Here is a 60,011-nt window from a genome sequence, read left to right as displayed (position 1 = left end):
AATATGAGCCATTGGATTTGTCTTGAGCCCCAAGCAACAATCTCCACCTTTGAATTTGGTTTTTGTTCTTCTCTAGCCCAATCTTCATTTGATTTTCCAAGAAGAAAATAAACATTGCAAGTCCGGCCCATAGCTTTAATTTCACAATTAAATCAAGTCCAATTCATGAGATCCAATTGATTTTCAAACAAACAAGTCCGGCCCATGAAACCGGCCCATATGTTTGCATTTCTTGTGATTCAAACTTGCAGCTACCAAATCCTTATGCAGCAGCTACATCCGGTCTTGATCAAAGTCCAATGTATGTGGAAAAAAAAAATCCAAAAGCCTAAGTCTTCAACACCTAGTTCGGCCCATAGCTTGATTTTCGGACCATTTATTTATTTGTGATTCAAAGTTGCATCAATGCCCGGCCTAATGCAGCAAAGAAAGAGTCTGGCCCATATTTTCATTTGGTTTTTTCAACTCTGCAGCAAGTAAAATGAGGTCCGGTCCATGTCTTCAAAAAAAATGCAGTTGGTCCCTATTTCCCTTGTGTAATCTTTTTGCTTTGGGCCTTCACAAATTCAAAAATTTCACTTTGGCTTCTTGAATCATTTCTTCATTTAATCAATGAGTTTTTGTTGAGAGATGAGAAGTTAAGATTTATTCTTCATTAACCTGTAATTAAAGATAAAAAACAATTATTAGTGGTATATTTATTCATATAAAATAGATAATGAGGGTATAAAATTATAATAAAATGTGATTATCATTTAGCCGACCTAATAGATGGCTCCCCATGGGGATCGACTGGTCTAGTTGCGAGCACCATAATCACCTCCCTTGATCCGGTGATGAGGACCGTGGCCCTATCTATATCTTGAGGAGCCGTTGGCACTACTGACACCCCGGTCATACGTAAGAATGCTCTATCGAGTAAATCTTCAAAACGGCGAGAGCCTGCGAATCCCTTGATTAAATCAAGTTGATTTTTCTCTTCCGAGGACAACGTGCTTCTGGCAAGAGTATCTCTGCTTATCTCGGGCCATTCGGAGCAACACATCTCTAAATCATCCTCGATCACCCACACAAACTTCTCCTTCCAATCCTTGTGCGAATCTAGAAGATCTATGATCAATTTGAACTTTCCTATCATTTGAAAGTGATAATAGGGCTCCTTTTGATTTACCTTCACGGCCACCAAATGAGCTAAGATCTTTAGAGAAGGTCTTATCGCCAACCATTGGCATATAACCACGAATGCCATAGCAACGACTATGGCGTTCGGTTTCATCTGCGCAGGTGAGACTCCTAGCGTCTCAAATAGACGCTTCAGAAAGGGAGGCAGAGGTAACCTTAAACCACAATCCAGATGTCTCAAATAAAGAGGATGTCGTTCAGGTCCATGGTTGAAAACAGCCTCCGAACTCGTCGGAAGGAGTAGTTCATATCCTGTAGAGATATCGAACTTCTTAGACATCATCCTCAATTGGGACAAGGTCACTGTGGAACGAATGTTTTCTAGAAAATCCCGACGATCAACCATGTCTAAAGCCATAGATGGACGGAAGGATAGTTGGCAAGAAGAATGAGCAAGAGGGCAAGAAAAATTGAAAAAATAAGAGGAACAATTAATCAAAAGAGAATTTGAAAGGATGATAGCGGTGTATGGTGATTTTATATATGAATAAAAAGAAATTCAATCTTTACAACTATCAAGATTCAAGCCGTTAGATTCAATTACCTCATATGGTTAGGATCTATCATTGGAATTCAAAATTCTCATGAAAGACGAAGCATGCTCACTCTCTTTTACCTCGAAGAGCTCGTAATCTGCCAGGAGAGCAGCACTGCTATAGTTATGGTGATGCCTGTTGACGCCATATAGTACGGTTCTTTAAATGAAACCGTCTCTTCTCCTATTTTGTCCTTTGATTATCTTTGTTTTACTCCGATTTGGCTCAAGCCGAATCCAAGCAAAAGGGGCTAACTGTTATGGGACATATATGTTCCACGAATATATAACTTGATGAGTCAGCATCTCGACCAGCTCAACAAGCCGACACCCCAGTGTCAGTGCGAGAAGCAATGACAGTCGACACGAGAGATCCTGACCTCCCAGATGAGTCGACTTCTTTATGTCGACTCGAAAGACGGTTATTAGCTGAGACGAGACAACATTCCTACCAGTCGAACATGCCGACACTCCTGAGTCGATGCGAAAGGCGGTGTTGGTCGACACGAAAGTTAGCAACTCGAAGATATGACCCTATGAGCCTTGTTTCTCGACGAAGCTAAAGGATTGCCCTTATCTCATATCTGTCAGCATAGATGTCACTTCTCAACATTGTTTAATCTTTGATGATCATCATTAAGTGTCATTCCCCAACTGTCTTGAAGACTTGTCAGCTGCTGACTCCTAATGCTGCCAAAGTGATTTCCCCCAACTGTCTTGAAGACTTGTCAGCTGCTGACTCCTAATGCTGCCAAAGTGATTTCCCGCCACTCACAAACCAACACGTGTGGAGTGAATGATAACTTATTTTCCAACTCACTCCTCATCACCGCCTCACTACCATCTTACTGTATACCCATGGAGTGACCAACTTGTCCTCGGCATCTCCCATAAATAGAGAGGCTATTCGCGATAGCAAAATGTTCGCAATCTAAAACTTTTAAGAGCACACACTACACAAAAAGAAGAACACCCAGTTCTGTTACTCCACTCAAGCTCAAGTTCATCAACTGACTTGATCGTCGGATGTACCACGAGGTTTATCCCCGCCCTCTTACGACTCTTTGTGTGCAAATTGCTCAATCATCTTAACTATAGAACCAAACATAAAGTCAAAGAAGAAAGCGGCCCCTTACAAACTCCGTGATTTTATTTAGCTGTGTGATATTTAACATCAACAAATATATAGCTATATAATAATATGTAAGTATATACTAATGCATACTTATATAAATATAATAAGATTAATCTAAATTTTTAACAATTTTTAGCCAAAAAAATAAAAAAAGTAAAAATAAAAAATCCGGACCAGCCCGGAACCTGGCCTGCTTTTGGTTCGGACCCGGGCTCGGGCCCGACCTGGGCACCCCGGGGCTGGGTCTGGGTCACTTGTTTTGCCCAGCCCAGATCTAGATTTCCGTGTCGGGGGGCCTGCCGGCCCTAATGGACAGGCCTAGGCCCGGGCCCTTGAGGTGTTTGAGCTTTATTTTTTTTCCTCAGAACTTCTGTCTCTAAAAATAATTGTCACCGCGCTTGCGTCAACATGGTATGGATTAAGACAATCAAAGGTGAGACGAATGTTTGAACAAGCATCTTGGGAATATTGTTTGTATACCTAGCATTTTTTAATATAAGAGTAATAAAATGTCTATACCTACTAATTGTTTATGATTTTTTCTTGAAGCAAGTTGCTAAAGAGAGCTTGTCTCATAGAATAGAAGCTCTCGTGACAAGTCGGCTAGATACCCGATCTATTTAACAACCTTATACTTACGGAAATAATTAATCCACAGAACAGTTTGCAAAACATTAAAAATTCAAATTTAATAAAATTTGGATTATTTCGTGTGTGACCCTCTAATCTTTCACGTTTTGGTTTGGACCTTCAAATCATTGAAATTGCTATAAGATCCAAATTTGTGCTAATTTAACTAGGAGTTTCAAACAACTTACGTGATTCGAAGATCTAGTATAAATTTTAATGATTTAGGGGACTAATGTCAAAATATGTAAGATTGAGGGACCAATACCAAATGAGCCATAAAATTTTAGCGTCCCAAGCCGCCGTCGAATAGGTACCCGCATCGCGCGCAAACATACAAATGATGATTATTAAGGCGTAGTTTCTCCCATCATAGAAAAGAAAAATTTCCTAATGACTCAAAATATAGGACCAACAGAGGGGACATGTGAGGTGTCCCTCTCCTATTGCATAATGAGTTGGTCACCATTAATGATGTCCAGCTCATTACGCAATAGGAGGAGGACACCTCACATGTCCTCCCTGTTGGTCTCATATTTTGGATTCCTGTAACAAAGCTCCATAAAAAAAGACGTCATCACGCGCATAAATACAAATGACGATTATTAAACGCAAAGGGTTAATCGTTTATCTTTTTTGAGAAAAAGATGCCCTTTTTTACAGAATATCTTTTTTGAGAAAAAGATGCCCTTTTTTACAGAAAAAAGATGGCATCACGCGCATAAATACAAATGATTAAGACACAAATGGTTGTGTTTTTTTTAAATAAAAAACGCCATCATGCGCATAAAAAATGACGATTATTAAAACGAAGATGATTGTTCTGTTTATATAGAAAAATGACGCAAATGGTTGTTATCTAACCATTTTTTAGACCAAAAATAAATATTATTTACAATAATTGATGTAAATACGAGAAAAAGGAGAGAGAACCTAGAGGTTATTGCAGACCAACAACATAATAATGACGAAGGAGAGAGTGTCAGGATGAAGTCTGTATAATAGCTCTTGCTTGACTAATAACAAACTCTAATTTAGTACTAATAATTGTTTGAGATGATAGAGTACATGTGAATGCATGTAAAAAACGTGTATGAGGTGAAACAATGTAAAAATCAACTCCAAAGCTGATTTCAACCACCTCGCCATCGATGGTCAATCGTGGCTCATTGATGGTAGGTGAGCTCAATGATGGCTACAGGAATCAATTGATGATTTGTAGAGAGAGTATTTTAGATCATCAATGGTATGCAGGAACCCATCGATAGTGTGGTCAAGAGCAATCATCGATGATAAAATCGGCTGATTGTAGATCTTAGGTTTTAATCTTAGTCGTTCGTCATTCATTTGATCTCTAAACTATACCATATTTAGGATATCTCTTTTTTAATCTAGTGGAGACTATGTATATCATTGAAAGAGATAGAGGGAAGAGGAGAGTTGTTTGGTTTTGAATTGTGAATAGATTTCTTTAAAGGTTTTGACCCATGAGTCTCGACTAACTCTCTCTCGTCATGCACAATATCTTCGGATTGTTTTAATGAGGAGAGTTGTCCTTGGATTCATTATCTACATTGTTCTTCAACATGTTATGCACAGATTCATCGAAGGATGGTTTGTTTATCAAACGGGCTGTAAGATATTTCATATTTCCTGAGTTTAATTGCGATGGTTAAGTTTTGTTTGAAACTTATTTTTACAATATACTCAAGCTAGTTAGAATTGAGAGCTGGGACTAGCTAGAGCTAAATATTATTCATTATGGAGAGTTAAATTAGACAACTAGATTCTGGGGTGTGGTCTTTAAACCTACTGAATCGGGTTTGTGATTCAGGAGAATTCTCCGTATGGTGAGAAAACCCCTTCGTAAGAAGGAAGGGTGGATGTAGAATTGTTATCGAAAACACTATAAAATCTTGTGTGTTCTTAGTTGGTTGTTATTTGTGGTTATTTATCAGTGATCGCTTTTATTTTATTTTTTTTACTTGCATATTTTGTGTTTTTTAGCAAAAAATAGTAGCAACCTTTTCAAAAAAAAACAAAAAAAACCCCACTTGCTATCAAATCCAACAGATAGAACCTAAACATTATTTTAGATCAAAAAGATAACGTGGACAAAAAGGAGGGAGAACGTATTGCAGACCAAAAATATATATAATTTTATTTACAAAAATGGATGTACATATATGGACGAAGGAGCGAGCTCTCTATATCAATGCATGCGAGTAGCTTCAATATATACCAAACACATTCCTTCTCGCCTAGATCAAGCATGGCCTTCACCATCATCCTCTCAACCTTCTTCTTCCTCCTCCCTCTCATCTTCCTCCTCCGCTTTCGAAAAACCAAAAAACTCAATCTCCCACCAGGTCCATTCAATCTTCCTCTCATCGGAAACATCCATAAATTAGACGATCTCACTCACATTTCCCTACACAAACTCTCCCAAAAACACGCCCTTAATGTACCTCAATCGGCACCGTCCCAACCATCGTCGCCGCGTCATCCCAAATCGCCAAAGAAATCCTGAAAACACACGACTTGTACACCTGCAGCAGACCTAAGCTCACTGCCACCAACAAACTCTCCTACGGATCCTCCAACATTGGATTCTCACCTTACAATGATCAATGGAAGGGTCTCCGCAAAATTTTCACTAATCATATTTTCAGTTCGAAAAGGGTCGCGTCTCTTAAATCAATAAGGGAGGAGGAAGTAGGGAGAATGATTAGTTCGATACGTAGTAAGAATTCTGAGTTTAATCTGCACACGGAGTGTCTTCGTCTTACGAATGATGTCACGTGCAGAACTGCGCTTGGGAGGAGATATTATGGAGGGGAGAAAGATGATCGTGAGAGGATCCTGCACGAACAGCAAGCGTTGATTATGGGATTTTTCTTTGCTGATTACGTGCCGTTTTTGGGGTGGTTGGATAAGTTTACGGGGATGAGAGGGAGATTGGAGAGGAATTTTGAGGAGCTTGATAGGTTTTATCAGAAGGTGGTTGATGAACATAAAGAGAGGGAGAGGAGGGAGGATGAGAGGGATGAAGATATTGTGGATTTTATGCTTGATTTGCAGAAGGAAGGAATGGGTCTCAGTGATGACAACATTAAGGGAGTCCTAATGGTATCATTCTTCTTCACCTTATTTCTTTTCTCAGTTAATATTGCTCAAAAACCAGTAATGCATAATATGGAGTTTTTCCCCCCTGGAAACCACCACCCATCTTTCATTTATAATTTATACCTAAACCATCTTTAAAGTGAGTTTTTGTTCCAACCAATCACCTCGTAGCTAAATCTTCACTGAAAAATAAAAAATAACCTTAAAAAATACATGTTTAAAGTGGTAACTTGTATCATAACTAGACTTAAAACATTAGCAAAGTGGATCACTTTTCTTGAATATGAGTTTTTACGAAGATTTTTGGCTTTTTTTTTTTGTGAAGATTTTGATCGGGAGGAGGTTGATTGGAACAAAAACCCACTTTGAATGTGGTTTAGGTATAAATTAAAATTAAAACATGGTTCCTATAAAATGATCATATTTTAAACTATATTATATATTGTGATTAACGAATAACTTCTTATCATTTATATAACTTTTTTAATTGTGCTGGACCCTCTAGTTTTATTTTGCAGATGGACTTGGTGAGTGGTTTTTTTTCTTTTGACTCTTTTAGGTTTAAGAGAGAGACAAAAATGTTTTAATTATAAATACACACCATAGTGGTAAAAGAGTTAAAAAAATTCACACAGGGGTCTATTTATAAAAATAAATTTAGAGTGGCAGTAAGTTCTAATTAATACTAAAAACTATTTGTAATTAACCCTCTTTTCGTTTATTGAGCGATGTCCTCTCATGTTTTCAATCATGTGTTGGGAGCCGTTCTTGATTGGGTTTAGGTTCTCAAGCTCCCATTTGGAAAGAAAATGATAATCATACCATAAGCACTGACAAATTAAAAAATTTTAAGGTAAAGTAGAATCGAAAATAGTTCAGGGAATAAGCAGGAGACAGACTCTACCAGTACAACAATTAGAATTTCAAATAATAACTGACATATTGATTTTCAAACTTTGGTTATATATATATATTGATTATTTAAACAAAATCACACTCTGGCCCAACGGTAATTGGCTTTAGAATTTGAGCATTCTAGGATGCACTTTATTAGTAATTTTTTGATTTCTAGATTTGTCAAGTCTGAATACTAATTGGGTGTTTCATTAGTAGTATTCAAAACCTCATATCGTTTCAACTATTCTTTTTTTTTTCCTTTCAAAATCATCCAAAAACAATATGCTGCTGTGATGCTTAAATTCAAGAGTGTTCCAACAAAAAAAGTTAGAATAACATGACAGCGTCTGGTGTTTCAACAACTCCTAAAGTAAAATACCGTTGAGCTTCGCTTCTTAATTACCGCTTTAAGACATGCTCTACAATAAAAAGACTCATCCGAAGAAATAATAATGTATAAGAGTAAGTAAGGATTCCAAATGAAATTGCATCATAGATTTTCGAGTTGAAGTGAATATATATCAAAATTTTGTTTGACCTTGCTCAAGTCACATTTTCTTCAATTTTTTGCAGGATATATTCTTCGCTGGAACAGATGCAGCCACGGTAACATTAGAGTGGGCAATGACAGAGCTCATGAGACACCCAGAAGTCTTGAAAAGAGCGCAGGCTGAAGTAAGAGATCTCGTCGGAGACAAAGGGAAGGTGGAGGAGACGGACCTCCACCAATTTCACTACCTGAAACTAGTAGTGAAGGAGACGCTGAGAATACACCCTCCGGGTACATTGCTCCTCCCGAGGGAAATAACTCAACAATGCAAGATCAACGGCTACGACATCCCGGCCAACTCAAGATTGTTCGTCAACGCGTGGACGATCGGGAGAGATGCGGGTGTCTGGGAAAATCCTGAGGTGTTCCGCCCAGAGAGGTTCGTCGACAGCCCCATCGATTTCAAGGGCCATCATTTCGAACTGATACCGTTTGGTGCAGGCCGCCGTATTTGTCCAGGAATGGAAATTGGGCTGTTGGTTGTGGAGCTCGCGCTTGCTAATCTTCTTTATGTTTTTGATTGGGAGCTGCCCGATGGGATGGTGAAAGAGGACTTGAATATGGATGAAGCTCCTGGGGTTGACGTCGCCAAAAAAGCTCCTCTCTTCCTTGTGGCCAGAAAAGTTTATTAAGATGGAAGAGAAGTATATGAACATTTCAATTGTACGTACGTGTGCTTTTCATAATGATGATTGGGATTTGATGTTAGGATTTGTTGTGATAATCTTTGGGATTTTAGTAGTTTGTTGTTTTATTTAAATAAGATTGTAGTCCTCTACAGATGATTAAATACTTCACAAATTAAGTATCTTTGTTAAAATTTTATCATACTCATGATTGGTGTAAGGCTCACCGAGGGTTTGTTTGGTTTGGGATGGCAACGTGCGCAATGAGGGTTCCTCAACCCCACTTGGTTGGGAGCTCGTTGCTTTGAGCAATTGAATTCCAAAAATGATGTTTTATTGGAAACTAGTTTTTTTTTAGTTTTAAACTTGGGATGGAATTTGTATTTTTCTAGGATTATAAAATTTGGAAGAGGGTTTTAAATAATGCAAATTTTCAATTAATCAATTTTTTTTTCTCTCTCTACTTCCTTAGGGGTTGAACCAAGCTATATAACGTATAACGTAGACTATATTCTTTAATGTAATACTTTGTTGGAGGGGGGTTGCATCAAAAATGAACCAGTTTTCTCAAAACTGGGCTCAGTTCAGTTCTAGCTCAATTTTGAGAAGATTGCTAAACACACATCTATGGTTGGGACTAAACGCTGACGTGTTTGAGCTCGTTTCTAATTAAGTATTTTGAGAACTTCTTTGGTTTAAGATGATATGACATGTGCTTTCATCCACGTAAGTTTCATCCACATAAGACAAATGTTTGAATGAGCATCTTTGCCTTCCTCATTGATTGGACGTTTTTTGTGTAAATAGATATAAAATGTCTATAATTTAATACTGGTTTGTGAAGTTTTTCCCTCGAAGCAAGTTGCTTAAGAGAGAGAGAAACTGGTATTATTTAATGTTTTGTTAAAAAAAACTGATCAGCAAAATTAGAATATAGGTTTCTCCAGACAAGGGCGATGGATTCCCTATCCGGCCATTTCCCAACTTTAATAAGCATGGAAATAATTAAGAAAAGGAAACCACTTGCTTTTAATTTAAGAACAGCATGCAAAACATTAAAAAATCCAAATTAAATAAAATTATGTCGTTATTAGTCCCTTAATCTTTAATCTTTTGAGATTAGTCCCTCAAATAATTGAAATTTCAACTAGGTCCCTAGTTCAAACGGGCGCTGACTGGGAGGACTAGTTTCATATAAAAGTGTACAACTGTCATTCTGTTAAAAATTTCCCCAGTTTCAACAAGTCCTAACTAGAGGACTAATTTCAATTAACTTATATGATTTGGGCAAACTAATAACAACTTCAGTGATTAGTTTAAGGGACAAATCTCAAAATATGAAATCTTCGAGGGACCGACATCGAAATATCCCATAAAATTCTCACGGGTACGAGCCATCCCTGTCACGCACATAAATACAACTGATCACGATTAAAGAAGCAAACGGTTGGTACCTAAACATTATTGCAGAGTAATTTATTTACCATAATGGAGAACTAAATCTCGATCTTTATATCAATGCATGCATGTATTACAATAAAAGTTATATTTGTCCGTATTTATTTTATATATGACACGTATAAAATTTTTATTTTATTTGCAAAGAAATAAACAATAGTACGTAACACAAATAAAAAATATATTAAATCACGACACATATTTGTGTCGTCAGATATACAATTAAATATAATTGAAAAAGGCTAATAATCCGACGTGGATTGTGAGAGGATCTATAGTGGGCTTATATAATAGATATTAGATTTTAATTATGATGATGATTAAACATTTATGATAGTGTATAAGCTAAAAAAAACTTCATAGTTAAGTGTGCTTTGGTGAGAGTAATCCTAAGATGGGTGACCTTCTATGAAGTTATACTGTTGAATGATGATGCTCTTTATATTTTATGCTCTAGACACAACTATATGTCATCATTATTGACACATATATGTATCATGAGTTTTGTGATACATGTATGTGTCAGCACTTTTGACATATATATATTTCGTGAGTTTTGTGACACTTATTCACATGGGTAAAAAGACCCTCTTCATATATGCTCTAACCACACTTTTTATATGTGTCATCATTATTGGCACATATATGTATCATGAGTTTTGTAACACATGTTATTTATCAGCACTTTTCTCTCTCTCTCTCTCTCTCTCTCTCTCTCTCTCTCTCTCTCTCTCTCTCTCTCTCTCTCTCTCTCTCTCTCTCTCTCTCTCTCTCTCTCTCTCTCTCTCTCTCTCTCTCTCTCTCTCTCTCTCTCTCTCTCTCTCTCTCTCTCTCTCTCTCTCTCTCTCTCTCTCTCTCTCTCTCTCTCTCTCTCTCTCTCTTCAACAACTCCCTATCCAAAAAGTCACGATAGCTCTCTCTCTCTCTCCAAAACTCGTGCCAACTTATTTAATGCTACGTTTGCCTTCAACTGCATCTCTATCAACGGTCTTCTTCAACCTTCGTCTTCAACCTTCATCTTCAACCACCGTCTTCAACCTTTGTCATCGTTAAATTATTTTGACGTTTTAATGGTAAGTTTATGAAATTTGTTTGATTTTTCGTCTAAAAGTTTTAGTTTTAACCTTAAAGATCGTAGCTTTTTGTTGTAAAAGGTGAAAAATTTTCACATTTTAGTCTGAAAAGTTTCCTGTTTATTGAAGAAACCAGTTGAAAAACGAATCTCGATTCACTGCAGTGCACTGCAGTGAATCTCGATTCACACATGCGTGTCTCCGTTTTTCAACTGGCTTAAAGATCGTAGCTTTTTGTTGTAAAAGGTGAAAAATTTTCACATTTTAGTCTGAAAAGTTTCCTGTTTATTGAAGAAACCAGTTGAAAAACGAATCTCGATTCACTGCAGTGCACTGCAGTGAATCTCGATTCACACATGCGTGTCTCCGTTTTTCAACTGGCTTAAAGATCGTAGTTTTTTGTTGTAAAAGGTGAAAATTTTCACCTTTTAGTCTGAAAAGTTTACTGTTTTTTGAAGAAACAAGTTGAAAAACGAAGACAAGCATGTGTGAATCTCGATTCACTGCAGTGAATACATATTCAGTTATGTGAGGTGTTTGTTTTTTACCATAAAAATCGTAACTTTTTGCTGTAAAATGTGAAATCTTTTCATGGTTTAAAATTTTATAGCTTGATGATAGGAAGTTTGTCGAATCAAAAACTTTTGCTGAGCTTGATGATAGGAAGTTTGTTGAATCAAAAACTTTTGCTGTAAAGGGCATCCAATTTAAAATTTTGTTGTAAAGGGTAAAATTGAAGTGAAGTGAATCGATGTTCACTGAACTAAATACTCTTGAACTAAATACAAATTTGTATTTAGTTATCGATGTTCACTGAACTAAATACAAATTTAGTTTAAGTAAAAGTCATGTTTTACGTACTCTTGAATTAAATTGGAAATCACAGATTTAGTTTTTTTTTTGCAGGGAGTTGATAAACCTATGTGACTAGACACTGGAACAATGAATACGACGGGATGAATCTGATTTCACTTCAGTGAATCTCGATTCACTGAAATGAATCTACTTCAGTGAATCTCGATTCACATCATTGAATCGAGATTCACTGTAGTGAATCTCCGTTCATCCATGCCATCCACGTACAAACGCAAGTCTTCTGAAGTCTAATGAAGAGAACCTATCCCATTGGATCCATTGTTTCACTTAAGATTCATTATACATTAATTTTATTGAATATTGATTTATATTGTTTACATGTAACTCTAAAATAGTTGATTTATGTTTGCCCACTATCTGGATTTACCTGTACAGATGTAACATTATAATATTCAATCTAGATTAAATCTCAATTCAGTTTTTGATTCATCAATGGTGAATTTATGTTCATTGATATAATCATTCTTGTTTATTTTTAGATTTAGGCAGCTAAGATGTAAACTCAAGTCATTTCAGTATCGGATTTGGTAAAAATTTTAAAAATTGTATTGGATAGTTGTGAAACCTTAAAAGGCTATAACTTTGTGTACCAGCGTCGTATTGAGACGATAATTCAAAAAATACCTCTATCATGCAAAATGGAGGATAATTTGGTTTATTTGGTTTTAGTCAAACCGAATCACAAATTTGACTTCACCGTAAAGATACAAACAAGATAACGTCATGTTGAGGTTACAGTTATTCAAAATAACTCATAAATTGTCGACAGAATCGAGATCCATCGTTATGAATTTAGATTCAACTAGTTATATTAGAATAAGAGTTGAACATGATAATCCATAAATATACAAACTAAAATAACTTTTGCATTAATCAACAGTTAACGACAAACTTAGATTTGGTAACACAGTTTAAAGATATAGTAACTAATCATCAATTTTTTCTCAGTTTTGAACCCTTTCTTGATCCTTGTTTGACACTAACAAATTCATCGAATCTCGATTCACTGAAGTAGTGAATCGAGATTCACCTCAGTGAATCGAGATTCACTGAAGTGAATCTCGATTCACTTCACTTCAAATAGTCACTGATGTGAAAGAAACTTCATCCCTTCGTATTCATTGTTTCACAGGCATGTCTCTTCATAAAATAAGAGCAACAAACAACCAATGAATCCAGATTCACTGGAGTGAATCCAGATTCACTGGAGCGAATCCAGTTTCACTCCAGCGAATCCAGTTTCACTCCAATAGCAGCACAACAGCACAGCAGCAGCAACACAGCACAACAAGACCACCAACTTGTGAACAACAATTAAATAAATATTAACTCTAACTTGTGAACAATAATTAAATAAATATTAACTATATATGACTCTCGATTCACTCCAATGAATTCAGATTCACTGTAGTGAATCAAGATTCACTGTAGTGAATCAAGATTCACTGAATTGAATCTAGATTCACTGGACTGAAACTCGTTATCAAACAATAGCAAATCTGCAAAAATAAAAAACAAAAAGAATAAGAATCGTCGTGAACAAAAATAAACAAACAAGACAGGAATTTTTCTTTTTTTTAAGAGAAGATTTTGGCGGTCAAGGGGCTTCGTCGACGGCGTCGAGGGGCTTCGACCAGCTCGAAGCTGGTCGAGAACGACGTCGAGGGGCTTCGGCGTCGGCGTGGGCTCGTCGATGGTCTTCGACGGCGAGCTCGTCGAGGGTCGTCGGGGCGTCTGCGTGAGCTGGAGCGTCGGCGTGAGCTTGAGCGCAGGGGAAGAGAGAGAAATGGGGAAGTGAAAGGACGCTTTAGAGAAATGTGTTCTTCATCATCTCCAGTTTCCAATGTTGCCAGCAACCATTGTAGTGAATCATTCCCATTTTACCCTTTTCACAATAAATTTTACAGCTGATGTGTATTAGATTTGTCTATATTTTCAATTTTGCCATCGAAATGTAGACCATTGGATTAGATAGATTGGATGGTTAGGATAGGTTTTTAGTTTTTAAGGTTTTCATTAGAACCTCTCCCTATATATATATATATATATAGAGAGAAGTTTTCGGATGCGAAAGAGTTTTCGCATCCCAGCTGTGCGAAAAAGAGATCCAGCCTTTCATTTTTGGTGAACTCCCCTGGCCGTTGGATTTGGGCCGCAATTCCCAAGAGAAGAAAATTCTCCTTCTCTCCCCAGAACCCAAGCTAGTCTCTCTTCCCAACTCCCTCTCTTCTACCCTTCTCGTCTCTTCACGCCGTCGAGCTCGACCGACAACCCATCCTCCGCCTTTAGCCACCGACCGACAACTTGTTCGGTGACTTCGTCCTCCCCAGATCTCGACCCGCTCCGAGCTCACCTTCGGTTACTCCCGTTCTCTCCTTCTCCGGCGAACGGATCTCCACCGCCGATCTCTCCCTCAAGTCCGCCCCCTCCCCCCACCGCCCGCTCCGTCATCCACCGCGGCATCATCGCCGACCCTCGGCCTCATCTGCGACCTAAGGTATTTTTGGAGGATTTAAGTAGTGCCCTAAGGTATTTTTGGAGGATTCAACTTTTGCTTTCCCCCAACTCTGGCAGAGAACTGTCATAACACACAATATGGAATTCCCTAAGTGAATATTTTCTGATAATTATCTGGCATATTAGCCATTAGACATCCACAGTTATATGAATTTTTGTCCAGTTGAATTTTACATATGAATTTTTGTCCAGTTGAATTTTACAGTTATATGAATTTTTGTTACTTCTTTGCAGTTGGGGTGAAAGCACTGTTTGTTATTATTGTTGTTGCTAATGGAACCGTGGAGCACCATGAGAGAAGGAGCTGATATGCAAATGAGAGTGCCACAGTTGCCTATGTAACTCAGCTTATCAACAATTTTCATCCAAAAATCTATTTTCAATATTGACATCTTTTTTCTTTTTTTCTCTTTTTTTTCCTGGTGCGTGGAAAATCATGCAAGGAAATTGGAGATATGGTCTCTTCCGTAATGTAGCCAGGTCTTTTTGTAGTGGGATTTGTGTGATGCAATTCTGTAATGTAACCACACCAGACGCACATTGATGAAATTTAAGATATCTACAGTCATCAGTATAATTGTAAGAGGTGTTAAACACTGATATGTGTTATACTTATCTCGCAGTTTGAGGATGTACAATACACTGGTGGAAAGATGCTTCACCGACTGCGTAGACTACTTCAAGCGCAAGTCGCTGGACAAGCAGGAAGAAACATGCGTCCGCCGATGTGCAGAGAAATTCTTGAAGCATTCGATGAGGGTCGGCATGCGATTTGCAGAACTCAACCAGGGTGCTGCTACTCAGGACTAATTTTTGCTTAATGTTTCGATAGAATGCTATTATTGGCTACCTGATGGACCGTGAATGTGCAGAATTATTATATATGAATGTGTAGAAATGGGAAGCTACCTGGTTTCAACGAAGACTGGAAGCTACCTGGTTGCTGTGCACAAATGCCATATGGCTTTGAGTTTATTCTGTAATGGAAGCTACTTGGAAATTTGTGTGAAATGTACTATTGTTGTTGGTATTCTCATTAATGTAGACTGGAACATGTGTTGGTATTGTTGTTGTTGTTGGTATTGTCATGAATGCTTATGCACTATTGTGACTTATGATCAAGTGGAAGGGCCAGGTTGGAACATGAGTAGTTTATATTTATCGAATATTAGGAGATACAGTTTTTTTGTAAATGTTCTTGAGACTTGTGATTACTTTTACATGTGTTAATGCTATGGTTCTGTAGCATGCTGGGTAAAAATTAATGTTAAAAGAACTGTAAGTTCCTATCATGTCATCTTATTTGGCTTGTTTGAATTCTCATATTTTGGTGACAGAAAAATGAAGTTGCATGGTTTTCACTATCATGATTGCACTAGCTAATATGGCACTCAGATAATTCATCAGATAATTCATCTTTGGGCAAGCTTTGATTAGTGGATATGTGCCTTTGTGCAGAAAGATTGCTTTGAAGTTTATGCTTTAGTTCCTGGGCTTCTGCGTGAAAAGGTAATTATAACAATGCAAACTCTTTTCAGCAAACTCAAAGGATATTAGGGAAAGGTATACCAAATAATTATAACAGCTAAACCAATTTCAATAAGATATTTAGATACATCAGTCATTCACTAATATATTTCTCAGTCATTTGACTATAACACAGAGCAACAATATCAGTACACCGATACTTACAAATTTCAAATATAAAATTATATCATTCAACAATTTTTTCAAAACCACAATAACATTTTCTTTGAACTAAACCCTCATCTTCTTCTCCACCGAACTCTTCGGAAAAGTTCTTCATCTTTTATCTACAAAAAACATACCACAAACAATACAATAAGTATACGACATCTTTAAAGCTTAATCTACCAAATATATTGTAACGAAATTGTTTTGCTCCAGTGTGTTCCTATTAATAGATAAAGAATCAATGGATTGATGATCCTGGTGGAGATCATTTACATGAGCTAGGATAAGTAACATTGAATGCATGTGGTCTAAACTAATAGGATAAGTAACATTGAAGTTACAGAAGCTAGCCAAAATATATCATTTTTTATATTAAGATATGCATAGATATTCCATATACTACAACGTGACATATATATTGTGGGCTTTGGATGTGCATGATGCACTCAAATCTGTGTCGTGTGCATATATAATTGACCTAATAAGAGTAAACTTGACACAACAGGATTTCCAAAGCCTTTGCTTCCAAGTGTAAAATCCTGAAGTCAATCCAAACATCGAACATGTACTTGTGAAGTCTCTGGTAGTATATAATGCGAGGATAGTTGAGTAAGAGATAAGTTTTTCCTTGAAGCATTAGAAATGATCTCAAAACCTAATACCGAAGCATTGTTAGAGCAGCAGGAACACTAGGATGGTTGGCAGGATGATAGACTTCTTGAAAAGTCGTTAGAATGATAAAACCCTCACACTAGTTGGAAGTATACAAAATTATGGATAGGATGTTTATATCCTAAATGAACAGAGTATGTAATATCCAAGAAAACATTCTCACATGGGATATGCACTTCACTAATTTTTTTCTATATAATAATTCATATGGGATCTACATTCTCCATGATAGAACAGATAACAAATTTCATGAAAGATATGCTAGGTGGATTTTTTCAATGAAAATGCTTACTTCAATGGATCATCCACAAAATCCATCTTTAGTTCCAATTACATGTATCAAGGTCTTTGGTTCAATCAATATATTCACGCCCTTGTCCTCAACCAACTCATCAAATTTGCCTTTCTCATCTGTCCAAAAAAAATTCAGAGCAATATAGGTTGGGTTTTTCATCAAGGAAATAGTAAATTATATGATTTCAGGAAGGAAATAGTAGGAGATACATCCTTATGGTTTAGATTGAAAGATGAAAATGGCTCAGGGGCATGTTCAACCTAATAATTTGAAATTTTGCTCCAAAAATACCTTAGGGCACTACTTAAATCCTCCAAAAATACCTTAGGTCACAGATGAGGCCGCGGGTCGGCGATGATGCCGCGATGGATGACGGAGTGGGCGGTGGGGGGAGGGGGCGGACTTGAGGGAGAGATCGGCGGTGGAGATCCGTTCGCCGGAGAAGGAGAGAACGGGAGTCACCGAAGGTGAGCTCGGAACGGGTCGAGATCTGGGGAGGACGGGAGTCACCGAACAAGTTGTCGGTCGGTGGCTAAAGGCGGAGGATGGGTTGTCGGTCGAGCTCGACGGCGTGAAGAGACGAGAAGGGTAGAAGAGAGGGAGTTGGGAAGAGAGACTAGCTTGGGTATATATATATATATATATATATAGAGAGAGAGAGAGAGAGAGAGAGAGACAGATGTTTACACATGCTGTAATCACTTTTTGATATGTATCGCGCTTTATTTGTGCGATACAAAAATATGTCTTATGGAGATAAAAAACGTATCATAATTTATAACTTTCGTTGTAGGGATCCTTGCAATAAAACCAAAAATACATCCTAGTGGAGTGGATAATGACAGAGCTAATGAGAAAACCAGAAGTCATGAAAAAAGCACAAATGTAGTCAGACATCTCATCGGAACCAAAGGAAAAGTAGAGGAGAGCGATCCTAACCAACTCCACTACATAAAATAAAATTAGTCGTAAAGGAGACGCTAAGACTGCACCCTCCAGGTCCAATACTAGTCCTAAAGGAAACAACCCAAATCAATGGCCACGACATCCGCGGCAAGCCAAAGTTGTTCACGGCGACGAGACACGACGAATCGCAAGAGATGATACGATGCTTTGGGAAATCCTGAAGAGTTTTATCCAGAAAGATTCATCGATAGTACTCCTGTCGATTTTAAAGGCCATCGTTTTGAGCTCACACCTTTTGTTGAAGGAAGAAGATTTTGTCCCGGAATGCAAAGTGGTATATATGCAGGTTTTGATCTCGTGCTTGCTAATCTTCTCTATATTTTTTATTGGGAGTTGCCCAGGACAATGGCGAAGGGGGAGTTGAATATGGATGAATCCCCCGGGCTTAATGTCTCTAAGAAAGTTGCTCTCTGTCTTGTAGCTAGAAATTAAATAATAAATATTCCAAATGTGTGATTTTCATAGTTGATAATAGGATGAGTCCAAGTTTAATGATGGATGTTTCAAATTAATGTGTGATTTTCTTGAAATAAGATTGTAAACCTATGCCGACAATTATTTTATGAAAACTTGCTTGTGCGAGAAAATTTTCTCTGAGTTGTCAATTTATCTTTAAACTCTCTTTAAATCCTAATCATCCCCACCCCCACCCCCCACACAAAACCCCACCACGAAAAAAACAAAAAACCAAGTGATTTGTTTTCTGTAGTGGTCGGAGATGCTTGATTAGATAGATCTAAGGTTTTGATTTAGCTGTTATATATCTTAATTCTTCAGACAGTTTTCACTCATTAGCAATGATCGTGTCCGGATATTTGACAAAGTATGAATAGTTTTGGTGTAAGTTCTCACCCCTTTGGTGATGTAAAATTGAAATTTTTGTATTCGTATAATTGTATCTATAATTGATTATCGTTATTACTAAGATCTTATTGCATGTTTATTCATTGCATTATCTAGGTTGCATTCTCACTTTAGGGATTGAGTGCTATTAATTAGGTTTTATATTCATATTTAGTCGCATGCATGTAGTTGTCATCCGTGTAATTGCTTAAGTTCACACTGAAGCGTGCATGTAGTCCTACATCCGAAGTAATTGCATATTATATTAGTCTGATATATGATTTTAATTTGTGAAATTGCACGGTGTCATGATGCAGGAATGTGAACTTTTTTATGTTACTTTTCTTTTTGCATAAACAATTTTATATCTTAGAATACCAAATATTTTCTATTTGTAATTTCACGAGCGACGAGTTGTTACATTTCTAATGCAACTTTTTTAACAGTACTGACACATATAATAGCTAGAGTTCATCATTATCTTTTTAACTAAAGAAAGTTTGCCATTATCTTCTTAAATGTTAACTAATAACCAGATACAAAGAAATTTGGGCATGCCTATCTTGTAATAGAATTTTACATCCAATGATATTAAGAACATCGTTTAAATATAGTTCATCCCATTCCTAACATGATGCTGTCGCGTATACAGGAGGAAGATTACTTTCTATATTTATGTTGGCCTATAAAGTAAAGAAATTTATGTAGGCAATCATCTATCATTTCACTTATGTGATGTCAAAACAAGTACAATTAATCGACTAAAACTATGATGTTAGTTCTGCTAGAATTAATCACAGTCATTTAAGTATTATTGACAAGTATATTTGAAATTTTTAATTCATAATTTCTTATTGCATGCAATTCATGAGGAAAACCCCATATTTTTTGGCTTGCAGTGCATAACTGCATAATCTCGTTATCCATATTCAAGAATTAATGAATGCTATGCAGACCAACAAAAAGAGCCAACAAGCAACCTTACTGTTTTCATAAAGTTTTTTTATACTTACCAATATTCTAGTGCATGTGATGCGTGTATAATGCAATTCACTAGCATAACAAATTCTTTTGTTAACACCCTGATAACTTGAATAAAGAACAAATACTTACATAATTTAAACTCTCCCTAACATATATAGGAGTTTTGTGGTGTTAAATGGACTTTGGATTTTTGCTATGTGCAATTATTTTAATGTGCAGGGGGTAATGGGTTGGTTAAGAGTATTGGTTTAGTTATGGAAGTAATAGTTGGTCTTTTTCCAAGTTTGCCCTCAAACTAATTTTCAAGTTATAAATCAAATCTGAGAACGTTATGGGGTTTTTGAACATGAAGCTCACAGGCCCTAAAACCTGGCTTTTCTTAGATAGCAGTATAGATAATAGTGTTGGGATTTTTAGATCATGCAAAAACACCCAAACATCACTAAACACAGCAAATAGAATCACACACAAGATTTAATATGCAAAACTCTCAACAGGGAAAACCACTTGATCGAAAACAATTCACTATCACCTCCAAATTATAATCTTTTGCATGAACAAAGACTGTGAGACCCTCTCACTTACGATACACATGCAACCGGTTATACTCTCTGTTAAACCCTGATTACAAGAATATTCTCTCTTCTCTGCTGTTACTTAAAACCCTAGGTTACGGTGCCTTTTTATAGACGTCTCTCTTGCCCACCAATAAAACTACTAGGACTAGAACTAGCCTTCAAATCTGGATCCAACTTAGGGTTTGAGTTTGGCACCCAACAAATAGTGTTGGGTTTATGGAGCATACAAACAAACGCACGTGCACAAGAGGAGCACGAGCAACAAGAGGTACAAAGCATTTACGTGGTTCATCCAAAATGAAACTTGAAACCTTCACTCACCTCACGTCACTCGAAGAATCTGGGAACATTGGTCATTTAAGAGCTCTAAGAAGATCCTCCATCTCACCAAGAACGGCCTTCTCAACACTAGCACATCCTTTTTAATAGGTTACTAAGAAAAGTTTAATAATAACGGATCATTTTATCTTCTTACGTATTAGCATTCCCACCATTCTTGCTCTCCAACATTGACTAGCCTTTCTTTCTTAATTTGTCAAAGCCTTGCATTCATCTTTATCGTTGAGATTCGGAGAGGTGGGGGAAATGTTGGTGCATAACTTCACTGAAAATCATACTCCCTTTAAAAGCACGAGTTCGGAAAATCTTTTTTAGACAAATATACCCCTTTATAGTTTGAACTACCTTATCTATAATCAAATTCTAATTTTCAATGGTCAATATTACCCTTCATTATTTTGAATATTTTATTTATATCTTAATCTATCCTAATCATAATCATATCTTATCCTAATCCTATGTGAACCATGTTTAGCTTAACAATTTAAAAAAATTAATATTAATAAAATATATAAAACATAAAAATGATATTAGTTTGTTAAGATAAAAAAATTACAAGTAGATAACATATTATAATACATGAAGTATTGCAAAAAAACCATAAAAAGTTCTAAAATTGTAGAAAACACCCTGAAAAGTTCAAAATTATAAAAATCATCCCAATGTCTCAAAACTTAAAATAAAAAACATGAAATTAAAAAATTAACATCAGTTTGCAAAGAATTTAAAATTTACAGTTAACACCTCAATGTCTCAAAAATTATAGAAACACCATCAAAAGTTTAAATTACAGACAAGCACATTAAAATTCTAAAATTTTAAAACTTACAAACAACACAGATGAATTCAAGAGATTACCATGATACACCTAAAATTTTTGACATTTAAATTTAAATTTTTTAATTAACACCCTCAATATCTCAAAAATTATAGAAACACATTCAAAAGTTCAAATTATAAAAAACCACCCTAAAATTCTAAAATTTGTAAATAACATAAGATGAATTCAAGATATTACCCTTAGACACCTAAAAAATTAAAATTTGCCAAAATTAACCTCAAAATTTTTAAAAAACTCCTTCAAAATTTAAAAATCGTAAAAAAAAACTCTAAATTTTCAAAAGTTTTAACTAGCACACATCAAATTCGTCGATTGGTAGACCGCTAAAATTTAATATTTTTCAAAATTAATCTATAGTTTTAATAATTACAAAAGACACCCTCAAAATTTTAGAGTTACAAGAAATATACTAACATTTAAAAAATTACCACCAACACATGAAACATAGAATTTACAACTACCAAACTTAAAAATAAATTTTTTTAAAAACTCTTTCAAAATTTTAAAAATTATAAATCACACCCTCAAAGTTCAAAACCATATATATATATATATATATATATATTAAAATTTCTAATTTAGGGATTTACTATCCATTTTCAGCATCTAAGAATAGTCTAAGTTGATACTGGTAAACAAAAACAATAAGAATTGATTAAAAACATCCGGTTAATGGATAAAATTTTTAAAAATATTATAGATTAAAAATTATCGGCACTATATAAATTAAAGTAATTTCATATAATTTTAGTAATAAGTTGGGGTAGCCAAAATACATTCGTAACATTAATTGATAGATGTTTAAATCCATAGAAATGATAAAACACTATAATATTATACCTTAGCATTAATTGATTTTAATTTAGAAACTTTAATCTTTGACGTTAATAATATTTATAGGGTAAAAGAATACAAGGAATTACATATGGAGAAACTATTAGAATATTTAGAGATAACTTTAAAAGAATTGAGTTATTTCCATTGCAAATGGGAAAGTGATGGAAATAAATCTAAAATTCAGAAAACGTCAATGAATCACTTGAATTGGCATTAACATAAGACATATCTATTAATGAAGCACTGAATGAGTTACATTAAAAAATAATTTAATAACTTTATCCTAATCAAAGAAAAAATCTCCATGGAAGACATAAGAAAAATTAGTAAGTATTCATAAATTCCATACTGTGTTCTTCAAATTAAATATTAATATTATAATCTAAGAGAAATTGGTAATGAATAATGCAGGTATTTAGTTTAGATCTTTATGGAAAATGACAGGGATAGAGCAAAGGTAATATTATTGAAATAACAGAAATTCTTATTGGATGCACATCAGAAGAATTCATTTTAGAGGAAAATAAAGAGATAGCTTCTAATTTATTTAAGTAATAAATTAGGAACACAAAGAATTTTATATATATGAAATTAATATTTATTCTCATTGAAATAGAAAAAAAATCAAAGTCTATATTTTGAGCAGTTTGTGTTGAACATCATAAGTACATTTGACTTCTTTGTAAAGTTAAATGAGATGATAAAAAATTAACGAGCCAGGAAAGATAATAGCATAAAAAAATACAAAATTAGCCTGATGTCACAATTGATATAGATGATGAAGACAATACTCTAGAATTGCCCGAGAAATGATAAATGATAAACCTGAAGAAGGATTGATCTTAACTCAATAAAAAATAAAATAGAAGAAATAAAAAACAATATTTTCTGAATATTTTATAGGATAGTTTAATTATTTTGAGTGAAATTAGGAATCTTTAAAAGGGAGTTTCATGAATTTTTTTAGTACTTTTATATTCTTATGTGGATGTTTTTATCATATAAAAGTATACTAGAGTTAGTATTAATCTTTAATTTATATTTTTTTTATGAAGTCTATCAATGATTAGGAATAAACTTCATATTCTCTTTTGCATCGTTTTAACATACTTTAAATCAATTATTTTGTCATATTGATTTTAAATATTCACCTTCCTTGTATAACACTATTTTAATATTTTTTACTTTGCAATGCTATACTTTCTCAAATAAAGCTTAGTTTCATATCAGTCAAAAATAATATGAAAATTCAAATTATTTTTAAATTATATTTGTTTTTTTTAATTCAAATATCAACATGAAAATTTAAATTGGGTGTATCTCATTTAAACAAACATAAAAAATAATCGGGATGTAAGAGTTTAAAGAAAAAATGAGCACAAACTGCCAAAAATACTTAATCATGGTATTAAATCACGTGCATTGCACGTGTGTAAAAACGAGTCTATTTAAAAGGTTTAGAATTGTTATTATATAATTTCCATTTACGACACATACTCAATGGGCTAGAATTATATTCGAGGCCCACGGACCCAAGCCCGCTAAGAAATAAAGGAAGTGAGTGAGTTTTGACACCCGGTTTCTCCTCTTGCAAAAATTTGGAAGTGGAGCTCCGGAGGGGAGTGAGTGAGAGCGATGGGAAACCCTCGACCTCCATCGAAGAAGCGCAGCGGCAGAGGAGGAGGAGGAGGAGGAGGAGGAGGAGGCTCGAGCGAATCCGATCTCCATGCTGCAGCGAGATCCGGAGACATCCAGAAAGTGGAATCCATTTGTAACTCGAACCCGCTCGCCGTCAGTTCCAGAGATAAACACTCTCGAACTCCGTATCCTTAATTATTTCATTTTTTTCTTGGTAACTTTTTAGGGTTTCTATATGACTTTCATTTGTTGCTCTTCATTCTATTCACTGTATTTACTCGGAATCCTTTAAGAGTTTTAGTTCCTGGTTGCCTTGAGATTTAGTGTTATCTGGGCTTGTTGAATCCTTGGAAATTTATGTAGAACTCAATTGGAATAGTATTATTTGTAGCTTAGGGTTTTAGGATTTTCATTCCTCGGCCACTTATTGCCGCCCTCTTTTTGAACTATGACACGAATTTATTATCCCCCCCCCCCCCCCCTCGTTGCGAGTTGAGCTAGGCGTTTCGCAGCGGTAGATCTTTGATAGTAAGTTGAATGGCAAAATGGCCAAATTGGTATATTTTATAGACACTAGGTGACAGACTGGTATATTTTTTTGGGTTTGGACAAAATGGTATATTATATAGACTCAGGCGCCATATACCCCTCAAGTTTGGCCGGATTGATTTTTCCGGCCAGTTTTCTCACGTGACTGCTCACGTGTTAGCGGGATTTATTGCGCAAAACCCCCTCAATCTAAACTCAATCTCAATTTATTGCACAAAACCCCCTCCATCTAAACTCAATCTCAATTTATTGCACAATACCTCCTCCAACCCCTCTCTGCTGCTTGATGACATTCTCCAAATACCACCTGTAAGTCTCCTCCAACCCCTCTCTCAACCCGATCTTTGCACTCCACCCCATCTCAGCCAGCTTCGAGCTATCCATGAGCTTCCTCGGTGTCCCATCAGGCTTCGACGAGTCCTAAACCAACTTCCCTTCAAACCTAACCACTTCCTTCACCAACTCTGCAAGCTCCTTAATAGTCCCAAACCAACTCCCTTAACGGCGAACCAAAGCAGGTAACGGACAAAAGACCAAGATGGGTTCAACCACACCCAGCCTTTGTTCCCTATTGCTCCTAAATCAACGTCAAAGCTCTTCAGTCAAGTCTCTCATAATTTTCTTTTTTTGGTTCTCAGTCACTCCAAAGGAAATTAGGAAGAAGAAAAATAAAAATGAAGGAAAAAAACTAAAGGTAGAAGCACCAAAGGACTGATCTTTTTCTAAAACAGAACCGCGACAACAGAGGCACGCCAAGAGATCAAAATTTGAGAAAATCAACCCGACCCAACCAACACATTCTCCACAAAACCCATCAAATTCCCTCGCCAGAAACAGCAGATCAAAGTTTGAGAAAATAAACTCAACCCAACTAACAACAAATCAGGCTCATAGAGGATCAAATCGAGACCAAAACCGATGGGGTTTTTTATGGATCGAGATGGACCTTTAGCTCCGGCCTTCTGCTTCTCGAGGTTCCTCTCACGAGCCATCTTGGCCTTCTGTCTGTTGCCTCCCCCCATTTCCGACCTCGATGCTAAGGTTTTCTCATGAAATCTTCGAATCAAAGCAGGTAGCATATGGGAATATTCAGGGTGGAAGTTAACGAGGCCCCGGTGAAGCCTAGGGTTTTGAGGCGGCGGTAGATGGCTAGTCCGACGAGGCCCCGATGAGGGTAATTTACCTGCTGTCATTTTTTTGGGCAGAGACTGAGGACGAGATCGAGGGGGGTTGGTGATTGGATCCGATGAGTAAAAGAGAAAGGAGAAAGGAGGTTGTTTTTATAGTGGAGGGAGGTTTATGAGGGGGTTTTGTACAATAAATCCCGCTAACACGTGAGCTGTCACGTGAGAAAATTGGCCGAAAAAATGGATCCGGCCAAACTTGAGGGGTATATGGCGCCGGAGTCTATATAATATACCATTTTGTCCAAAGCCAAAAAAAATATACCAGTCTGTCACCTAGTGTCTATAAAATATTAAATATATTAATTTGGCCATTTTGCCTAAGTTGAATTATAGAATACTACTTAAAATGTTCCTTTAAACTATTAGTTTTGTCCCTCATTAACCCCGGAACTATTTTTAGTCCCTACATGCGCCCTAAATTCTTGATTTAGTTCTCTCCTTGCTGCATGGATTTTTTTTTTTTTTTTTAAGATCACCTTGCCTCCTAAGATATTAAATTCGCCTTAAACCGATGCCTAGTTACTGCTTCATTTTTTATTATACTATTTGTGTTTTAAATGGGATTGTGAGAGAAAAGTGATATTTCAGGGGGTTAGATTGGGCTTAAAATAGGCAGGCAACAAATTTAATAGCTTAAAGGGCGTCTAGGGACCAAAAAAATAGTTCAGAGGTAATAAGGGACAAAACCAATAGTTTAGGGGGCAAGTAGGGACCGTATCCAGATGAAGTGATTTTTTTTTTTTTATTAATACATGCATCCAGTTTTAGTTTTTGCAGTGAGGATTCAATGATGTGATGACGTTATTCGGGATTTCAAGCTAAGAATACTTAGCTCTGGAATTTGGTCGGATTAGTTATAATAATTATCTAATATGTTACGGAAGAAAATTGTCATTTATTAAGTGAGAACTGGAGAGGCTACAGCCTATGGGTGACCATTAGTAGCAATGGAAGCAAATAAAATGGTAATTATCTTATAAGGTCTTTGTGACGTATCTTTGTTAGGCTTACAAGGAATTAGATGGTTATGCCTTGCTTCTTTGTTCTTTTTAAATTATGATTTGAACTCTATTTTTTAACGGCTGTAGTAATTGTTTTACTTTAGTGGTGTTATTGTCATGATTGTAGAAAGAGAATTCAATGCTTGGTTGTTATGAGGCTATTAGTGTCTTTAAAGGGTGATAATTTTTTATTAATAGAACTGTAAGCATTTTTTTAGGAATAGTATTTACTAGAGCTTATTTTTTTGCAAGTTGTGTATCGTTTTGTGTATTCTATTGGCTTGTATTTTCTTTAAAACCATATTCAATTGGGAGTATAGTTTTTTTTTCCTAAAGAGCAGACAAGATAGCATACAAAAACTGAATGACAACTTGCTAGGTGCACCATAGGTACAAAAACTGAATGACAACTTGACTTTTGAGGAGCCTCACCAGTCAGGTAGCTAATAACTGCTAGGTGCACCATCTAGACAATGAAAGAATTTAATGTAGGATCACTTCGTTTGAGACAAAAAAAGTTTCTTTTGAATGAACTAAGTGGACTAGCAGTTGATATTATTACAATGCCATAGTTGAGACTGTGAGAGAAGTTATGAGATGACTTTCTTGATACAAGTGGGTGTACCATTGTCTCTATCCTTTTTCTCTTTATTATGGTGTTTAAATTCTCCATGTGTTTTGCTGTTATTACATGTTCCCTGATATGTCGTATAAGCCTACCTCATGGTACCTGATTCCTAATAAGTAGCATATCATGCTCCTGTGCCCGTCCTGTGAACCAGATTGAACCGGGTTCCATGCTACTATTTGAAAGTTAAACAGGTGTGCTGCTGTCGAGAAATTAGAAAATGCATCTAGGTTTCGATACTTGAATCTTTTGTGAATATGTAACTTTGAAGAAAGTGATGATAATCTGGAAAGAGGTTCATCTAAGAGACAGCAATGGCAACAGCAGCCTTCTCTTTCATACCTGGGTAGCGTGATTTTTTACTTATGAATTTAGGTTCTGAAATTCAGTTGAAATTTGTATGTTTATGTAAATGTTGACCTGAAAGAAATGTTTCGAAATTCCTAGTTAAAACTGACAGTAACACAAACTATTTTTTCCGATATTTTCCAAGACTAAAATGTACAACATGATAACAGATGTAGATCATTAACTACAAAATATGTGCTGACTTCTTTAAACATTCTTGTTTTGTTTCTTTTTTCAAAAATTATTAGAAATGTAATGGATTACTTTTCTATGGTAGCTTGTAAAATCATAGCAAATTCATTGGTTGTAAGTTCGACAATGAAGTTTTGTCCCTCATGTTTCTTTAGTTAATCTTTCTGTCTGGACTATAGGATGTTTAACTTCTTTTGGTAGAGTAATATCTACGTAGTGGGAATTTAGATCTGCTCCTCAAATTGTAGGACTGTTTCAGTAGAAATTTGCTTCATGATGTTATTCTTGTTTCTCATATTGTCATCATTTCCTTTCGGCCAAGAACAAATGAAAATCTTCCTTTAATGCCATTCAGAAGTGTCTATATAATATCTAGTTTGTTTCACATAAATGACGCTCCATCTAGTTTCATCTGATCTTTTATGTATATAACACTGGCCTTGATTCTTGGGAGCGCGACTACAAATCATCCTGTGACATCTCCTTGACATAAAATTGTGAAAATTTAGACTTCATCTGGCAGCTTGGTCCGGTCAAAAAGAAGTGGTTACTTGTCTCTGCAAGCACAAGGCTGATGTCGGTGCGGCTGCAATGGATGACACGGGTGCTATCCATTTTGCATCGCAGAAGGGTCATCTTGAAGTAGTTAGAGCTCTTCTTGCTGCTGGTGTCTCTGTCAAAGCTGCCAACAGGAAAGGCCTCACTCCTCTTCATTATGCTGCTCAGGGATCTCATCTTGAACTTGTGAAATATTTAGTAAGAAAAGGCTCAAACCTCAGTGCCAAGACCAAAGCCGGCCAAACTCCTCTAGACCTTGCCAGCAGTGAAGAAGTTCGGTCGTTTTTGGTAGAGCATGAGCAATCATTAAAGAAAGTGGATGAATCTGCTGCAAGCAAAAAGGTTGATAACTCTGAGAAGCAGCAGCAATCTCTTACCAAAGATACTGAGATGAGCTCTGACGCTAAAGAGGAAAAGGGTGATGGGAGGGAGAAGAGGAAAGGAGAAGAGACTGCTGAAGGAAGCTTCGAAGGATCCAAGAAGGCCAGAGTTTCTCTTCAACATCTAGTTGCTGAGGACGATGCAGAAGATGGAGAGGAACAATAGAACTTGTATACGTTTTTCCCAACTACTAATACTCAATCTTGTCGATCTTGGAATAAGTTTTCCTTTGTTGAGGTAAGTTCTTGTGGATTAACTGTTTTGTATGATTATTAGCTGCTGACAGCTTGAATAGTTCACATCTCTGAACAATGATCCTTTTCATAACTAGTTTTATTGAGCTATTTGAAATCTTCCCCAGTGAATACTCTCTCTATTCCAGTTACGGATATAGTTTGTGAGCTAGTTTTGGGTAAAGTTACAGTAGTTGTATCTAAATTACATGATTTGTGACTTGTTGGAGTTCGGATGTGATTCCTGATGTATTGAGAACAGTGGAGGATAACTTAATTCAGTAAAGAAACAACAACAACAACATCCATCATCATCATCAAAAAAAAAATGCAATAACAATAACAATAACAGCATTACCGATTGTAATATAAATGAAAAATCACGTTTACTTACATAAATCATTTGCTAAGAAGACTTGTTTACATAAATTATCCAGTCCTCACGTACAAAATTGTGGTATGCCTACCAGCTGAATACAGTAGTCATCCGTACCAATAACCTAACGAAACTATACTGTACAAAATTGCTGCAAGCCTAGCAGCTGAACACAACGGCAAACCATGCCAATAGGCAATAATCTAACAACACGGCACAAAATTGCTGCGGGCATACAGCTGAATGTAACTTAATAATGCTAAAAATATAACTTTAGCAACCAAAGCTATATCCCATCTCCTGCCATGATTCTTCCTTCGACATCTCCCAACCATCGAAACCAACACTGCTCGTCGAGGAACCATTCATCAAGCCACTGCTCCACGATGCCTGAAAACTTGGATCAAAATCGTAAAAGCTGTTACAATGAGACCCTCCATCGCCATTTCCCATCAAAATGTCATTACCGAGCACCCCAGAAGAGTGCACTGGTGGATTTGGTCCAAGAGAATTCGGCGCAGAATCCATCTGAGGATACTTGAACCCAGTACTGTCATCATCATTTCCCATGAACTCTTGCAAAAACCCAACAATCTCCTGTTCAAAACTCCCATTCTGAAGCAATTGAATCCTCTCACTGACTGCCTTAAACTTGCTATCAAAACCAAGACTGCTCGTTGATGCACCGCTAATCAAACCAGAGCTCAATGGTGTGAGAAAATTAGAACCATAAGCATCAAAATTACTGTAATAAGCCCCTCCATAGCCGTTTCCGATCAATGCCTCATTGCCAAACATCCCAGAAGAATAACTTGGCGGATTCAATCCGAAGGAATTCAACTCAGAATCCATTTGAGGATAATTGAACCCAGCACCATCATTGCCATCATCCATCGACTCCTGCCCAAACCCAGTCTTCTCCTGTTCAGTACTCGCGTGCTGAAGCATTTGCATCCTCTCAGTGACTGACTTAATCCTACTATCAAAACCAACACTGCTCGTTGATGCGCCTTTCGTTAACCCACAACTCGATGGCCCCCGAAAACTTGGACCAAAACCGTTAGACATATTACGATTAGCCCCTCCACCGGCATTTCCCCTCAAAACTTCATCACCAAACGCCCCACAAGAAGGGGTCGGGGTGTTGAATCCGAAAGAATTCAACACAGACTGCGTCGAAGGATAACTCAATAGAGGCTTCTCGTGTTCTAAATTTCCATTCTGGAGCAACTGGATCCTCTCATTAACCACCTCAATCTTACTATCCAACTGTCGAAACTTTTCAGACATCATCTTGTTGATTTGCTCCTTCAGAAAGCTTTTTACGTCAAGCGTGTTCTTGTTGTCTGTGATATCTGCGCTGAGGCTCTGGTAGCTTGAGATTATGTCATGGGCTTGTTGACTGTCGCCAGGCCAGAAATCGACGTCTCCGGTGCTGGGATTGATGATTGTTGTCAAGAGCGGGACTTGACAGAGAGTCGAAAGCTCGTAGGCTTTTTTCTTCAATGCTTCCTTTCTTTTTCGATATGTATTGTTTCGATTGCTCGGGTTTGAGATGAAATTGAGCTGAACCTTCGATTTTGGACGACCCATTTTGATCTGATGATCACAGGATAAAGAAAATTAATAATTTGTTGCACTCAGAATAATACTATAGAATTAACAAGAAATTGATCATATTTTGGACAATTTTTCGCAAAGATTAATAATATAAACGAGAAAATTGTAAATATTCAAGATACTGAAAGTGCTCGTTGATGTATAATCTGTCAATTTCAAGAGCAACTAGCTTTAAAGTCGAAGCAAAAGAACCATCTTTTTCCCTTCAAAAAGGAGGAGCTGTTGCAGAAACTAATCAACTATGTGAATTGAGAAGGGAAGGGGGGGAAATGTAAAGTTTGCTAATTTTAATTGTAACAACTTTTAAAATCTCAGAAAAAGAACAACCATACATTATTTTTTTAAATGAAAAAAAGGGTTCTACCGTGAGAATTAACTCAAAAGAAAAGAGCTATCTTCGAGGTTCAACCAAAAAAAAAAGACAAAACTCTAAAATCTCTTATCTTGATTTAGCAAAAGGGGAAAATGAACAATTGAAAGGGAGAAGGAGAGGATTCTAAATTATGAAGAAAAAAAATTTGGAAACACATGGAAACAGTTCAGTCCTAATTATTACTCATTCTAATTCGGGGAGTAATCATTGTTCAAAATCAATAAAAAAAAATTGAAATTTACCTTTAAAGTTGTTACCTACATAAAAATGATTTTAATGACGAATACCCTCAAAAGAGAATTTCTTGATATGGAATCAAGAAGATATAAAGATGCTAATTTATAAACTTCGTTTATATTAAAAAAAAAAGGGGGTACATTCTACCAAAACCCAAGAACTTTCAGTGTCTTACACTAACTCCCACTAAGCACGTTAGATCTTTCATTTCAAGCCCTAGGCAGTAGGCACAAGCCCAGTAAACAGAGGGGCCTAGTCACGTTAGAAACTTGTTTTTGGGGCCTAGGCACAATTTTTCCTTTTTTGTTCTAATCTATGGGAGTAATTTGCAAAACGCAGAAAAAAAATTTCGAGAAAAACAAAACACGAAAATTTATTGAGAGTTTTCTGCAATTCTAAAAGTTATCATGAGTTTAGTGTGAATTTAAAAGTTATCAGGGGTTTATTTCAAAATGCTGAAAGTTCTTGAAGGTTTAGAGTAATTTACCCTAAAAATTCTTTTAGCAGCTCCAAAGTTGACATTTCAAAAAAAAAAAAAAGAACAGAAAAATAATAAGAAATATAAATTCATACAGACGCCAGCATGCCGCTGTTTTTTCATGTTGCAATTAAGACAAAAAGAAAGATCAGCATTGTTGATTTAACAGCTACAAGGTTTAAAAACATGGTAAAAAAGACAACCTTTAATTTTCTTTCTCATAAAACTAACTACCTTCAAACTTAATCAACTCATAAAAATATCTATCTTTAACGTTCAACGAGGAAGAACTGACTTTAGAGAACTTACATTGATCTCCGGAGTCCACTGAGAGAAGAGCAAGCAATTGAAGAAAAGGAAAAAGGTCCTTGTCTTCTTGAATAAAACCAAAATAATAATAATAATAATAATAATAATAAAGGTGATGTAGTTTGATTAGGATTAGGATTCACACCAAGGCAGGCCCATTTATGCTCTCCGCGAGGACAACCTAACATTTGACCACGGTTAACCGAAGATTTAATGGAAGATTTTGTTTCCTAAAATGGAATCTATTTAATTGTGACTCTGATTCGGGCGTTACCCAAAAAAGAATAGATCCGGTAAGTAATAGGGAGTCTCTTGGTATTTACTTAAATTATTAATAGCCTACCTGGAAGGAGAAGTAAACTTCTTAAAAGGAATATTTAAAAAACGGTTTTTCTATAGAGTGCCCATGGGCACTCTATAAAAGATGAGAGAGATAGAGAGAAATGAATGAGGAGGGGGGTCCCCTGATTTGCATTGGGATCTTGTTGATGCATGCATGTATTTAAAGGCAAAGGATGAGGGGATGAGGAGCTAACTCGTGGATTAATTTTTTTTATTTTTATTTTTATTTTTTATTTATTGAGTAGTTGGTGGTTTGGATGTTCTCTTTCTTTCAGTATAAAAGTGAAACGTTTGAGAATGCATACATATGATATACTGCTATAAGTTTTAGTTTAAACTTGTGATCTTTATTTCTCATTTCAGCTTTGAATTTTGTGCATTGAAAGAGAATTTAAGATGATATATACTATGCTTAAATAGTATTGGAGTAATCTAAGCTCAAATTCCATTGACCGAACGCTCAAATCGAAGCTGATTTAAATGGTTATTGTCAACATTGCGTGGATATAAATTTTCATTCATGAAAAAAACGCTCAATCTGTAAAGTAATGTTAAGAGTATATAATTGTAGTGCACAATTTTCATCATAAGTTTAAAGTTTTCATGAGAAGTAGAGAGTTATAATTATACGGTTTTTCTATAGAGTGCCCATGGGCACTCTATAAAAGATGAGAGAGATAGAGAGAAATGAATGAGGAGGGGGGTCCCCTGATTTGCATTGGGATCCTCTTCTCATTCATTTCTCTCTATCTCTCTCCTCTCTTATAGAGTGCCCATGGGCACTCTATAGAAAAAACGTTTTTTAAATATCTTTAAAGGAATATTAGAAAAAGTTAACATTCATTAAAAAAAGGCAATCATTAAGAAAATGTTTGCATAAACTTCGTTCTATGAAAACATAGGAAGACGCAACTGCAAAGGGGGAGCAAAGAAATTGCAGCCCCACCCCCACAATCAGTTGAAGAGCGAGAAAACTATTCAACATGAAGAAACTTTTACCTTAAACTTGAGGGGGTTTTCACATAATACTTTTGAACTTTATTTCTATCATGTAACCGTGACTTTAAGAAATCTCTCAAAACCTTCTTTAACTTTGATCTTTTCTCAATAGACCTCTCTTAAACTTTAATTTGAAAATAATTAAAATTTCTTCGATTGAGAAAAATCCCAAAATTTATCATTGCTATTTATAGACAAATACAATGTACCCCTTCTCTAGGAATTTAGTTATTTATAAATTTACATGTAGGACACCCCGTGAGAAAAGGTTAAAGAGTTCAGAAAAGTTTTGAAGTTCAAGGGAGCTATGTGAGATGAACAAAGTTTTTAGTTCTAAAATTTACCCAATTTTTATCATCATATACACCCTAACATGTTTCCTTTGCTTTAGGAATTATAGCCAAAGGACAAGTTACATTTTTCATATTTCCGTATGTAGCTTTATTGAGTCAATCTTGTTTCCCTAGACCCTACTGTCATCTCACAAATAGCCAAAAATAAAATTTATGTAAATATTGGTAGACAGTGCCTTGCCTTATATAGACTTTAATTCTAAACTAACTTAAAATTATTCATTTTAGTAAACCCGAACACCATGTTCGTTTAATGAAAGCGGCAGTGTTTCGTTTGCTGCCAACGAAAAGATGACAGTGATCTATATATAAGCTCACTTCTAATATAAATAATACCATTATTCAATTACCAAGAATGCACTAATAAACAAAATAATAACATTTTCAATTACCAAAAATTACCACAAAACAGAACGTTCATGGCCTCGAAAACCGAGAATAAATAAAACCTGGACAAGTCGAGCAAAATTGTAGCTACAAAAAAAAGTATATCAGTTTTGCTGATATAAAAACAACTATAAATAAAATCAGCTCATCTCTCATTCTAAGCCCCCAATCTCAATATCCTGAGGCACAGGAGGTGGCCTGATGTACTCTTCCTCATCCTTCGGCATATGAATCGTAACGAGATCGGGCAATGGAGTCATAGGGCCCTGTTTGCCCTTTGGATCCCAAGCCAACATGATCTTCACTTTGATGCCTAGAACCCCCTGCACCAAAAATACAGTCAGGTTGGTCAGGGCACTAGATATAGACGATTCATTCAAGGGTTGATTGCAGGAAAAACTCCCAATGACATCGTCATTTTGAACTTACTACCCCTCTACTTTTATTTTTGTGGATGAATAGCTGAGTGAATTTTTTTTTTTTTAACTCTTTAATCTCAAGGAATATATTTGTCAAAAAAACATTTACTTAAAACATTCATATGAAATAAGTTTCATGGATCCCTTAGAAATTTATAAGAACCACTTGGCGATTCAAACTCAGTGTTACAAACACTAAATTCCATTTGTTCAAGTTTTGAGGATTCAAACCGAAAAAATCTGATGTATGGATAGAGAAATGCCAATTACGGATGGGCAATGGAAGTAGCAGAAGTTTGAACACTCAAATATGCATAGAGTTATCAGATACTGAGCCCAAACAACACATTGCGAAAGTTTTAGAAAACTGTACCGATTAGGGATGGTCAATGAAAGTAGTAGAAGTTTGAATACAAATACAAATCATTGTCAAGTGTACACGTAGATGCAGGGGATTCAAAAATAAATGAAGTCTGAAGATTAGACTTTGATAATAGATATTTAGATTAAAATAAAAGACTAACCTGCCTAAGAAGAACATGTCTAACAGCAGAGTCAATGTATTCATTGACCGGTTGGCCGGAGGAAATCATGTAACCATCCTTAAACTTCATTGACTTTGCACGTTGAGCCCTTAGCTTCCCACTGACAATGACCTGAAAGAAATAAACATTAACACATCAAAACGTGCAAGGTGATGTTCTCAACACATATTGATTTTCATCATCAAATGCTTCCCCTCTAAAATCAAAGATACTGATCATCTCTCTGGGCTCCCAAAACATTTTCTCTTATTAACGTAACTGACTAGAAATTAGTCCAACCTTAATCAGAAACGAACTCACCTCACATCCCTTAGCACCATTTTCCATAACAAATCGCAGAACTCCATAGCAAGCCCTGTAAGAAAACGTCTATTAAAAAAAGATGATGACACTATGTATAAAGCTTCTTTTGTTTTAGCTTTTAATTCAAACGACAAATCAGATCAATGAAAGGAAATACATCTGAAAAGTGGAGAAATTCCAAGCAATGCTAGTCAAAATGAATGCCTAACACCCATCTTTCCGAGATAACCTATTCGAAGGACATCAAGTTGCAGACTGCATGACCAAAATAACATTTACTGAACCAGAAAGATAGGTTTCAAGAAGTGCATGAGTTGAGACTCGAGATAGTATACCATTTATTGTCTGCTACTAATTTAATAAAAATTAAGAAGGCTACTCTAAACGAGACAAGTTCCGTCTTAAACCGAGGTTAACTTCCATATCCCATGTTGAAATATATACACCACAATTCATCAATTTGGAGAACGGAAACTCACTTATTGTGAGAAAATATGGTAAATAATCAAGTTTAGAATGTTATCGTGATTTTAATTATCAACATTCCTCATTAGCATGATCAAATGTCACTCTTGCACCAGGAAGTTACAATGTGAGATGAAATCAGTAGACAACTGATACGCTAAACCAATCACCTGTGGATTCATCTCTACGGTTGTCTGGCCGCTGCTCTAAAAGAGCTTTTCCTTTATGCACCTATCTTACAGTCCCTCAATACAAAGATAAGAGGGACAAATCTAATTGACAGGTGCTACGTGCAAAGCAAAAGACTTCAATAAATAACAAATATGAAGCCACTAAATGTGAATAGTTCAATACAAGACATGACTACTGCCAACAAAAATAGATCTATGCTATTTATTAAACATTTTTTATTTAAAAAAAATCACAGTGGCGAGTGTGATAGATTCAGCAAATGATCATAAAAAATCACTACTGTCTTATCCATCCCACAGGTGTGTGGTCACTGCCAATTGAATGGCTATCCTTTTTTGTACATTGTTTGTGAAGGTTCCAATAACAAAATCACAGCATGTATGATGACACAATGCAAACGCAAACTCGCCCATCTAACTGTAATATGAAAGAAACTTATGCAGACGAAAACTTAGTGAACTACAATATGCAAGAAACATATGCTTCTCAGTCAAACAAAAATACAAATCGATGTCAACCGAAAAATGCCTACTCATTGGTTCTGCAGAACCATTTAAGTAACAGAATATTAAACTATTATGGCCTATTTTATCTTAACAAATCAAGAACAACAAATGTGAGGGAATCAGAAGAAAATCATCATCAAAATATTAAAATCTGTGGGACTATCCCTGCGATTGTCTGGCCGCTGCTGAACAGTTAACCTTTAGTGCATTGTTAAGACATCAAAGTCGAGATGCTGGCACATTTTATTGCAGCGCAGTGCATTTCTAATCACAGACTTGCTTATCCATCTAAAACAAGCAAGAAATGAATGCTTCTGAATCAAACAAACACTCTAACACAGGTCAACCAAGCAAACGCATATCAGTTTAGTTCTTACATATCTAATCTACTTACAATGTGAGTTAAGACTCAACAAAAACAAATATGGGATGGAATCAGTAGATAGTCATCATCAAAAGATCAAAATCTGTGGAAACATCCCCACGGTTGTCTGGCCGCTACTGATTGAACAGCTATTTTTGTTTGCGCTGCCGATGAAGACACCAATATCAAATAATAGGCACCTTAATTGAAAAACAACGCAATGCAAATCACAGACTTACCCACCTAAACTATAACTTGCAAAAGTCAATGGCTCTAAAATCAAGTTGACAATGTAATACAGGTCAAGCAAACAAATGCCTATGCATATATTGAATTAAACCATTCAAACAACTTAGTTTAGCTACTGCATATCCTACCTACTCATGATGTATATTAACTTGTTTAACAAATTAACAGAAACAAATGTGCAATGGAATCAGTAGGTGGTCATCATCAAAAGATAACCATCTGTGGATCCATCCCTACGGTTGTCTGGCCGCTGCCAATTGAATGGCTATTTTTATCTGCACTGTTTATGAAGACACCAATATCAAAACTAAGTGCCTTAATTTTCAACAATGCAATACAAAATGCAAACTTAATTACCCGTCTTATGAATAGACAAAACCATCTAAAGTTTTCAATTTAATATTTATAAAATAAAATAAGCTTATGCATACTATATTATACCTATTTCAACAACAGTGTTGGCCAGCATTTAATAGTAATTAGATACTATCGACATACAAAAGGACATGGATATTATTAATCAAACGAGAAAACTGTTAAATTTTAATCTTTTTGAGGTAATAAAAAATTAACTTCCAAATTCCATAGATCTCTGTTACCTTCGGACAGCAAGTCCCCCAAGAAGCTTGTATCTAAGAGATTCAGCCTGTGCAATTGCGCAAAGCCCCCTGTTGTTAACCTTCTCTGCATAAAGCTCCACGCCATTCTCGGGGAAATTGAACCTCTTCTGAACCACAGAAGTCAGTTCCCTAATCCTCCTCCCCCTCTCACCTTCATGAAAAAAAAAAGATATAAATCAATTAAGACCACCAGATCGCAGTTAACAAAATCGAAATACCAACTTTAACCTAAAATAGTAAAGAATACAAAAAAAATTTACCAAGGACATTCTGCGTTCTCGTGGCGCGAATGATGATCTCGGTCCTCATCGGCGTAACCCTAACCTCGACGCCGGAGTAACCGTCCTCGGCGAGCTCTCTCGTCAGGACCTCATTGAGCTCAGCGAAGAAGACTCCGTCTGCAACGAACTGAACGAAAACGGGAAAAAATCAATTTTTTTAACGAAAAGATAGAGATGTAGAGATGCGAGAAGATTAGGGTTAGGGTTCCTGAAGACTCGCCTTTCTCTTCTTGCTGATGGCAGTGCCAGTCGTCATGATTGGAGATTAGTTTGGGGTTGTAGCTCTTCGAGATCCACTCGAAGAGCTCTCAGCGATAATGAAACCCTAGATTTGGGATTTGGGGGCAATGAAGGGGATAGCGTCTTGAACAGGGAGAGAACGAGGAAGCATTTATATGTGGGGATTAGGGTTTCGCCGGGTGCGAGGAGAATTTTGTCATTAGAAATGTATTTTAGATAATGGGCTTTCGGTGGGCTGGGCTATTGTTACCAAACTGGGCTAAGGTATTTGCTATGTTCAGGCGGGATTCCTTAGCTACTGAGGAGCTGTTTGGTTGGTTTCCTAAAAACCAAAAAAAAAGAAAATTGAGTCATGGAAATCAAAAAAGTACAATTTCCACCATTTCCATCCCTAAAACTAACTCACAACATCCAATAAAATATTATTTTCATCATACAATTCATCCACATCATCCAATAAAATATTATTTTCATCCAACAACTCATCTCATATCATCCAATAAAATAAACCAAACAACTTTTATGGGTCACATCATCCAACTCATCCCATCTCATCTTTAAAAATAACTCACATCATCCAATAATATTGTGACAACTCATCTCATCTCATCTCCATTTCATCTCCACCCATTTCCTCCAAAAAAACAAGGAAATTGATTTCCTTAAGTGTGAGTCACATCATCCAATAATATAATGACAACTCATATCTTCTCATCTCATCTCCTATTTTTAAGATTGAACCAAACACAAGAATATGACCTATTATAAGAAATAGGTTTCTTATTCTTTGATTTCCTTCTTTTTTAGCCAATCAAACAACCATCCAACAACTTTTCTTAAAAAATCACTCACATCATCCAATAATATTGTGACAACTCATCTCATCTCATCTCCTATTATTTGATTTCCTTCTTTTTTTAGCCAACCAAACAACCATAAAACAATTATTTAAGGAAATAGGTTTCTTATTCCTTAATTTCCTTCTTTTTTTTGGCAAACAAACAGCCCCTGAGATGACTTGGATTATGGGTAGTTCGCTCTTCTTCTTCTTCTTCTTCTTATTATTTGGGCTTTTTGTCTTTAGGTCCAATAGTTTACCTCCCTTTATTTTTAAACTCAAGTAGTATTAGTTGTATCTCTAAGTCCAAATTTCTTTTTGTATTTGTCTTTAAACCCAAATCCAAAATACAATACTTTCAGCAGTGGGTCCCCCCATATATTTTTCTTAAATTCCGGTTATACCCTCCCACTTATAGAATTCATTTAAGTGGGTCCCCCTTAAATAAAATAAACGAAATGGAGAGAGAGGGGGGAAACTGGCGGTAAATTTCCCCCCTCCATTCTCTCTCCGTCCTCTCTCTGCCCCCCTCTTCTTCTCCCTTTCTCTCACTCCATTAATAGAACTCAACACTCTCTCCTATAACCCATCATTTAATCACTCTCTCCTACAACCCATCAATTAATTCTCACCAACTTTCTGGGCATTTGAAGGTAGAAATTTGCAATTTACTCAACTACCAAGTTGTTAGCATTAATTTCTCATTTTAACCATGACAATTATTTGATAAGTTAGTTAAATGAGTTCATAAAAAAATTTTAATTCGTTATTTTTAGTAAAATGTTAGATAACTGAGGTTTTGTAATTAACCACCCATTAATTTCACATTAGTTATTTCACATAATTATTTTGCACTTCTTATTTCACATTATTATTTCACATAATTAGTTATTTCACATAATGTTATTTCACATAATTATTTTTAGTAAAATGTTATTGTTATGAATTCATAACAATTAGTTAAATATTAGTTAAATTTGTTATAATTGATGAAATTTTTGTTAAATTTGATCTTAGTATAGAATGATAACATGTAAGTATAGCATGAATTACCAGACTTATAAGTATAGCATATTAATATAAGTAGAGCATGTTATACTGTAAGTATAGCACATTAATACTGTAAGTATAGCACATTATACTGTAAGTATAGCACATTAACCTGTAAGTATAACATGTTATATTGTAAGTATAGCACGTTATCATGTAAGTATAGCATGTTATATTGTAAGTATAACACGTTATCATGAAAGTATAACACGTTATCATGTAAGTATAGCACATTAACCTGTAAGTATAACATGTTATATTGTAAGTATAGCACGTTATCATGTAAGTATAGCATGTTATATTGTAAGTATAACACGTTATCATGAAAGTATAACACGTTATCATCTAAGTATAGCACGTTAACCTATAAGTATAACATGTTATTCAGTAAGTATAGCACGTTAACTTGTAAGTATAGCACGTTAGTTAGTAAGTATAACACGTTAACATGTAAGTATAACACATTATTCAGTAAGCATAGCACATTATCATGTAAGTATAGTACGTTATCCTATAAGTATAGCACGTTATTCAGGAAGTATAGCATGTTATCCTATAAGTATAGCACGCTATCAGGAAGTATAGCACGTTATTAGGGCTTTTTGTCTTTAGGTCCAATAGTTTACCTCCCTTTATTTTTAAACCCAAGTAGTATTAGTTGTATCTCTAAGTCCAAATTTCTTTTTGTATTTGTCTTTAAACCCAAATCCAAAATACAATACTTTCAGCAGTGGGTCCCCCCATATATTTTTCTTAAATTCCGGTTATACCCTCCCACTTATAGAATTCATTTAAGTGGGTCCCCCTTAAATAAAATAAACGAAATGGAGAGAGAGGGGGGAAACTGGCGGTAAATTTCCCCCCTCCATTCTCTCTCCGTCCTCTCTCTGCCCCCCTCTTCTTCTCCCTTTCTCTCACTCCATTAATAGAACTCAACACTCTCTCCTATAACCCATCATTTAATCACTCTCTCCTACAACCCATCAATTAATTCTCACCAACTTTCTGGGCATTTGAAGGTAGAAATTTGCAATTTACTCAACTACCAAGTTGTTAGCATTAATTTCTCATTTTAACCATGACAATTATTTGATAAGTTAGTTAAATGAGTTCATAAAAAAATTTTAATTCGTTATTTTTAGTAAAATGTTAGATAACTGAGGTTTTGTAATTAACCACCCATTAATTTCACATTAGTTATTTCACATAATTATTTTGCACTTCTTATTTCACATTATTATTTCACATAATTAGTTATTTCACATAATGTTATTTCACATAATTATTTTTAGTAAAATGTTATTGTTATGAATTCATAACAATTAGTTAAATATTAGTTAAATTTGTTATAATTGATGAAATTTTTGTTAAATTTGATCTTAGTATAGAATGATAACATGTAAGTATAGCATGAATTACCAGACTTATAAGTATAGCATATTAATATAAGTAGAGCATGTTATACTGTAAGTATAGCACATTAATACTGTAAGTATAGCACATTATACTGTAAGTATAGCACATTAACCTGTAAGTATAACATGTTATATTGTAAGTATAGCACGTTATCATGTAAGTATAGCATGTTATATTGTAAGTATAACACGTTATCATGAAAGTATAACACGTTATCATGTAAGTATAGCACATTAACCTGTAAGTATAGCACGTTATATTGTAAGTATGGCACGTTAACCTGAAAGTATAGCACGTTATATTATAAGTATAACACGTTAACATGAAAGTATAACACGTTAACCTGAAAGTATAGCACGTTATATTGTAAGTATAACACGTTAACCTGAAAGTATAGCACGTTATATTGTAAGTATAACACGTTAACCTGAAAGTATAGCACGTTATATTGTAAGTATAACACGTTAACCTGAAAGTATAGCACGTTATATTGTAAGTATAGCTCGTTATATTGTAAGTATGGCACGTTAACCTGAAAGTATAGCACGTTATATTGTAAGTATAGCTCGTTATATTGTAAGTATGGCACGTTAACCTGAAAGTATAGCACGTTATATTATAAGTATAACACGTTAACATGAAAGTATAACACGTTAACCTGAAAGTATAGCACGTTAACCTATATTTAAATGTTAGTTAAATTTGTATATAATTGATTGATGATATTTTAGTTAAATTTGATCTTAGTGTAGAATGATAACATGTAAGTATAGCATGAAATACAAGACTTGTAAGTATAGTATGTTAATCTGAAAGTATATCACGTTATACTGTTAGTATAGCATGTTATACTGTAAGTATAGCACATTATACTGTAAGTATAGCACGTTATACTGTAAGTATAGCACATTAACTTGTAAGTATAGCATGTTAACCTGTAAGTATAGCACGTTAACCTGAAAGTATAGCACGTTAATCTGTAAGTATAGCATGTTAATATGAAAGTATAGCACGTTAACCTGAAAGTATAGCACGTTAACCTATAAGTATAGCACGTTAACCTATAAGTAGCACGTTAATCTGTAAGTATAACACGTTATCATGTAAGTATAACACGTTAACATACAAGGATAGCACGTTATCATGTAGCGGTATTTTAGCTGTATTGATTTTATGTGTCTATCTTTGATGAAATTTTTCTCTAAATTTGTTTATTTTTGGTGATAAATATAGCTGGATGAAGAATTGTATTGTGCATTGACGGATTTTAGAGGAAACAATCACTTTTTAGAATTAAATGTCAACGGGAGTTACAAAGATTTGGCCGTTGCAGTGCAAAGCCTAATTGCTTGTAGTGCAAGCACGATACAGTTGACTTACAAAGTACCCCACACGCAAGAAATATATGTTCGTGTATGTGATGATGTTGATGTCTCGATAATGGTCAATGTACATCGAAGTTGCAAGGAGAATGTTGTTGTCATGAACGCTGAGATGAATCGAGACATATTATTTGGCATACAAGCTAACGATGTCCATATAAGGTAATTTACACTTTTGATATAGTTTCGTACTTTTAACATTATCACTTTCTTAACTCTTGTACAATTTTCTATGCAGTAATCCGTATATCCCCTCTAGTGATGATCATGTTTCTCATTCACAAAATCCATCATATTCACAAAATATGTCGCGGGAAGTTGAGAGCTCTAATATGATTCCTATTGCATGGCACAATGCTATTGGAAGTGTTGGTCAAGAATTTGATGATGTTGAACATTGTCGGCGGAGTTTAAGTAATTACTCTATTGCACTCCAAAAAAACAAGGAAATTGATTTCCTTAAGTGTGAGTCACATCATCCAATAATATAATGACAACTCATATCTTCTCATCTCATCTCCTATTTTTAAGATTGAACCAAACACAAGAATATGACCTATTATAAGAAATAGGTTTCTTATTCTTTGATTTCCTTCTTTTTTAGCCAATCAAACAACCATCCAACAACTTTTCTTAAAAAATCACTCACATCATCCAATAATATTGTGACAACTCATCTCATCTCATCTCCTATTATTTGATTTCCTTCTTTTTTTAGCCAACCAAACAACCATAAAACAATTATTTAAGGAAATAGGTTTCTTATTCCTTAATTTCCTTCTTTTTTTTGGCAAACAAACAGCCCCTGAGATGACTTGGATTATGGGTAGTTCGCTCTTCTTCTTCTTCTTCTTCTTATTATTTGGGCTTTTTGTCTTTAGGTCCAATAGTTTACCTCCCTTTATTTTTAAACTCAAGTAGTATTAGTTGTATCTCTAAGTCCAAATTTCTTTTTGTATTTGTCTTTAAACCCAAATCCAAAATACAATACTTTCAGCAGTGGGTCCCGGGAAAAAAATCATGCGACAGCAATGCACTAGTAACCCAATTACTAACTAGTAAGCTACCAATCTTACATAGAGCAACATATCTAGTTGTACTTAATGCCTAATAATACTTACGTCGCAACCAATTTTTCTCTCCTGGAAGGTAACTTCCAACGCATTCCTTGCGTGTGCATCAACGCATCTCTAGATGACCACACTAATGTCCCACTACAGTATTGAATCTCTAAATCTTAGCAACATGTATTACATGAAAAATCTTTGAGTACAAGTTGGAAAAAGTAGATAAGTCAGCATCATTCAAAATACACTTTTACTCGCGGCCATATTCTTCTCGCTTTCCAAAAGTTATCAAGTGTCTCCTCCGCATCCAGAAATTCCTTCCTTCCCGGATAATTTTTGTCGCCTTTTTTTACTAAACAAGCAAAACAAAGGAGACCTGCACTTTCATGGCCCAGGCATGCCGAGATCTAGACGAGCAACTGTTCTTTTGATGGAAGGGGTTTTACGCATGGCCTCTTCAAGCAATGGTCGGCCCAACATCGCCGCTGGGCTAAGAATAAAGCCGTCGTCATTCGCACTCTCCATTGAATCCTTGCCCATCTCTTCATTCATTGTCCCACCATCATCACTTCATCTTTATCTACGATTGAAGCTATCACACATTCTTTATACCAACCTCATCATCCCCCGCCGACACTTCCTCCTCCATATCTCCAACATCTCCCCTTCTCATCCTCCTTCATTCAACCATTCAACTCCCTTCCTTAACCTCCCTCATTAACCCCTCTGCCTATCCTCTCCTTCCCCTCATTACTTTCCCTCCTCATCTCCTATTCCCCCTCATTCATCCCCCTCCTCGTTTCCATCGCCGATCCAGTCACCATCGCATCACACTCATCCCATCGCTGCCTCATCCTCATCCTCCATCATCATCCTCATTTCCTTCCATCGCTATTCATCATCCTCTTCATTCCTCACCCCAAGATCTTTCCCTCGCTGATCTCCAAACCATAAGGTCTAATTTCCATTTCCTTTTTTGGGTCTAATTTCACCCCTTTTTCCAGCTATGCAGCTGCGATCCACACTCAGCTTTGGTGATTACCTAGACATAAATAACCCAAGCCTAAAGTTAATTCATGCGCATGAACATCAAATACAAATCATGGAGGAGGCCAATTAACTAACATTGGAAATTAACAAAAAATAGTATATAGCCTCTCTCTCTTTCTTCAATCTTGGTAGCGTGCCAGTGGAGGCTAGTCCGCCAGCTTGTCTCTTTTGCGCAAATTGTTAAGCCCTTGCATCAACAACCTTCCTTGCCTAAAATTATCGGGCGTCTCAATTAAATCGTTGAACCTTCACTCCTCCGTAATAGACCCCGCGACGCCTTGTGGAAGCTTAGGATAGGTGCGTAGCAGGCATTCTGTGCTCCTACACGAAAGGCGCTAATTGCTCCCCACCATATTCTCATAAAACCAAACCTGCTGAGAAAGGAAAACTTTTAGCGCTCAACAATTAAACACGACAAACGTTGAATAAAATATGCTTAAATGTATTACTAATTTTAGGCCCGTCAACAATAAACATGACATAAATGCTTACGCTAAAAGCTAACTCACCATCAAAACCGACGGCCAAAAACCGCACCCATGAAGCCCATAGCTATCGATTCTCTCCCTCAAAAATCTCTGACGATGATAGGTTTTTTCTTAGCCTCTCCATTTCATTTCTCGGTACACACCACACCATTGTCTACTTAAGCTTCAGCCCCATGTTATTACTCCTTAAGAGTGCCCAAAGCTTTCCTCAATCGTCATCTAAATGCAAACAAGGGACAAACCTCATACTCGCTTGCGGCGACATATACTCAAAGCCTATAATGAAAGCCACCTATCCATCGATGTGGCAAAAGATGAGATCTCTAAAACATCTCGCGCCATTTGCTTGATCAGCTCACCCATCCCTATCTCTTCTTTTTTTACCGCACTTGCAATCTTCTTCTTACTCTCATCAATTTTCTTGCTTACCTCTTCTCGTCAGTTCACTTTCTTCGTCCTTCTTCAATTTCCGCCGCGGTACTATATGAAAGCACAAGCTTGTAGATCGTGCTACTCGGTATCCACTTCTATGAAACCGCCGTGTCCACTATCATCCTTCTCATCGGAAAAGACCCGTGATTCTCCCCACTTCTTTCAACTATCAAAGGACGGTCCATTGTCCTCCAATTCTGAAACTTACTTCTTTGACATATAATATACTTCCAATGACAATCAGCATCAACAATGCTAACTGGTTGCATTGCGAGATCTTTGAAGGTCTAAGTAGCCATCAAATGGAGTCTCACGCAGGGGACAATTCTTGATCTTCCGATAACATAACCAGAAATTTTTGTTCTTGAAGCGTCCCGGGACAGTACCCGAATGTTTGCGTAATGCGACATTCGCACTAAAGCCATTCGGATAAATATTCTGTAACCATAAAACATAATGGCAAACTTTAGTTGTCTATGCAATATTGTACATAATTCCTTCTATTGAACACAAATTTTCATTTCAAAGCCTATTGATCTTCAAAACTTGTAACACCGCACAATCTCAATTCCCGAATTATTCACGCCTTTATCTTCTATAAACTCAAACCTATTTCACAACCTATTTAGAAAAAAATTTTTTCTTTTCGTCCTCTCGAGAAGCGTTGTGAAAATAAATACTCTGTAACAGACATACATATGTACATATATCAAACTGTCTACAGATCACATATTTTTTTATTTTCTTTTCATTTCTTAGTACATTTTTTCTGTATCAAATGTTAACAATAACAGAACTAATTTAGTTATTGTGCATGCTTTCAGGTATTGATTTGCAAGAGTTTGAAGGACTAACCCTAAAATTTTGCAACTTCAACGTCCCATGTCTACTCAAATCAGCGCTTCATCTGTAACTCTGGGATATATCCTAGCTTAAAGCTGGTCCCGCCCATGGCTTCAATAACAATGCCCAAGTAACGACCAAATCGACACCTAGAATACTAAGACACGCATCACTAAGAATGAAACATTTTTCATGAGCTGAATTCAAATTATCAAAAAAAAAATCGCACGAAGACCCCGCCGCTCTTGCAAATCAATACCTGAAACTCGAGAGTTCTCGGACGCGGCGGCACATGATTGACCGACAATTGTCGACTGCGAAATCCACTGAGTCGGCCGGCAACCGCGGGCACAACGAGGATAGACGGCCGCGATCGACGGCAACGCCTCTTCCCGACTTGCGTCTCCGCAGGGCTGCGCCCAGCCGGGCCGACGGTCTGGGACGTCCGATAACGCCTTACGGGCGACGGCCTGGCGGTCAGCGAAGCTGCTGCGCGGCAGATGCGAGCGGCGCCGAGATCGGTTGAGGTCGCCCTGGCGAGAGCTATGCTCACGGGCGGCCTCGGAGCCGGCTGGAGCGGGCACGACAGGCGAGATCTGCTATCACGCGCGGGTGGACGCGGGCGACGACGGCGAGATCTCGGTCACGGCGCTGCTGATGAGCAGAGCACCGTATAGCGGGGGGGGGAATTTGGAGTTCTCTTTTTCAATTTAGTCGCGCTGAGCCGTTGAAATAGGGATTTTGAGGAGAGCAGCACCGTTGATATGCGGGAAGGGGGTATTTTGGGGGTTTTTGTCTTGATTTATGTATAAAATACTACTGCTGAAAGTATTGTATTTTGGCATTTTGGGCTTTAAAGACAAATACAAAGAAATTGGGCTTAGCAGATACAACTAATTACTACTTGGTTTAAAAATAAAGGGAGGTAAACTATGCCGACCGTAACAGACATAAAGCCCTTTATTCATTTATTATTATTATTATTTATTATTATTATATTATTATTATTATTATTATGGAGCGGGCGACAGCTCCAGACTGCTGCGATCACGCGCCGGGTGGACGCGGCGGAACGACCGGGAGATCTCGCCCGCTCACGCGCGGCCTGGAGATGCGTCGAGCGACGATACGCTGGAGTTCTCTTTTTCACATTTAACGTGGCGCTGAGGTGAAATAGGGATTTTGCAAGGAGAGCAGACCGTTGATATGGGGAAAGGCGCCGGTGATTTTTTTTTTTTTGGGGGGCGTTTCTTGTCTTCTGATATGCTATAAATACTACTGCTGAAAGTATTTGTACTTTGTGGATATTGGCCTGCTTTAAAGACAAAATACATAAAGAGAATTTGGGCTTAGAGATACGAACTAATACTACTTGCCGGTTTAAAATAAAGGGCAGGTAAACTCATTGGACCTTAAAGACAAAAAAACCCTTATTATTATTATTATTATTATTATTATTATTATTATTATTATTATTATTATTATCTCCCCTTTCTTGGGCTTGGGGAGTTCAGCATGGAGCTCAAATTGCACATTGGTCAAACTTCAACTGCTCTGTAGAGGACTCGATCAGATAAGAATTGTTTTTTAATTCAACAAATAGACCTAATACAGACCAAATAAACTCCTGAAATGTGGGTTCCACTTAATTTCTGCTACGTAGCCCATGATGAGTAGGAGAGGGATTCGAACCCAGCCGACTAGCCCAAGAAAGAAATTTTCAGAAATTGTCATAGATGTTTACTTAGGTAGGGGCTATTTGGTTCGTTTCCTAGATATAAGGAAATGCAATTCCATGTAAAGAAACTCAAGTTTGAGTTTTCCAAACTTTTCCAAGAAATAGATTGTTTTGGTTTGGTTCGCACATAAAATAAGGTGGGAAACCAATGTATAAACTTTTCTTATGTTTGGTTTGTATGGAAAAAAGGGGAAATTTTTGTTGATTTGACATTTCTCATTTTTCTTATGTTTGTTTGGTTTTGAAGTAAAGTGTATATGGTCATCATGGTAAGATTACCCCCTACAAAAAAAAATTTATTTGTGATCGTTATGTGAAGTAATATTAACAAAATAAAAGTGTGAATGTAACATGAACAAATAGTAAATTACTGAATTCATTATAAATATCTGTTTGCCTTAAAAATCATACGAAACCTAGAATAACATGATTCAATTGCTATGAACTGTGTACCTAATTTGACCTGAAATACACTTGTTTGAGATGAAAAAAATCACACGAAACTTGTTTTCGAAGAAAAAATAAACGAGACCTGTAACACCCTGATTATTCATAATTTTATGAAATACATATCTAAACTAGCCATAAATTCTTATGAAACCTACAAAAAACATATAAACAGCCTGATTAGCCATAAATATGTATATATCATAGCAAATCACATCAAACCTGCAAATACCAAACATGTACGTAATGGCTGAGGGCTCAGAATCTGGTCAATATCATCATTGTTAGCCATCCAGTGCAATATCAATAGATATTGCAGATTGCTAATCTTAGAAATTTTAACAATCATCATAGCCTAAACAAAACTGCATGAACACGAGAAAATACCAACACGGGAGCTCGACGACGAGCACAAATAGCAACCAAAAACCCAACAACATAGAGCTAATCAAGCTCTAATCAACTTAGTAACAAAAAACAACCACGGGAGCTTGACGACAAGCACAAATAGCAACCACAAAACCCAACAACATAGAGCTAAACAAGCTTGAATCAACATAGTAACAAAAAACAGCCACGGGAGCTCGACGACGAGCACAAATAGCAACTAAAAACCCAACAACATAGAGCTAAACAATCTCGAATCAGCATAGTAACAAAAACAGCCACGGGAGCTTGACAACAAGCACAAATAGCAACCACAAAACCCAACATCATAGAGATAAACAAGCTCGAATCATCATAGTAACAAAAAACAGCCAGGGGGCTCGATGACGAGCACAAATAGCAACAAAAAACCCAACAACATAGAGCTAAACAAGCTCGAATCAGCATAGTAATAAAAAACAGCCTGGAAGCTCGACGACGAGCACAAATAGCTACCAAAAACCCAACAACATAGAGCTAAACAAGTTCGAATCAACATAGTAACCAAAAACAGCCACGAGAGTTTGACGACAAGCACAAATAGCAACCACAAAACCCAACATCATAGAGATAAACAAGCTCGAATCAACATACTTGACGACAAGCACAAATAGCAACCACAAAACCCAACATCATAGAGATAAACAAGCTCGAATCAACATAGTAACAACAAACAGCCACGGGAGCTCGACGACGAGCACAAATAGCAACCAAAAACCCAACAACATAGAGCTAAACAAGCTCGAATCAGCATAGTAATAAAAAACAGCCTGGAAGCTCGACGACGAGCACAAATAGCTACCAAAAACCCAACAACATAGAGCTAAACAAGTTCGAATCAACATAGTAACCAAAAACAGCCACGAGAGTTTGACGACAAGCACAAATAGCAACCACAAAACCCAACATCATAGAGATAAACAAGCTCGAATCAACATAGTAACAACAAACAGCCACGGGAGCTCGATGACGATCACAAATAGCAACAAAAAACCCAACAACATAGAGTTAAACAAGCTCGAATCAGCATAGTAACAAAAAACAGTTAGGGGAGCTCGACGACGAGCACAAATAGCAACCAAAAACCCAACAACATAAAGCTAAACAAGCTTGAATCAGCATAGTAATAAAAAACAGCCGGGGGAGCTCGACAACGAGCACAAATAGCAACCAAAAACCCAACAACATAGAGCTAAACAAGCTCGAATCAGCATAGTAATAAAAAACAGCCACGGAAGCTCGATGACGAGCACAAATAGCAACCAAAAACCCAACAACATAGAGCTGAACAAGCTCGAATCAGCATAGTGACAAAAAACAGCCACGGGAGCTTGACGACAAGCACAAATAGCAACCACAAAACCAAACATCATAGAGATAAACAAGCTCGAATCAACATAGTAATAACAAACAGCCACGGGAGCTCGACGACGAGCACAAATAGCAACCAAAAACCCAACAACATAGAGCTAAACAAGCTCGAATCAGCATAGTAACAAAAAAACAGCCATGGGAGCTCGACGACGAGCACAAATAGCAACCAAAAACCAACAACATAGAGCTAAACAAGCTCGAATCAGCATAGTAATAAAAAACAACCACGGAAGCTCGACGACGAGCACAAATAGCAACCAAAAAACCAACAACATAGAGCTAAATAAGCTCAAATCAGCATAGTAATAACAAACAGTCAAGGGAGCTCGACGACGAGCACAAATAGAAACCACAAAACCCAACATCATAGAGCTAAACAAGCTCGAATCAGCATAGTAACAAAAAACAACCACGGGAGCTCGACGACGAGTACAAATAGCAACCAAACACCCAACAACATAGAGCTAAACAAGCTCGAATCAGCATAGTAATAAAAAACAGCCACGGGAGCTCGACGACGAGCACAAATAGAAAACCACAAAACCCAACATCATAGAGCTAAACAAGCTCGAATCAGCATAGTAACAACAAACAGCCACGGGAGCTCGACGACGAGCACAAATAGCAATCAAAAACCCAACAACATAGAGCTAAATAAGCTCGAATCAGCATAGTAACAACAAACAGTCACGGGAGCTCGACGACGAGCACAAATAGAAACCACAAAACCCAACATCATAGAGCTAAACAAGCTCGAATCAGCATAGTAACAAAAAACAACCAAGGGAGCTCGACGACGAGTACAAATAGCAACCAAACACCCAACAACATAGAGCTAAACAAGCATGAATCAGCAACAAAAAACAGCCATGGGAGCTTGACGACAAGCACAAATAGCAACCACAAAACCCAATATCATATAGATAAACAAGCTCGAATCAACATAGTAACAACAATCAGCCACGGGAGCTCGACGACGAGCACAAATAGCAACCAAAAACCCAACAACATAGAGCTAAACAAGCTCGAATCAGCATAGTAACAAAAAACAGCCATGGGAGCTCGACGACAAGCACAAATAGCAACCAAAAACCAACAACATAGAGCTTAACAAGCTCGAATCAGCATATTAACAAAAAACAGCCACGAAAGCTCGACGACGAGCACAAATAGCAACCTAAAACCCAACAACATAGAGCTAAATAAGCTCGAATCAACATAGTAATAACAAACAGTCACGGGAGCTCGACGACGAGCACAAATAGAAAACCACAAAACCCAACATCATAGAGCTAAACAAGCTCGAATCAGCATAGTAACAAAAAACATCCACGGGAGCTCGACGACGAGTACAAATAGTAACCAAACACCCAACAACATAGAGCTAAACAAGCTCGAATCAGCATAGTAATAAAAAACAGCCACAGGAGCTCGACGACAAGCACAAATAGTAACCACAAAACCCAACATCATAGAGCTAAACAAGCTCGAATCAGCATAGTAACAACAAACAGCCACGGGAGCTCGACGACGAGCACAAATAGCAACCAAAAACCCAACAACATAGAGCTAAATAAGCTCGAATCAGCATAGTAACAACAAACAGTCACGGGAGCTCGACGACGAGCACAAATAGAAACCACAAAACCCAACATCATAGAGCTAAACAAGCTCGAATCAGCATAGTAATAAAAAACAACCACGGAAGCTCGACGACGAGCACAAATAGCAACCAAAAACCCAACAACATAGAGCTAAACAAGCTCGAATCAGCATAGTAACAAAAAACAGTTAGGGGAGCTCGACGACGAGCACAAATAGCAACCAAAAACCCAACAACATAGAGCTAAATAAGCTCGAATCAGCATAGTAACAACAAACAGTCACGGGAGCTCGACGACGAGCACAAAATAGCAACCAAACACCCAACAACATAGAGCTAAACAAGCTCGAATCAGCATAGTAACAAAAAACAGCTAGGGGAGCTCGACGACGAGCACAAATAGCAACCAAAAACCCAACAACATAGAGCTAAACAAGCTCGAATCAAATAGCAACCAAAAACCCAACAACATAGAGCTAAACAAGCTCGAATCAGCATAGTAACAAAAAACAGCCAGGGAAGCTCGACGACGAGCACAAATAGCAACCAAAAACCCAACAACATAGAGCTAAACAAGCTCGAATCAGCATAGTAATAAAAAACAGCCACGGAAGCTCAACGACGAGCACAAATAGCAACCAAAAACCCAACAACATAGAGCTAAACAAGCTCGAATCAGCATATTAACAAAAAACAGCCACAGGAGCTTGACGACAAGCACAAATAGCAACCACAAAACCCAACATCATAGAGATAAACAAGCTCGAATCAACATAGTAACAACAAACAGCCACGGGAGCTCGACGACGAGCACAAATAGCAACCAAAAACCCAACAACATAGAGCTAAACAAGCTCGAATCAGCATAGTAACAAAAAACAACCACGGGAGCTCGACGACGAGTACAAATAGCAACCAAACACCCAACAACATAAAGCTAAACAAGCTCGAATCAGCATAGTAATAAAAAACAGCCATAGGAGCTCGATGACGAGCACAAATAGTAACCACAAAACCCAACATTATAGAGCTAAACAAGCTCGAATCAGCATAGTAACAACAAACAACCACGGGAGCTCGACGACGAGCACAAATAGCAACCAAAAACCCAACAACATAGAGCTAAACAAGCTCGAATCAGCATAGTAACAAAAAACAACCACGGGAGCTCGACGACGAGTACAAATAGCAACCAAACACCCAACAACATAGAGCTAAACAAGCTCGAATCAGCATAGTAACAAAAAACAGCCTCGGAAGCTCGACGACAAGCACAAATTGTAACCACAAAACCCAACATCATAGAGCTAAACAAGCTCGAATCAGCATAGTAACAACAAACAGCCACGGGAGCTCGACGACGAGCACAAATAGCAACCAAAAACCCAACAACATAGAGCTAAACAAGCTCGAATCAGCATAGTAACAAAAAACAGCCACGGGAGTTCGACGACGAGCACAAATAGCAACCAAAAACCCAACAACATAGGGCTAAACAAGCTCGAATCAACATAGAAACAAAAAACAACCACGGGAAACACCCAACATCCATCCAACAACACCAACCAACCAACCAACCAACCAACAACACCAACCACCAATTAGGAAACACTAACCAACCAATGAACCAGGAAACACCCACTAACATCCAACAACACCAACCAATCAACCAACCAACATCAACCAACAATCCCGAGCACATTTAATCAGCATCAAATTTTAGCAAAGATTAGAGGACAATATGCAAAGAAACATCAACTAGACTGGCAAAAGGGGAAAAAAGGACTATAGTTAAAATTCGACAGTTTGGTGACCATAAAATTGGTGTAAATCGTTTAAACCGGTCGAACTGACCAAAATTTAACAGTTCGGTTTGGTTTTAAAATAAATTTAGGTCGGTTCAATTTTAGGATATTTGAAGCTGAAATAATCTAACAGATCACTCTCAATATATTTGTCCCAAACCTACATTTTTTACGTTATTTAAAGTGTTGTATCATGTAAATCACCAGGTTTAATGAGCCCTTACAAGTTGGCCGTGTGTGTCATATTAAAAGACCGAGTCAAATCATCTGAAAGTTTGACTCAGGAGTGAGCACCGCAATTCTCTCTAACAGTCTAAGTCTTAAGATGAAAGACATCAACAAGTTGGGATCTATTAAATAAGTCTGAATCCGAGACAAAAGACGTCTTCTGATCGGACTCCATTGGAGAATGCCTTGGAAGACAGAATGACCTATCAGTCTCACTAAAACCATTCACATTTAATGCATAGCTAGTCGGTGCTCATACTTTGCCACCATGTCGTCATCGCATTAAATGCATGGCCAGAGTCATAACGACTTCTCGAGCTAAAGTCATAACGCCTCATTCAACGTTGCCCGCACTTACACCATTCTATCACTATCGCATTAAAGCTGTCGATGCGTGTAAAGTAGAGTTTGATCACTGACTCCACTGGCTAGGTCGAATTACCAACGTGCCCCCACAATTTCTCTAAAAATAGCGCAGAACCCCACTATACTAAGGTATGTTGAACAAAACTCTAAACTAGATTCTACATTCTAATAGTTTGTTTTATCTATCACTTACTTAAAAGTTGGATGACACGTCGGGGAAATATCTTTCGACCCACTAACGAGTGTTATCTTTGTAGGGTCTGCTTCCCTTAGATTAATTAGTCATCAGAGAGAATTAAGGGATACTAAACTCCTTCAAAATCCTCCCACTCATACAATTAACTTTCTAACATGTACAAAAAGTAGCTTTTAACTAATATTTTTATGTATATTTGTTGCTAAAGCTTTTGTATTTATTTGTAAAAATAGTTGATTTGATGAGTTTGCCCTTCAACTTATGACATGAGATGAATGAGAAGATGGAGGGAGCAAGTGTGTTCATTTTCTAGTTAAAATTGCTCTATTTGACATGTCTAGGCTCAAATAGAACAAATCAAAATGAATCGCACCAAACCGATTTACATCGGTTCAGTTCTATTTCAAATATAGTTTAGCTTAAGTTGGTTTAAAAAAAATACAAAACCAACTGAACTCATAGTTTGTTAGACTTGTTAACAAAGCTATAATAGTTATTTTTGCGCCGTTGATGATACGCAATGTATTGGATTTAAGTTTTCTTTAAAATATCAGGCGCAAATCAAGTACTACTATAATTTTGTATCCATTCTTTTTAGGATGATTTAACTCGCCCCAAATGCCCATAACACGAGTTGTTTAAAATTAAGTAATACATAAATGTGTGTCATCCTGCTATAATTTTACATCCATTCTATTTTAGCCTGAGATGGCTAGCTCGTCGTAAGATACGAGTCTAATTAAAGCGTGTGCTAGGCACAAATTTATAGGACTCATCCGTGTGCAAAACACTATTTTTTTGATTTTAGGGCCCGAGTTGTTCTATCCGGCCGGAGAGAGTACCCAGTAACAACAATCTATAGTATTTAATGTGTATCAAATAGAAGTGAATCATTAGACCTATATAAAAATCTCAATACTCAATAGAAAAATTCCTTAAAGACCCAAAATATGGGACCAATAGGGGAACAAGTGATGTGTCCCCCTCCTATTGGATAATGAGTTGAGGGCTGTTTGTTTTGTTGTTTTTGAGAGGTTTTAAGAGTGGAAGCTGACATTTTATCAGAAAATGTCAGCTTTTCACCAAAAAACGCCTCTCACAGAGGCGTTTTTGGGTGAAAAGCTAACATTTTCTGACAAAATATCAGCTTTCCACCTTTAAAAAAATTGCCCAAACGCGCCATTGGCCATCATTAATGATGACCAACTCATTATCTAATAGGAGGGGGACACCTCACTTGTCCCCCCTATTGGTCCCATATTTTGGGTCCCTGTAGCAAAGCTCTACCCAATAATCTAACTGTCAACATCCTTTCACTATCACATCATATCATACTTTCCTTAAAAGCATGAGTTTATGAAAAGATTTCGGTAGACAAAAATACCATTGAAACTTAAATACTAATCCATAGACCTTAATTATCTAATCTCGCTTCCATTTAACTAACCTTCAATCAAAATCTAAACTCCAATATCTAATCTCTTAAGCTTCCGTTTAACTAACTAACTTTTGTCTTTTGATATCTAACCCCGCTTCCATTAAGGGCCCGTTTGGATAATGGAAGTATTGGAAGTAAGAAGTAAGTTGCGGAAGTAACTTCCAAAACTATGAAATAGGAAGTAGCGAAAATAGCAATTTTTTTGTTTGTTTCATATATTTTTAGAAGTAATGGAAGTAGAATTTCTTCCTCTTCATTTACTTTTTTTGTTTGGATAATATTTAAAAATATTACTATGAAGTAATTAATACATGTTACTTCCATTTTATTCTTGTTTGGATTGTCATTGAAATAGAAATAGAAGTATTATAACACACAGTATTCTTGCTGCAATGATATTGAAACATAATTGATTGCTTGCCGTCGTAATTGTCGGAGACTCGCAGTACAATTTTGCTACTATATATGGCAAAATTTGATAATGAAATATGATTTTTCTAACGGGTGCCTATAGGCACTTACTAGAGGATGATTATCTATTAGATTTTGCAAGCTTTATACTTTCTTTTAAAGCATCACATATATTTTTACTATACATGTATCATACTGTTTTCTTCTTATTATTGTCTTTATTTCTAATTTATGAATTTCCATTAAAACAATATTTCCAATTTATGAAGGGAAAAAAAATCTTTTATATATGTCACATGTTCAACAGAAAAGTATGTCGTTCATCAATTTTAATAACAATATTTTTTATATCTACGAAAGCAAAAAAATGCATGAACGGCATTCATCAATTTTAATAATAATATTTTTTATATCTACGAAAGCAAAAAATGCATGAACGGCATCACTGTCATAATTTTTTTTTAAATATTTATAAAAAATATTTTATGATTACATATCAACTTCCACCGTAATTATGATTTTGAGAATCTTTTTTCTTTCGTGGACCCCACCCTACATCAACTTCCGTCGTATTTCAGTGCATTTGAAGACGGAAAAATATCAAGGAAATAGAGGTGCCACGTAGACGCCACGTCAGCTTTCAATGAAGTAGCGGAAGTAGTTTTTACAAAGAAACAAACATACATTTTTGCCAAGAAGTAGCAGAAGTAGCCTCTACTTCCTCTACTTTTGCTATTACATAGTTACTTCTGTGCAAACAAACGGGTCCTAAATGAACGTCGTACTAAAACCTTCACAAATATACCCACGTAATCTGATAGCATTAATTGAAGACAAGAAACCGGTCGACCAATTAAGGGTAAAGTATTATCAAGGAATCCTTCTCTTTTTGATCTTTCGATACTTTTTATGTGTAGGAAATGTCATTTATACTGTGTTGTGTTTTTTGTGCTTGCAATTGTTTTCTAATTTCTTCAATTTTTTGTGAATGATATTTGGCTGTAGTTTTTTTAAATGAATCAACCTGTTTATTTGATAGTTTGTTTGCTGTAGATTTATAGAATTCTTGTGATAATTTATATTGATAGTAGAATAATTGCCATATGTGAGGCTCACGAGCCTTGGTTCACCCTTCTGGCCATGGTTGTGATCTTAATGGAGTTTTGAGAGAAAAGAGACAGAGAATTAAGGGAGATGTGATAGAGAAATTAGAGAGAGAGTTAAAAGAGAAGATTAAGAGAAGGTTGTAAACTGAGAAGAAGAAGAATCTTTTTATTGTTCAACTTGCTATTTGATCTTTACATTTCTCCTTTTATACAATCATCATGAACTCAACACGTGCACACACTAACGTCATCTTCAGCTTCCAAGCCTCGTAATAGAACTAACAAAACAACCAACAAAACTAACTACAGGGCTAATAGAACTAACAGAACAACCAACAGAACTAACATTTGCCCGTTAGCCCTTTAACTTTGCGTATCAGTCCTCCAATCTTCATGTCCTCATCTTCAACTTCCAAGCCCTCGTCTACCAAGCTCTCGACTGGTTCCGGTCAGCTCCCATCAGCTCCAGCTTCATCAGTTCCAGCTCTTGACACCATATAACCTATTGTTCAGTTTCATTATGTGTACATAATAGATTTATAAATATTTTAAAATTTCAAACATACCGTGCTTCGCACGGTGTACAAACTAGTGTATATATAAAATACCACCGGGGCATCAGATGTTTTCTCGCCTTATTGGGCCTAATTTATGATCTTTTAGACGTACAGGCTTTTGAAATCTCGCCTAAAGTCACCGCAGTGACCGCGACCTCATCCTCTTTCTTCCTCAAAAATCCAACCCAAACTCGCTTCATCTCTTCCCCCTCAACTACCCATCGCCATGGCGTCCCTCTCAATCTCAGCTCCCTTCAAGGCTTCAACCGCCCCCTCTTCAACCTCAAGGAAGCCCCCAAATCCCGCAACCTTCTCCTTCAAACCCTGCCCTCTCAAGATCAGCGCCTTCGCTTCTCCATCTTCTCCCTCGAAGCTTGTCTCCCACGCCAATAGCTCAGGTCTAGGGCTACATTCAGGACTGGGCCTGGGGTTTTCTCCATTCTCGTCGTCTCCTCAGACGCCGGCGACGGCGATGAGGGGAGCGGAGGGGGACGTCATGGGCCTGCTGTTCAGAGAGAGGATCGTGTTTTTAGGGAACCAGATTGACGATTTCGTTGCCGATGCGATTATAAGCCAGCTTCTTCTTTTAGATGCTCAGGATCACACTAAGGACATCAGGCTCTTTATCAATTCTCCCGGGGGCTCTCTTAGGTATCATTTCTTTTTTTCCCTCTAAATTTGATGCCGTAAAGAGTTGGTTTTTTAGCTGGAGTTATAAGTTGCAT

General features: G+C 36.6%; 6 protein-coding genes across 6 annotated transcripts in view; 4 read left to right on the top strand and 2 right to left on the bottom strand.

The window, feature by feature from the left end:
* LOC109835863 (cytochrome P450 71A9-like) lies at positions 5,712-8,852 on the top strand. The gene is made up of 2 exons (XM_020403846.1): positions 5,712-6,608; positions 8,076-8,852. The coding sequence occupies exons 1-2, from the start codon at positions 6,204-6,206 to the stop codon at positions 8,682-8,684; spliced, it is 1,014 nt and encodes a 337-aa protein (XP_020259435.1). The 5' UTR covers positions 5,712-6,203; the 3' UTR covers positions 8,685-8,852.
* On the top strand, positions 14,861-15,413 carry LOC109835862 (mitochondrial import inner membrane translocase subunit Tim9-like). The gene is made up of 2 exons (XM_020403845.1): positions 14,861-14,940; positions 15,226-15,413. Exons 1-2 carry the CDS (start codon positions 14,876-14,878, stop codon positions 15,410-15,412), a joined length of 252 nt encoding a protein of 83 aa, XP_020259434.1. The 5' UTR covers positions 14,861-14,875; the 3' UTR covers position 15,413.
* On the top strand, positions 24,237-29,515 carry LOC109837007 (tankyrase-2). Its single transcript, XM_020405084.1, has 2 exons — positions 24,237-24,475; positions 28,705-29,515. The coding sequence occupies exons 1-2, from the start codon at positions 24,288-24,290 to the stop codon at positions 29,297-29,299; spliced, it is 783 nt and encodes a 260-aa protein (XP_020260673.1). The 5' UTR covers positions 24,237-24,287; the 3' UTR covers positions 29,300-29,515.
* Positions 29,789-32,891, bottom strand: LOC109835861. The gene is made up of 2 exons (XM_020403844.1): positions 32,761-32,891; positions 29,789-31,342 (listed from the first exon to the last, which is right to left on the bottom strand). Exon 2 carries the CDS (start codon positions 31,334-31,336, stop codon positions 30,017-30,019), a length of 1,320 nt encoding a protein of 439 aa, XP_020259433.1. The 5' UTR covers positions 31,337-31,342; positions 32,761-32,891; the 3' UTR covers positions 29,789-30,016.
* On the bottom strand, positions 34,816-39,167 carry LOC109837006 (40S ribosomal protein S3-3-like). Its single transcript, XM_020405083.1, has 6 exons — positions 39,006-39,167; positions 38,765-38,912; positions 38,484-38,655; positions 36,106-36,160; positions 35,785-35,916; positions 34,816-35,164 (listed from the first exon to the last, which is right to left on the bottom strand). The coding sequence occupies exons 1-6, from the start codon at positions 39,039-39,041 to the stop codon at positions 34,994-34,996; spliced, it is 714 nt and encodes a 237-aa protein (XP_020260672.1). The 5' UTR covers positions 39,042-39,167; the 3' UTR covers positions 34,816-34,993.
* The window catches only part of LOC109837005 (ATP-dependent Clp protease proteolytic subunit 4, chloroplastic-like), a 6,506-nt gene continuing 5,878 nt past the window's right edge, over positions 59,384-60,011 (top strand). Inside the window, exon 1 of the mRNA XM_020405082.1 lies at positions 59,384-59,937. Coding sequence (XP_020260671.1) covers positions 59,513-59,937 — 425 coding nt within the window. The 5' untranslated portion in view covers positions 59,384-59,512. The remainder of the gene's footprint in view (positions 59,938-60,011) is intronic.

This window comes from Asparagus officinalis, chromosome 4 (genome assembly GCF_001876935.1).
Source record: "Asparagus officinalis chromosome 4, Aspof.V1, whole genome shotgun sequence".
Taxonomy (NCBI): domain Eukaryota; kingdom Viridiplantae; phylum Streptophyta; class Magnoliopsida; order Asparagales; family Asparagaceae; genus Asparagus; species Asparagus officinalis.
The sequence above is the reverse complement of the archived record's forward strand: the minus strand, read 5'-3'. Positions and strand labels throughout refer to the sequence as shown.

Excerpts from the sequence above, each read along its gene's own strand:
- LOC109835863 (XM_020403846.1), top strand. The coding sequence starts at position 6,204 with ATGATTAGTTCGATACGTAGTAAGAATTCTGAGTTTAATCTGCACACG. Across the intron at positions 6,609-8,075 it reads ACATTAAGGGAGTCCTAATG|GATATATTCTTCGCTGGAAC; the intron begins GTATCATTCTTC and ends AATTTTTTGCAG.
- LOC109835862 (XM_020403845.1), top strand. The coding sequence starts at position 14,876 with ATGGAACCGTGGAGCACCATGAGAGAAGGAGCTGATATGCAAATGAGA. Across the intron at positions 14,941-15,225 it reads AGAGTGCCACAGTTGCCTAT|TTTGAGGATGTACAATACAC; the intron begins GTAACTCAGCTT and ends CTTATCTCGCAG.
- LOC109837007 (XM_020405084.1), top strand. The coding sequence starts at position 24,288 with ATGGGAAACCCTCGACCTCCATCGAAGAAGCGCAGCGGCAGAGGAGGA. Across the intron at positions 24,476-28,704 it reads GATAAACACTCTCGAACTCC|ACTTCATCTGGCAGCTTGGT; the intron begins GTATCCTTAATT and ends GTGAAAATTTAG.
- LOC109835861 (XM_020403844.1), bottom strand. The coding sequence starts at position 31,336 with ATGGGTCGTCCAAAATCGAAGGTTCAGCTCAATTTCATCTCAAACCCG.
- LOC109837006 (XM_020405083.1), bottom strand. The coding sequence starts at position 39,041 with ATGACGACTGGCACTGCCATCAGCAAGAAGAGAAAG. Across the intron at positions 35,917-36,105 it reads ATGGTGCTAAGGGATGTGAG|GTCATTGTCAGTGGGAAGCT; the intron begins GTGAGTTCGTTT and ends TATTTCTTTCAG. Across the intron at positions 35,165-35,784 it reads GACATGTTCTTCTTAGGCAG|GGGGTTCTAGGCATCAAAGT; the intron begins GTTAGTCTTTTA and ends TTTTTGGTGCAG.